This window comes from Chenopodium album, chromosome 16, assembly GCF_948465745.1.
Source record: "Chenopodium album chromosome 16, dcCheAlbu1.1, whole genome shotgun sequence".
In the NCBI taxonomy this organism is placed as follows: domain Eukaryota; kingdom Viridiplantae; phylum Streptophyta; class Magnoliopsida; order Caryophyllales; family Amaranthaceae; genus Chenopodium; species Chenopodium album.
In genome coordinates this window covers 15,751,981-15,824,069 of record NC_137849.1, presented here as the reverse complement: position 1 = coordinate 15,824,069, position 72,089 = coordinate 15,751,981, and the positions used below count along the sequence as shown (strand labels likewise).

The 72,089-nt window shown below is 35.2% G+C and overlaps 3 protein-coding genes across 3 annotated transcripts in view; 2 read left to right on the top strand and 1 right to left on the bottom strand.

The window, feature by feature from the left end:
- Positions 1–3,152, top strand: part of LOC145583934 (uncharacterized) — a 3,607-nt gene extending 455 nt beyond the window's left edge. Inside the window, exons 3-5 of the mRNA XM_081640883.1 lie at positions 1,562–1,667; positions 2,757–3,011; positions 3,130–3,152. Of these exons, the coding sequence (XP_081497009.1) occupies positions 1,562–1,667; positions 2,757–3,011; positions 3,130–3,152 (384 nt within the window). The remainder of the gene's footprint in view (positions 1–1,561; positions 1,668–2,756; positions 3,012–3,129) is intronic.
- A 34,888-nt stretch (positions 3,153–38,040) lies between these two features.
- On the top strand, positions 38,041–46,445 carry LOC145584958 (uncharacterized). The gene is made up of 3 exons (XM_081641740.1): positions 38,041–38,535; positions 40,381–40,618; positions 46,123–46,445. The coding sequence occupies exons 1-3, from the start codon at positions 38,200–38,202 to the stop codon at positions 46,254–46,256; spliced, it is 708 nt and encodes a 235-aa protein (XP_081497866.1). The 5' UTR covers positions 38,041–38,199; the 3' UTR covers positions 46,257–46,445.
- Positions 46,446–64,167: 17,722 nt separating this feature from the next.
- On the bottom strand, positions 64,168–67,117 carry LOC145586265 (uncharacterized). The gene is made up of 6 exons (XM_081643048.1): positions 66,298–67,117; positions 66,027–66,129; positions 65,257–65,829; positions 65,073–65,145; positions 64,451–64,530; positions 64,168–64,337 (listed from the first exon to the last, which is right to left on the bottom strand). The coding sequence occupies exons 3-6, from the start codon at positions 65,499–65,501 to the stop codon at positions 64,298–64,300; spliced, it is 438 nt and encodes a 145-aa protein (XP_081499174.1). The 5' UTR covers positions 65,502–65,829; positions 66,027–66,129; positions 66,298–67,117; the 3' UTR covers positions 64,168–64,297.
- Positions 67,118–72,089: the final 4,972 nt, after the last annotated feature.

Genomic DNA, 72,089 nt, shown 5'->3' with positions numbered 1-72,089 from the left:
TTTCAATGTGCGCCTAAGCTAGGTCGAAGTCGAAGGTGAAGAGGTAACGCTACCAACTAACAAAACAAACAACCAAACAAATAAAACGCTAGGGAATGGGGATCAACAAGTAATCATAACAATTGCAACAACTTGGGAAGAACATGCCAATCAATGGTTGTGAAGACTAATGATAAGAGCTATCAATTGGAATCAAAGAGCTATCTCCTAATCGTTAAGCTAGATAGATGTCCCTACAAATAACAAACTAGGGAATCACAATCCAAACCAATCGATAATTGCAATTCCTAAATCAATGGTCCGTATCATTAGCAATTACACACATGCAAACTTACATTAATCACTTTAATCTCAACAATCAATCAGCATAATTCCCAAATTAATCACAATCAATCAATCATACAAGTTTCACCTAATCCCTAGCCAAACAACTACTCAAGAATCATCATCTAATCAACAAGCAACTAAGAAATCAAGAATCAACAAAATATCAAGAACAATTACACTAATCAAGAATCAAACATCAAAATCAAATCAAACAAACATGAAATTGAACAAAGCAATAAGATGAGATAGAGTTAGAAATGCTCATTGATAATCTTAAACACAATTGTCACCCTTGTATCATCAATCTCTCAAATCACCATAGAAATATCTCACTTTCTCTCTCTAAATCTACTCCTAAACTAACCCTAAAACTAGAGAGAGAAACTCTCAACTAAGCTAAAATTATGATAAAAATTATGTCTAAAACTTCTTCCAAAAATCGGCTGAAAAAGGTATTTAAAAGAGGTGCAAAAACGAAACCGAACGAAACCGGGAAACAGGAAGGAGCGCCCGCGCACAGGGGCTATGCGCCCGCTCGGCCAGGCAGCGCGCTCGCGCGCGTGGGTTCCACGCCCGCGCTCTCTTGGGTTTCTTTCGACTTGCTCGCCGCTTCGTGCGTTTGCAATTGGGTCTTCAAGTGCACGTATTATGATGATGATAGACACTAAGAATGGAAGATTCAAATGGTTTCCGCGGTGGGTTCAACACCACTTGTTCATGGGAGCACGGCTTGAGAGCGAAAGAGCTAGAACTTAGAGCATCCACTTTCTTGCATCTTGAGCTTTCCCAATGTTATGAGCTTACTCCAAAAGCATCTTCCAACTTAAAAAAACCACCAATATCGAGACCCGAACCTCGTATAATACCTCCTCAGAAAACACAAGAAAAACCATAAAACACAAAACAAGAAAGAAAAGGGAAATAAAGAGAAAATGAATAAAACTAAGCACTCATTAAGAAAGAAAGCTATGAAAAGAATGTAAAAACAACCTAAATACTCATCAAATGAGTGCCATAAATGGCACTCATCAAGAAACCTAAACTTATAGCTTTTCCTTCACATTTAAAATATGTATTTTTGGATGAGCAGGAACTACACCCTGTGATCATTAGTACTGCACTGGATGACCCACAAACTTCCCAACTTCTAGAGGTTCTTCGAACCCACAAGAGGGCAATTGGGTACAGTATTGATGATCTAAAGGGTATTACCCCTTATTTTTGCATGCACAAGATACACCTAGAGGATGATCACAAATCAGTTATTCAACCACAGAGAAGGTTGAATCCTAACATGCAAGAGTCTGTAAAAAAGGAGGTTATGAAACTACTTGATGCAGGTATTATCTACCCTATTTCTGATTTAAAGTGGGTAAGCCCTGTGTAGGTAGTTCCATAGAAGGGTGGGATGACAGTAATAAAAAATGATAAAAATGAATTAATTTCCACTAGAACTGTAACAGGATGGTGGATGTGCGTTGATTATCGCAGATTAAATACCGCCACTAAAAACGATCATTTTCCCCTTCCCTTTATTGATCAAATGTTGGAAAGATTGGCTAATCATAAATTTTTCTATTATTTGGATGGGTACTCGGGATTCTTTCAAATCCCAATTCACCCTGATGATCAGGAGAAAACAACATTTACATGTACCTATGGTACTTTTGCTTATCGTAGGATGCCCTTTGGATTATGTAATACACCTGCCACTTTTCAGCGCTGTATGATGAGCATCTTTTCTAAATTCATAGAGTCTATTATGGAAGTCTTTATGGATTATTTTAGTGTGTATGGATCTTCATTTGATAACTATTTATCTAACCTCGCTAAAGTTTTGAAAAGGTGTGAAGAATGCAATTTGGTTTTAAATTGGGAGAAGTGTCACTTTATGGTGACACAAGGTGTAGTATTGGGTCACGTTATTTCTGACCAAGGTATACAGGTAGACAAAGCAAAGGTAGAAGTCATTGAGCAATTACCCCCACCAGTGAATATTAAAGGGGTAAGGAGTTTTCTTGGTCATGCGGGGTTTTATCGTCGATTTATCAAGGATTTTTCTAAAATTGCTAAACCACTAACCCAACTTCTACCTAAAGATGCTCCTTTTGATTTTACTGACGAGTGTCTTGAGTCTTTAAAAAGGATCAAGAAAGCCTTGATTTTGGCTCCCATCATCATATGTGCTACCGATTGGAACCTTCCATTCGAGATAATGTGTGACACTAGTGACCATGAATTAGGTGCCGTGATAGGATAAAGGAAGAACAAAGTTTTGCATGCTATTTACTATGCGAGTAAAACTTTAGATGAGACTCAAGTCAACTATGCCACTACAGAGAAGGAGTTTCTTGCTGTGATTTATGCCTTGGAGAAATTTAGATCATAATGGGTTGGTTCTAAAATAATTGTTTTTACTGATCATGCAGCATTGAAATATCTCATTGCCAAGGCAGAGACAAAGCCTAGACTCCTTCGTTGGGTGCTAATGCTCCAAGACTTTGACATTGAAATTAGAGACAAAAAGGGAGAGGAGAATGTAGTTGCAGACCACTTGTCTAGGATCAGGTATGATGAAGGTAAGGACTCTACACCTATTGATGATTCTCTTTCGGACGATAAGCTCCTTGCAGTTGTGTCACAAGAAACTTGGTATGCCGATTATGCCAATAATTTGGTGGGAGGTATACTACCTCCGGATATGTCCTACCAACAAAAGAAAAGGTTTCTCCATGATGTTAAATATTATTTTTGGGATGATCCTTTTTTGTTTCGTGAGTGAGCAGATGGACTATTTCGCAGGTGTGTCCCCAAATGGGAAGTGAATGGCATCCTACAACGTTGCCACAACTCTCCATATGGTGGGCATCATGGCCCTTCTAGAACCGTAGCCATGCTTAATGAGTCAGACTTCTTTTGGCCTACTATGTTTAAGGATACGCGTTTATTTATTATGTCTTGTGATTCTTGCTAGAGGACCGGCAATATTGATAGGAATGGTGTCCTTCGAACAAGTGTATTATTCCGATAGAGGGTTCGGAGCTATTGTAAAGCTATTTATTCAGTAAGTTCAAGTGATCGGAATGCCTACGTGGAGGCCGCTTCTGATCAGTAATATTAATGTATAATTAGTATTACAGCTTAATCTTGACTGAACCCTTCGGGTCACACCCAAGAAACTAACGATCTGACACGACGAATTAATTCGGAAGGAATTAATGAGTCGCTCGAGTAATGAATATTTAGACGTCGGAAATCGAGCTAGGAGCGTCGAAACCGAGCATCGCAAGTCGAGTCGAATTAATTAAAGACGAGACGGTAAAATCACTAATTAATCAATAAATTACCAAAATACCCCTAGCGTCGGAATGCCCCGTTCAAACCGAGTGCTTGGGGCATTTGGTATAGCAAGGTGGCTAGCATGCGCGCCAAGCCGAGCTTAGCATGGCTGGCTAGGGGCTGCAGCATTCTAGTGCACCATGGCTAGCAAGTCATGCTAGCATGTGCGTGACAACCGCAGCATGCTAGTAGCCCAGCACGCATGGCGCTACGGCCAGCCTATGGCGCTATGCCCATTGGGGCATGTGGGAGTGTTGGCCGGTTCTTGGGAAGCCTTAGGGATCAAGTTTTGGTCCCCCCCTTCCCTTGTGGTCCTTACCTAACCCCTCCTCTTAGTATGCCACTTGTTGATTAATTAGTTGTTGGCCATTTTCTTTTGCTTTTGATTTAAAAATAAAAGGAGAAAAATTGATTTTACTAACTCTCCCACATTGATGGGAGAGTGGATTTCTCACTTGAGTTTCCCTATAAATATCCCACTTGGGAATTGGGAAAACTCACTTGAGTAAGAGCTCAATTAGGCATCTCCACTTGAGAGAAAACCTTCAAACTCATTAATTACTCAGGTAGTCTTTTTGTTCGGACTTAGCTAACCTCCAAGTAGTAGAGCGGTCGGGTCGCATTGTGGGTGGACTTCGTCGGAGGTCCTCGCCCTTTGTGAGGCTCGGATTTTCTCAAGTAAGAGCTCCATCCGGTTGAGCGAATCACGCTACAAGGGTAATTTAGTCTTTTCTCTATTCTTGTTATTTATGCATTTTGTTATATTAATTGTGAGTTTGTTCTTGGGCTCAGGTTTTATTTCCGCGGTGAGTCGGACTCATCGAAACCCAACAGTGGTATTAGAGCCTTGCTCATTTATTTTTATACCAAATATTTTCAAGGTGTTTTTAATGATTTATTTTTTTTGTTTTATGTTACTAATTAGATGTAACACCCCCAAATCTCCCTCTACGGAAATACTAGTATAATACGTATAATTATACCGTAGAGATAGACTTAGGAGTGTTACCGCCGCGTGATTACACAAGGCTACTCAAGATACTTAACTCAATAACAAAACTTGCAGCGGAAACTCAACTTTCTTTTATTAATACTTATAAAAATAGTAACATTGTTATAAGTACTCAAAATAAAGACGAGACCAACATTCCTAAACTAGGTGAAGCAAATCCCGAGACTCCCATATGCTCATTCATGACTCCACCTAAAAATAGTCAACACTGCTTACCATTACGGTAAACAGGGCGAACCAAAACAAATAGGAAATACGGATTAAAAAAATATGCTAAAGTACGATAAGTGCAAGATAATTTAAACTTAATTTATTTGCAAACATGCTTTCAAAACCAATTCCAATAATTAATCTAATAATTCCAATAAACTCATTATTCCAAAATCAATTCCAATGATTCAATAATCAAAATAATTAATAAAACCAATTCCTTTAAAAATCCAAGTCCTTTTAAATCCAATTCCTCACCCAAGTGCGCACACCCCCCAAGCTAGTCTCCTTATATTACAAGGCTATTCTTGAGGAAAGACCCGGTCATACAAAGTCCAAGGCCTTATCAAACCAAATCCGCATAGTGGGATTACTAACATGCTTGTAAAGCTTTAATTCAATAATAATTCAATAATTCCTCCTTAAATAAAATCAACCTTTATAATAGGTTAAATCAAACCCCTTTTTATTCAATTTAATCATGCTTTTAAAATCAACCTTTTAATAAATACTAGAGAATAAAATCTCATATTAATAACTTTTCAAAATCAATAACACTTCCTTTGAAAACACTTTTATTTAATTCAACAAACTTTTAAAATCAATTCTTTTATTTAAACATGATAAGTAATTCAAACCACTCAAAACACGATTTAAAACTCAATCATTCAAAATACTTTTATTAAAACAAAGATTAAAATCAATACCTCCAAACATAATTTATTTCATAAATCATAATTCAAATCAATTTAATTCAATTATCATAAAATCATTCAAAACATGTTATTCAAACCAATCACTTTCAAAGGTAGATAAGCCACCTAAACGTACCTTGATTCCGAATACTTCGCACTTTCAAAGTTCAATCATGAATACACCTTGCAAATAACATAACCATAAGGTTATCACAACATAAACTCAAATCTAATGTGCATGGACTATAAAATCTTTTAAAATAATACTTTACTATAAAATTATAGCTTTGAAATAGGTATTTGTATTTTAGAAAACTAACCATGAAGAAGATAAAAGAATAGGATTCAAGAGAATTGAATTTTCATTGGAAAGAATAGGCAGAACTTGTAGAGACTATAACTCCTTCAATATAACTCCGAATTGGACGATTCTTGAGCCTAACCTCAAGGATTTTTCAAGAGGAACAATCTTCCATGAAACAGCAATACTCCAATAACTGACCAGAAGTGCCAGAAAATAGGCTTCAAAGGTATATGGGATAATATTTGTATGAATAGAGGAGAAGAAAAGTATGAAAAGGTTTAGGAAAAGAAGAAGAAGAAGAGAGAATAAGAGAATTGAGTTTTGGTGTGAAGAATATGAGAGGTATGAAGGGGGTATTTATAGGCTCATGAATGAAAGAATTATGGTAGGAGAATGTAGAAAGAATTATGGTAAAAAAGAGAATTAAGGAAATTACTTGGAGAAAAGAGTTAAGGAAATTATAAAAAGTTTAATATTAAGGTGACTAAGAATAATTAATTTAAGGAAGGTGTGTTGTCATGAAATATAATATGGCAAAAGAGATTACTTGGAGAATAATCAAGGAAGATATATATAACGTAGGAAAATAAGATGATCAAATCTGTGTGAGATAGAAAATAGGAATTACAGAAATAAAGAATTTGAGGAACATAATTAAAATACAAAACTAACAAAATAATTAACCCAAAATTAGCATATGGTGGCCGAAAATATTGAGCATATCTATGCTCATATTTTCGGACCTCCACTTATAGTTTTAGGGAAATATTTGCTAGATTTTAAGGATGAAAAATGATTGCGTAAATAATATATTTTGTATAAAATAATTAACTAGGAAAATACCAATTATTCACTATTTAATTTCACTAAGAAAATCAGATTTCCTTTACCAAGAAAATCCGAAAATTCCTAGTTAATTATTTAGGAAATTCGGCTCTTTTAACTAAATAATAAAATATATATTTTTTTAATTAAAATATCCGAAATATATATATAAATAATCCAGTTTTTAAATAAAATAAATGGATAATAAATCGTATCCAAAATCCAAAATAATAATTGAGTTTTAAGATACTTTTGGAGCCAAAATTCAAATATCATTTTGGTTCCAAAATTCAAATAGTAAAATAAATTACTAAAATACCCTTTTTAAGAGAATACTAATTTATTAATTAAAAAAATACGTTTCAAAAATACGGGGTATTACCGTCTACCCCCCTTAAAAGAAGTTTCGTCCCTAAACTTAGCCAAAATAAAAAGAAATCGATTTTAAATTCTTAGACTCATGCACATCCTAACCAGACTCAAGATCATAACTAATTTCAAGAAAGATTCAAACTTACTCAAAAATGACTCGAAAAAGTAAACACGCGAAACTCTATCGCCCTCTACCCCCCTTAAGGAGTTACGTCCCCGTAACTCGACCCACACATTAACTCATTAAAATCAACACTTTATCAACAATCACCAATCAAAGTAAGGAAAACCAACAAGTTTCAAACATCCAAAGAGCTTAAGTTTTTAAAATTATTTGTTACAAAAGTAGTGAGAAAACTCGTAAAATATTTTTATAAGTCATTCGAAAAATTAAAATACTTACATTAGGAGAAATCATTGAAAACACTGTAAAAGTCTCATATATATATATATATATATATATATATATATATATATATATATATATATATATATATATATATATATATATGTGTGTATATATATATATAATTATAAGGTATGAATTGAAATCAAAATTTTTATTAAAAGATTTTAAAAGATCTATGAAAGTTTTTAATCTAAACAATTAAAAAAAAAACAAAGAATACAAAACTTTTTCTCTTTTTTTTTTTTTTTTTTTTTTTTTTTTTTTTTGAAAATATATTTGAAATTCATTTTGCATACTTGTAAAATACTTGTTTTAATTAAAGTCATATTTTCTTTCATAAAGAAACTCTATAATTACAAAAATCACATATTCAACTTCATAGCAAAGACTGTCATAGGTATGAAACATAAAGGAACACATCTTTTCTTGACCTTCTCATCGCTTGTAGATTAGTAACTTGTCTCAGGGTATCTTCCAAAAGTATTTACGATTTTCCCAACAAATTCATGATAAATCTGGTAATATAACCTTAAATCGTAATCATTAACTCTTGGTCACTTCAAGTAACACAATACTTTTCCTTTACAACATTTAAAACTCTATTATCTTTTTCTCATAACTTCAAATTCCTCAATCTGGTTGTTATAATCCATAACTCATCTTTAAGGCAATTCATTAGTAACTCAATGCAATCATTGATTATTCCATCATCAATAGCTTCTCTATATCAATTAACTTTGTCGTCAATCCCTTAGAGTAAAATCCTTTAAGTAACCATCCAAACAATCATTTCCTAGCTAACTTCATTAAATCCCTTCACATGGTACTATTTCTTTAAAATAAACTTCGATTTCAAACAAATCTCTTTATCTCAAATATTATTTCTTATTCATACTTTCACTTCAATGAACTCAAATTCTCTAACTTTTGTATTAAGTTTCTTCAAAAATTCAATCATCAACAATTTTGCTTTAAATAATCATCACAATACTCATCCTTGCAATATGGATACTTTAATTTCTACCTTTAAATACAAACGATCATGAATTAATGCTAATATCCAATTCATATCTCCCAAATATACATACCTTACTCCAACACTTATATAAAACTAATTCAAATCATCATTACCACAAATAATATTTCCTTGCTCAACATAAATCATATTTCAAAAATTAGTAAAGACTTGATAACACAAATCCTCCAAATATTCATGATAACAATTCAAAGTAACTCCTCATTTATCCCATGGTAATCATCAAATCCTTTAATCTCAAAATAACAACTCAACTACATGTAAATTTCGTATGATCCAAATACTTGCCACATATCACATAGTTAATTATACGATATTAGGTCAAAGAGATTAGTCAAGAGAATGTATCCAACTTAAAAATTCACGCTCAAATGGACAAACCAATACAACATATTGAAATTTACAACAAATATCAATCATCCCATAATACGATTTTTAATGAAAGAAATATTTCACAAGATCACATAACATTTATTTCCATGTAAGGAAATTGTTTACCAATTTCAACATTATGAACACACATTAAATAATTCTCATTCACAAATTAATAATCTTGAAATGCATATATTCTGTCATATAAACCATGTAATATTATCTATACACACAATCTCATGATTTGCACATGAAAATAATTATTTTCAATTTCCACTTGATATAAGCAAATATGTATCTTCCACCTTAGAATTAAAATTCCATAAAACTTCAACATGCACTCAGAATTCGAACAATTATGTTTCTCATGAAAACTTCACATGAACCTTGAAAATTCAAATGCTATCATAATTCAACTTTTATTAATGAGAGTCACATAAAAGGATTCAAAAAGCTTGAACACATTAAAATTCTAAAAACATAGAGAACATATCAAGTTATTCAGAGCTTTCACGTTCACAATTATTCATTACGAAAACACGCCCCTTAGGAACATCCTTAGGAACACCCCCTTAGGAACATCCTCTCCATTGCTACTGGTTCCAACTTATGGTCCATTAGACTGAGATGGTTTGAATGGGTTCTTACTTTCTTGAACTTCCCCTGCCTTGACATCAGATTCCTTCTTGAAGCACTCAAATTCACAGTGTCCTAGCTTTTGACAATAATGATAAGTCACTAGGTTACCTTCACAATCTTTCCCAGGGTGGTTCTTCTCACACCTTCTACAAAAATACAATCTCTTGGGTTTCTCACAATTTCCCTGATCCCCATTTCCTCAAACATTGGTTTCTTGTCCATCATTTCCCTTCCCAAAGTTCCCTTTATTTCCCTTTCTTCCATTAAAACTTCCATTCCCTTGAAAATTCCCATTTGGCTTGTGTTTCACCTCCGTGAACAGACTCGAAACTCTTTCTTTTCTCTCCCCTAGGCTCTCAAACTCCCTTTCCTTGATAAGTCACTAGGTTAAGGGATGGGAAGCCATGGAAGAATTAAGGGAGTAATGAGTTCATCTAGAAGATACCTTTCTTCAAAATCTTCTCTATCATTCTTTCCATTGTTGTCTTCCATTTCTAAGCTTTTACTTTTTGTTTTGTTATTCATAGTTCTTACCCGCCTTTTATTTACACTCCGACCTACTCATATATATTAGGCCTTGACTTAAGAACACCAAAAAAATATTAGGCCTTGAAGAAATTAAAAAGGTACTCGTATCCTTTTTTAAATTTTTTATTTTTATTATTTATTTTATTTTATTTTATTATGTGTCTTTATTTAAATTGATATCCTACTTCATCTGTCCCAACAATCCAACATATTGCCAGAAATCTTATGAGTAAGTTCTAGGGTCTCAAAAGTAACTCCCCCTAACTTCCCTTGGAGGGTCAAGGTTAGGCCTTACTTAAATCTCTAAGCTTTGATGGCTTCAGTTGGGATAACTTCAGGTAAAAATCTCATCAACTCAAAGAACTTGTTGTAGTACTCACTAATAGTCATGTTCCTCATTATCAGGTTGGTAAACTCCATACACTTCTACTTTCTCAGGTAGGAAGGGTAAAACTTCTCCCTTAAGGCTTTCTTAACTCATCCCACCCAAAGTTAGGCCTCTCAACAACTCATCCTTCCTTTGGTTCCACCACAAGTCAGCTTCCTCCCTTAGATAATAAGCACCATTATTCACCCTCAACTCACTTGGGCAATTAATGGCGTCAAACAGCTTGTCAAACTCCCTGATCCAGTTGTCAAGACTGGCTGGGTCCTCCTTTCCCAAGTACACAGGTGGTTTAGCTGCAACTATCCTTTTAAAGGTTTCACTGTAAGAATCCGAGATAGGATGATGGTTTCCTTGGCTCACCACTTGCGTGATGTTTTCAGCTATGTTGGTTAACTTTCTAAGAACCTTGCCTACTTTGGAACCAGATCGCTCATTTCCCGCTCTTAAAGACAAAATTCCTGGTTATTCATACCATTCTTGAAAATTAAAAGGAATACACCATGAAAACACTTACAGCTTGTTTGGATAAGAAGAAATGGAGGGAAAGGAAGAGAAGGGAAAGGGAGGGGGATTAAATCCATTGTTTGGATAACAAACAAAAGGGAGTGAGGGAAATGGAGGGGAAGGAAATGAAGGGAAAAGTTTTGTTTGATTGTTAATGAAAAAAATCCTTCCAAATTTGAAAAGATTTGGAAGGAAAACATATGATTAACATTCAACTGGAGTACTGCATTCAACCTATTATATAATCTTTCTCCTCTATTATTTTCTCTCTCCTCCTCCATACTAGCATACTGTTCTCATGATTATTTTCCCCCAAATTCTAGGGTTTTGGCATTTTTAATTTATCTCTTTCAATCTCTTGAATTTTCAAGGTAAGGCCAATTAATTCAGCAAGTTATTCTACTCTGCTTCTCACGAATTTTATCCTTCAATTTCTAGGGATTTGCTGCTCTTCTTCATTGCTAATGTTTAATTGATTTTCAATTCGTTTTTTTTTTATTTTTCGTTTTTTTATGTATTTCTTTATTTTTTTTTGTTTGAAAATCAGTTTTCGAAAATTTGTTTGAAAATCAATCTGATGTTTTAGATTAATTTACATAAGAATTTTTTTTTTTTGGAAGGACATAGCATATTAAATTATCTGTTTGAGTTTTGCTGGATTTTAATGATGTTTATCAATATTTTTTTTTAAATCAGGTTTATATTATAATACAAATAACTACAATATTTTTCTGAAAAATTAGTATAATGTTGAATGCAAGCAACCCACATATTAAGAAAAATAAAAAAATGGTGAATGTTCCTCCCTTTTCTCCTTTATCAAAACAAGGAAGGTTTAATTTCTTCTTCCCTCCCATCCCCTTCTCTTCCCTCCCATCCCTACCCCTTCCCTTCCTTTCCTTCCTGCTAGTGTATCCAAACAAGCTGTTAAATTCATTCCAAAATATAGAAAAATCGAGCAATAATCACTTCACTTAAGACATTTATTGAAAACATATAAAAGTAATTCAACCACTTAATCATAATTCTCATAATCGAAGTCTTTATTGGAAAGATCATAATCTGGATCATCAAAGTTTGCCTTACCATCCATTCGATAAGCTTCAACAACTAGGCCAAGTGTAGTAGGATTTTTAGTTGGGTAAACAGGGTTGTAATCACTGTAATTTGGAGTATGACTTGAGCTTTGAATTGGGTTATAAATTGGGCTATAGTGTGGGCTAGCAAATCCACAAATTGGGTTAGAAGAAATAACATTGGACCTTTGGATCGGAGAAGGTGGATGATTCTTTAGGCTTGGTAATCTTTTACATGAATATGAAGCATCAACGTTGGGCCTTTTGTAATGTGAAAATTAGCTTTTGGGCTTGGACATCTACATGAGTTAGGAGTCTCATAACTTGGATTAGAAGAAGGAGAATGATAATTCTTATGCTTGTCAAAAGGTGGTATGAATCAATGGAGGAATCAAACTCTTTGCGAAGTCTTGGATAAACAAAAGGGTAGTTAGGGGGTTCAAGTAGTGAAGTTGGTCAAATTCTTTTAAGGTTTGGTTTTCCCCGACTTTGGTGGTTACACAACTCTCCTCCTAGAGTCCTAAGTTCGTAGTAAAATTTAAGGTAGTACAAATCACTTTTGAATCGAGTCAAGGTTGCTAGCCACTTTCCCTCACGATGGTGCTTCTCATTCTCAAAGAAAGGTTTATACTTTATAGCCTTAGGTAAATGGGTTAGAGATAATAGAACTAGCCATGGTGGTTAAGTAAACACTTCAAGGTCAAACTTCTCATAAAGAGGTAGAACAATGGTGGTTAATTTAGTCACAAAATCATAAACATGTACTAAGCCCTTCACCTTTCAAGTAATAAATATTAAAGAATATACTTCTTTACTTCATCCAACATCTATTTAAACATATAAATAAATTAATTCAATAAACACATTAATGTTATTCCACATAAGCTATTCAAATAAAAACTCAATGAATTCCTTGTATATGAAGTAATATGTATAAATCAATAAATATAACTTAAGATGACTCAACTATGAGCATCAAAACACCATAATTTTCGAACCTACCATCACCTTTCAAATAATATAAATCAAATAATTTATTCTTCATATCATCAATCATTTAAATTATCAATTCAATGGTATTTCACATAAGCAACTCAATGATGAGTGTCATTTATGGCACTCATAGGGTAGTCTTTTAGGGTTATTTCTTTCCCTTTTTCATGCTTTCTTCTCTTATTTTTGGTCCTTTTTCCTTAGATTTCTCTTCCTCCTCTTTTCTTTATGGTTCTCGTGTTTTCCTCGTGTTTTCCTTTTATTTGGCTCTTTTTCCTTTTATTTCCTTTCTTTGTTTGCTTGTGTAGGTATTTGGAGAATCACCTTTGCAAAGGAATCAAGTTGGGACCTTAATGATCAAGTAAGGAAGAAGCATTTGTCTAGAGAGGGCTTAGAGAGGCCTTGGAGAGGCCTCGGAGAGATCTCCAAGGTATTTCCAGCAGGCCGCGGGAGCGGGTCAGTGGAGTCGCGGGCGCGGGCTCAAGAAGAGCAAATTGCAAGATTTTGGCAGGAGCTTCCCGCGGTTGCCCTGCGGGCTCTCCGCGGGCGCGGGAAATCTGAAAAGGGCGCTCCATCTCAGAGAGACCGCGGCCCCCTAATTGAGTTTTGGGAGCAGGGGATTAGCCGCGGGCGTGGGTTTATCTTGCTGCGGGCGCGGGTGTTACCCAGAAAGCCCGCGGAGGGTTCCGTACCCATTTCTCCGCGGCCGCGGATTCATCGAGAGAGGCCGCGGGATTTGCCGGTTTCTTCTTTACCTATAAATAGAATTGTAATTCCTTTTTGTAAAAAAACTTTTTTTTTGATAATATTCCATTAGCTTAGTTTTAGAGAGAGAATTTAGAGAGAAGTTAGAGAGAAGTTCTTGGTTTTGGATTTGTAACTCAACATTTGATCAATCAAGTTTAGATTTCTTCATTTTCAATCATCAATATTAGTGAGAATCTCTTCCTTCTTTCATCTCTTACTTACTTGCTATTTGATTTACGCTTGTTGCTTGTTTTTCTTTGGATTTGAATTTGATATTGTTGAATCTTTTTTATTTCTCTTAGATTTTGATATAGAATGATGATTAATGCAATTTCTAGTTATTTGTTCTTGAATTTCACCATGATTAGTGAGTAGATTAGTTGCTAGGGAAAGGGGGAAGCATATTTGATTAATGAGATTGCTAGTTGATGCTCTTTGATTGATTGATTTGTTGCAATTAAATTGGTTGACATAGTTTTGCATGTGATTGATTAGACTAGGAGTGATCAACCTATAAGATTAATCTAGATTGCATTGCAACTTTTAATGACATGAACAATTGAATTGAAAGTTGCTCTAATTGATTGGGTTTGCTTGTGATTCTTCTTGATTTGCCTTTCATAGTGATTCCTAGATTGGCCTATAGGAGATAGCATTTGAACTCTCTTGATTGCTACTATTGTTTGTCCATTGCAATACTTGAATTAATTGATTGAGCTCTAAATTAGCATTATCATTGAACTTGCATGTGGAACCCATATCCCTAGTGTTTAGACCTTTGATTTACTTGATTAGACTTGTTTTAGTTTACCATAGTGCCAACCATAATCTCAACTCCATCTTCGAGGTAGCTTGACTTAGACTCTAGTTTTCATCATTGCATTCCCTATGGATCGACCCTTAACTTGCCCTATATTCATATAAGGTTGGTTAGGTGTTTACAAATTTAGTTTGACTTGGGGGAAGGGTAGATAACGACATACATTTTCCTCTTGTCACTCAACTCATAAATTCCCTTTGCACTAAGCAATTCATAACTCAATAATAAACCAAGCATACTCAAGATCACCCCAACCATGGGTAATAACTTAAAAAAAATTCAGACCTTATGACCATACTCTAAGGTGTTTTAACACCAACTCTAATGCACACATAATCACACAACTCAAGTTTCAATAGTTTTAATTATTTTTGTTTTTGAAAATAATAATAATGTACTTGATTCATGATATAGGACGGTCGAGCCCGCGTCTCCCAGGAAAGTTACCTACAGCGTCGAGGTGAGCCTTTCCTAGACAAAGAGTCGTACTCATTATAGGCCTCCGTAGGGAACATGAGAATCCTTTTCTCATTCATCTTTCCACGAATAGGAAAATAGTTTTTATGTAAAAATAAAGTTTTTTACTCTCACACAAATGCGAAACTCTATTTATCCTATATGCCCTCTGAAGTCTACCCACAATTTTTATTATTCCCAATTTTAATCTTTTTAGGACCGTTAAAACTAATACCACTTTGTAACACCCCCAAATCTCCCTATATGGAAATACTAGTATAATATGTATAATTATACCGTAGAGATAGACTTAGGAGTGTTACCGCAGCGTGATTACGCAAGGCTACTCAAGATACTTAACTCAATAACAAAATTTACAGCGGAAACTCAACTTTCTTTTATTAATACTTATAAAAATAGTAACATTGTTATGAGTACTCAAAATAAAGACGAGACCAACATTCCTAAACTAAGAGAAGCAAATCCCGGGACTCCCATATGCTCATTCATGACTCCACCTGAAAATAGTCAACATTGCTTACCATTACGGTAAACAGGGCGAACCAAAACAAATAGGAAATACGGATTAACAAAATATGCTAAGTACGATAAGTGCAAGATAATGTAAACTCAATTTATTTGCAAACATGCTTTCAAAACCAATTCCAATAATTAATCCAATAATTCCAAACTCATTATTCCAAAATCAATTTCAATGATTCAATAATCAAAATAATTAATAGAACCAATTCCTTTAAAAATCCAATTCCTTTAAAATCCAATTCCTCGCCCAAGTGTGCACACCCCCCAAGCTAGTCTCCTTATATTACAAGACTATTCTTGAGAAAAGACCCGGACGTACAAAGTCCAAGGCCTTATCAAACCAAATCCGCATAGTGGGATGACTAACATGCTTGTAAAGCTTTAATTCAATAATAATTCAATAATTCCTCCTTAAATAAAATCAACCTTTATAATAGGTTAAATCAAACCCCTTATTATTCAATTCAATCATGCTTTTAAAATCAACCTTTTAATAAATACTTGAGAATAAAATCTCATATTAATAACTTTTCAAAATCAATAACACTTCCTTTGAGAACCCTTTTTATTTAATTCAATAAAATTTTCAAATCAATTCCTTTATTTAAACATGATAAATAATTCAAACCATTCAAAACACGATTTAAAACTCAATCATTCAAAATACTTTTATTAAAATAAATATTAAAATCAATACCTCCAAACATAATTTATTTCATAAATCATAATTCAAATCAATTTAATTCAATCATCATAAAATCATTCAAAACATGTTATTCAAACCAATCACTTTCAAAGGTATCTAGCCACCCAAACGTACCTTGATTCTGAATACTTCGCACTTTCAAAGTTCAATCACGAATACACCTTGCAAATAACATAACCATAAGGTTATCACAACATAAACTCAAATCTAATGCGCATGGACTATAAAACTCTTTTAAAATAATACTTTACTATAAAATTATAGCTTTGAAATAGGTATTTATATTTTAGAAAACTAACCATGAAGAAGATAAAAGAATAGGATTAAAGAGAATTGAATTTTTGTTGGAAAGAATAGGCAGAACTTGCAGAGGCCACAACTCCTTCAATATAACTCTGAATTGGATGATTCTTGGGCCTAACCTCAAGGATTTTTCAAGAGGAGCAATCTTCTGTGAAACATCAATACCCCAAAAACTGACCAAAAGTGTCCGAAACTGGCTTTAAAGGTATACGGGATAATATTTGGATGAAAAGAGGAGAAGAAAAGTATGAAAAGGTTTAGGGAAAAGAAGAAGAAGAGAGAAGAAGAGACTTAAGTTTTAGTGTGAAGAATATGAGAGGTATGAAGGGAGTATTTATAGGCTCATGAATGAAAGAATTATGGTTGGAGAATGTGGAAAGAATTATGGTAAAAAAGATAATTAAGGAAATTACTTGGAGAAAAGAGTTAAGGAAATTATGGAAAGTTTAATATTAAGGTGACTAAGAATATTTAATTTAAGGAAGGTGTGTTGTCATTAAATATAATATGGCAAAAGAGATTACTTGGAGAATAATCAAGGAAAATATAAGGTAGGAAAATAAGATGATCAAATGTTTGTGAGATGGAAAATAGGAATTAAGGAAATAAAGAATTTGAGGAACATAATTAAAATACAAAACTAACAAAATAATTAACCCAAAATTAGCATATGGTGGCCGAAAATATTGAGCATATCTATGCTCATATTTTCGGACCTCCACTTATAGTTTTGGGGACATATTTGCTAGATTTTAAGGATGAAAAATGATTGCGTAAATAATATATTTTGTATAAAATAATTAATTAGAAAAATACCAATTATTCACTATTTAATTTCGCTAAGAAAATCAGATTTCCTTTACCAAGAAGATTTGAAAATTCCTAGTTAATTATTTAGGAAATTTGGCTCTTTTAATTAAATAATAAAATATAATTTTGTTTAATTAAAATATCCGAAATATATATTTAAATAATCTGGTTTTTAAATAAAATAAATGGATAATAAATCTTATCCAAAATCCAAAATAATAATTGAGTTTTAAAATACTTTTAGCGCCAAAATTCAAATACCATTTTGGCTCAAAAATTCAAATAGTAAAATAAATTACTAAAATACCCTTTTTAAGAGAATACTAATTAATTAATTAAAAAAATACGTTTCAAAAATACGGGTTAGAACATTAGATTAGTAGCTTGATTTTATTAATTTTAAACTTGTTTTAAATCTGATTTTTTGGTCCTGAACCCAGATTTTCGCCCAAAAATAGTGAATTTTGGGTGGAAACAACATTTTGGAAACATTTCAACCCTTTTAGATTTGTAAAAAAGACAAAATCCGCCAGAAATGCCTTTTTCGGGGGTTTTTCGTTTTTGACGAAATTTTTTAAATCTTTTAACCTTGAATCTTATTGGCATATTTATGGTGATTATGTATTTGGTTCTTTCCTTAATGTTTCTGCATTTTTGGACCTCTTTAAGCATGGTTACTTTGTAGTAATTAGTTCTTGAAAGATTGGTTAAATTTTCACATAATTGCAAATCCATTGCAATAAGTGTGAAAGTTTTATTATTTGAGGCTTCTATGTACTAAAGATCCAATTTTTAATTGATTTAAGTGGTTGGAACTTTGAGTTACTAAATTCTACGATTTTTTGTTGAACTTTTTGATTTAATCATTTATTAAGTTGATTGGAATCATAAAGTTTCAATTTTGTGATAGAATTTTAATTTATTTTCATATTGGAAGATATAATTTTCAAGGATTCACAAGTTAAAGTTGGAATCTTTATTTGAATATTTGTGTTCATAATTCCAACTCCCCTTTATTTCGTCAAATCTCATGATTAATTTAAGTTAATTAAATTATTAGTGAGAATAGCCCTATTAATAGTAAAAAGCCTATGCTTTTGACGCATTACGGATGGTCTATCCAATGCGAACCTTTTTATGCTTATGCCAATAATGTCAATCAAAATTACGCACATGAATACTTAGAACTTTTCGAGTCTCATCCATTCATTCTAAATTATTGCCAAAATAAATTTTAGGAATTAAAATAGAAATCCTCTCTAGCGGAGTCGCCAAAAAACTGTAGGGAATATTTCAAGCATCCCACACTTAAGCCTCACTGTGATCATACACTTAGCATGGTGGCGTCCAAAGGGTAGGAAGCTAGAGCAAAAGAGTCGCCAACAAGTTTTAGGAACTTGTAAACCGTTCACAGGGTGAAGGTTACACCCCTACACGATCCATGAGATCGCTAACTCCATAGTGGTATGGAACCACGACTGGATATTCGGGGATGAAGGTACGAATCCAACCTAAAAGAGATTGAATCTGCCCTAAAAATAGGCCTCTACTTTATTCTTCTCATATTCATGTGCGCTTTCTAACTAACATACAATCAATATATTAATCCTAAACCTGTTTAATCTATGTTGGTTGATTTATTTATGCACAAACAAAACTATTATTGGCGATCACTTGAATTAAAATCATATTAGCCTAAAATCAAATTATTAATTATCTTATTAAGCGTGACTTCAAGTACAAATTCCCTTTAAACCTGCAAGAGAGGGCGTGATCAAGCAATATCAATAATATCATGCAACATAATAATAATTAACACAACAAATCATCATCATAACAATCTCATCAAAGCATAGAAATATATTAGCAAGATCCTAGGCATGATACTAACAAGATTAATAGCAAATCCTAGCATGTCACTAAACATTAAAAATCAAAGCTTTATCCCTAACATGATACTAACATGATAGAAGAAAATAGGAAGCAACCTAAACATGATACTAGAAAGCAATAAATAACATCCTAATATGATATTGGGAATTAAAATAATTTAAGCATGCTTTCTATAAAAATATAGCAATAAAACAACTTACTTTGTTGCCTCGTATCTCTTTCTATCGAAACAATACACACGTTAGTAACTTCAATGAAAATATTATATCAAACAATTAATTTAAATAATTGAAATAAGGATTTGGGACCAAACCCTCAGAAATTATCAACCTTTAACGTCTAGTGCAAAGGAAACTTCGAGCTTGGCTAGGCTTAGAAATCAAGAGAGAGAAGGAAAGAATAACCTTTAGCTTTTAGAGAGAGAAGAGATGATGATTGTTGATTGATTTGAAAACAGGGAATATCGACCCTATTTATAGAGAAAAACATCTGGAAACGATTAGAAAAGAGTTTGGATTCGAATCGGAATAAAATTGGTTCTGTCGCAGAGCCATCGCGGCGCGATAGGGTTTATCGTGACGTGATGGCTCCATCGCGATGCGATGGGGCCATCATTTCGCGATGGAACAGTTTTTTACGGATTTTGTTTTTTATCATATCTTTTGATTAATAAGTCCAAATAAGACATAAAATATGTTTTGGAAAGCTGTCGAAGTCTACTTTCCAACCCAATTAGAATCAGATTAAAATCTTTTATAGAATAAAAGATATAGCAGAAATAGTGGAAGGGTTTTTGGATAGAGTTTCATATTTCTTTCATATGTTTTTCGTTATACCTCGAAATTAATATTATAATATATCATTGGAAAGATAATTTTAAGATATATCCAACCATATGAAATTTGGATAAAATTTATGAGTCACGAAAATAATAACTGATCATCTTTGAAAATCTTTCATTTCGAATAGAATTAGGACTTAAAAAAGGAAAGTTTTATTCAATTTCAAATTCTTTAATCCTATCTTTTCAAAAAGGATAATTAAGATCTTTTAGAAACTCATAGAAGCTTATAATAAGTCCTAATTAGTTTATGACTATAAGTAAGATTATTGGATCTCCACATGATCATTGGGTCGCACATAAAACTCGTTTTAGGCCTAGTTTATTATTTTGACCATAACTTCCTCGTTATAACTCGGAATTGTTCTTATAATATATCGTTGGAAAGGTCTTTTCAAGCCCCATCCAACTACATAATTATTGGACCCTGATTATGGACTATAATAAACTGGTTTGGACGTTTTTCATGAATAGGATACGAAATGAATGATTTTCGAAAACAGAAAGAATTATTTTTACGACCGCATCACAAGACTTTTCACATTTCACCTCACTCGATATTCATGAAGTGAAAAGTACTAATCACTGGGTTTGGCTTTAGGGGAGACACAATCAGGTGTCTACAGTGATGGAGTCCTAACATGTCGTGGCAAAGTGGATAAGTTGTTGAGAGAGCATTAGATGCGACGATTTATCTAACCAAGAGTGGCTCGGAGCCATTAGCAAAGAGTTGCTTACCTTAGAATATTGAGTGTTAAGACAAGCCAAAGCACGCTTAACTACTCATTGATTCTTGGATCTTGAAATCGACTTTTTCCCACCAAATGGGGACAATTTAATGTGTGAATAAGACGTTTAAATAAGTTTGATTAATATGCATGATTTCAATCTTATTTAAGTATTATGAATGGTTTTTCATTTCAAATTCTTTCAATTTTAGAACAATGTCTGCTAATAACTCAAACAACCAATTCTCGTTGCGCTCAATTCTCGACAAGGAGAAGTTGAGTGGGCCAAATTTTCTTGATTGGCAAAGGAACTTGCGTATAGTTCTCATGCAAGAGCAAAACGAATATGTCCTTGATGGGGAAATGCTCGAGACTCCCAATGAGGAGGTGACTCAGGCTGCCCTATACCGATGGCAAATTGCCAATCGGGATGTCAAATGCATCATGTTGGCCACAATGTCTCCCGACCTTCAAAAGACTTTCTTTGAGAAGGAGACAGCTTTTGAGATCATTTCTGAGCTGTAGAACATGTTCCAAGAGCAGGCCTGAACTGAAAGGTTTGAAACCCACAGGCAGATCCTTGAGAGTAAGCTCAAGAAAGGAGAGCCGGTCAGCCCACATGTACTCAAAATGATAGGATTATTTGAAAACATGGGAAGGCTTGACGCGAGGTATTCAATCGAGATGGCAATTGGCATCATTCTCCACTCGCTACACAAAGGCTATGATTAGTTCAAGATGAACTATAACATACACAGCATGGAGAAAACCCTCACCGAGCTTCATGGTATGTTGAAGCAAGCCGAGTAAATGCTCAAGGATGAGGGAAGCATGATATGCTCATGATAAAAAAAGGGCAAGCCGTTCAAACACTCAGGCAAGAAGAAGAAAGGCTTTAAGGGGAAAGGTTAGAAGACCTTTCCGCCTAAGTCAAAAGCTACCAAGGATAACAAGAAGAAGAAGGTAGCATCTTCTAAATCTGATTCCGAATGCTTCTATTGCAAGAAGAAGGGACATTGGAAGAGAGACTGCCTCAAATTCAAGGAAGATAAGAAGAACGGAACCGTTGCTTCTGGATCAGGTATATTCGTTATAGACTTAAACTTCACTAGCTCAACATCATGGGTATTAGATACCGGATGTGGCTCACACCTTTGTTCCAATTCTCAAGGACTAAGGAACACTAGGAAGCTAGCGAAGTGAGAGGTTGAGCTCCGGGTCGGCAATGGAGCCAAAATTACAGCCGTATCAGTAGGAACTCTCAGTTTGTCTTTGCCCTCGGGGATAGTTTTGGAACTTGAAAACTGTTATTATGTTCAAATATTACCAAAAACATTATTTCAATTTCGGCGTTGGACGCCAAAGGTTTTGAATTTCGAGTAAAGGACAATGAATGTTTGTTTTATCTTGATAATGTTTTATATGGTATTGCACATTCTGAAAATGGTCTTTATGTGCTTTCATTAGGCAAACAAGTTTATAATGTTAATAATATTGCCAAGAAAGCTAAGACCATTGAGTCAAATCAAACGCACTTGTGGCATTGTCGTCTTGGCCACATTAACATCAAACGCATCAAGAAACTTGTACAGGAAGGTGTTCATGACTCATTCGATTTACAATCGTTTGAGAATTGCGAAGGATGTTTATTAGGCAAGATGATAAAGCAGCTATTCTCCAAATTGGGGGAAAGGGCAGGTGACTTGTTGGGCCTAATACACACCGATGTATGTAGACCAATGAGCTCCACCACAAGAAACGGCCATCGATATTCTATCAACTTCACAGAAGACTATAGTATATATGGCTATGTCTACCTTATGTCGCACAAATATGAATAATTTGAAAAGTTCAAAGAATTTCAGAGTGAAGTTGAAAATCAGCTTGGCAAGAAAATCAAAGCCCTTCGATCGGATCGAGGTGGTGAATACTTGAGTCAAGAATTCGATGACCATCTAAAAGAAAAGGGTATACTTTCATAATTGACACCTCCAAGAACTCTACAATGGAACGGAGTATCCAAAAGGAGAAATTGAACCTTGTTAGACATGGTACAATCAACAATGGGTCTTAGTGATCTTCCTATCTCTTTCTAGGGACACGCACTTCTAACTGCGGTACTAATACTGAACCGTGCTCCATCAAAAGCTGTAGAAAAGACTCAATACGAGCTATGGATGAAGAAACCTCTTAGGTTGTCTTTTTTAAAGATATAGGGATGCAAAGCATATGTCAAGAAATTAATTTCTAACAAACTTCACCCCAAATCTGACAAGGTTTTCTTTGTGGGCTACCCAAAAGAAACCAAAGGGTATTACTTCTACAATAAATCCGAGAACAAAGTGTTTGTTGCTCGCGATGGTGTCTTTTTGGAGAAGGAACACCTTTCCAAAATGACAAGTGGGAGGAAAATCGAACTCGACGAAGTTCGAGAGGACAAGCAAAAAAATCAGATTGACAGTCAAAGTGCTCAAACAACATCTGTTGACGCTGGTCAAAATGTGCAAAGTCAAACCGACAATGCAAATGCTCAGTTTGTTACCCTGCGTAAGTTGCAGAGGCCGAGGTCTCAACCTAATAGGTATCTTGGTATTGTATTAACCGAGAATCAGGACATCCTGGTAATGAATGGAGACGAACCGATAACCTACAAGCAAGCAATGGTGAGCACCGACTTTGCTAAATGGCAAGAGGCCATGAGATCTGAAATGGATTCCATATTTGAAAATCAAGTCTGGGACTTGGTTGACTTACCTGAGGGTTACACACCTATCGGATGTAAGTGAATTTTCAAATTGAAAACCAACAAAGATGGAAATGTATTCATTTACAAAGCTAGATTGGTAGCAAATGGTTACAGGCAAATTCATGGTATTGATTACGATGAAACCTTTTCTCCAGTCACAATGCTTAAATCCGTTTGGATCCTCCTAGCTATTGCTGCATATTACAACTATGAAATATGGAAGATGGACGTCAAAACCGCCTTCCTCAATGGAATTTCGGAAGAAACTGTGTATATGAAACAGCCTGAAGGTTTTGTCCACCAAAATAATGTCGGGAAAGTGTATAAGCTTAAAAAGTCCATCTACGAGCTGAAGCGAGCTAGCAAAAGTTGGAATCTGTGATTCGATGAAGCCATCAATAAGTTTGGTTTTATCAAGAATCCAGATGAATCTTGTGTTTACAAGAAGGTCAGTGGGAGTAACATCGCCTTCCTAGTCTTATATGTCGATGAAATATTGCTCATTGGGAATAGCATTCCGATGTTAGAGTCTTTAAAGGCCTGGCTTGGAAAATGTTTTTCAATGAAAGACTTGGGAGAGGCTCAGTACATATTGGGCATCAAGATCTACAGGGATAGATATAAGAGGATGATTGGATTGATCCAGAGTACTTATATTGATAAGGTATTGGCACGATTCAGGATGGAAGGGGCCAAGAGAGGTCACTTGCCCATGTCACATGGCATAACCTTGAGCAAGAAGCAATGTCCAAAGACACCTGATGAGCGAGAAAGGATGAATGAGATTCCATATGCTTCGCTAATTGGATCGATCATGTATGCCATGATATGTACTAGGCCAGATGTATCGTATGCCTTAAGTGCTACGAGCCGATACCAATCAGACCCAGGAGTGGCGCATTGGACTGCGGCCAAAAATATCCTAAAGTACCTGAAAAGGAACAAGGATAAATTCCTGGTATATGGTGGCTCAGAAGAATTAGTTGTTGAAGGTTCAACCGATGCAAGCTTCCAAATAGACAAAGACAATTTCAAATCACAGTCTGGATATGTGTTCTGTCTAAATGGAGGAGCGTTTAGTTGGAAGAGTGCCAAGTAGAGCACAACTGCAGATTCTACAACTAACGCCGAATACTTGGCAGCTGCTGAAGCGCCTAAGGAGGCAGTTTGGATTCGTAAGTTCATTGGTGAACTTGATGTTGTACCCTCTATCAAGGGTCCAATAGCCCTCTATTGGGACAATAATGGAGCTATTGCTCAGGCCAGAGAGCCAGGGGAACATCAAAAGGTCAAACATGTTAAGCGGCGATTTCACATGATAAGAGAATAAAAATCAGAGGGTGAAATCAGAATTTGTAAAGTTGGAACGGATGACAATGTAGCCGATCCACTTACTAAACCTTTGCCTCAGTTGGTGGAAAACATTTCCCACCTCGACTTTCTCCTTTTACTAGTGTTTTCACTAAACCCATCACTCCCCTTTGGTCTTTTCAACTCCGGTATGACATGATTCATGTTCCTGTTGAATTTAGGGATGAAGAATGCCATTTTTTCATTTTGGAGAGACAAAGATGACCCCTCTCTTAGCTTAGAGGAATTGGAAAGTTTATTAGGTCTCTCTAAACGAGGTCGTGTGATTACTCTTACTGATCTAAGGGAAAATGATGTAGTTATGAGGGATTTACTAGGCATACTATACAACATGGTAGCAATTATCACCTGCTTGATAATTTGATGCTAAAGAATTTTCTTGAGTCTTTCTCTTAATCTCATTGGGAATTTGCTACTAACGAAAATTTCCAAATGTGTCAAGAAAGAGCTTGTATCCTTTTATTGCTTGGCCTTGTTTTACTCAAAGACTCGTTATTTTTTTTTCCACGTTCACATTCTTTCTTTGTTGTCACAAACTGAGTCAAGGAACCATTTAGGGCCACTCATTTTAGGCGAGCTTAAGATGGGGCTTGACCATTTAAAACAAAACCTAGAAGGTGTTTTGTTAACGGGTGTCTAGATGTACTTCAGCTTTGGCTATGTGATAAATTTAAGTTTTATGGGCTGCCTACTCGAATTCCATACCAAACTCGACACATCAAAGAGGAGAGAGTTTTCTCCCATATTCCGTCAATATTGTAATGGCGGTGCATGGACAAACTTTTTTTGCTGATATGGATGTGGAATGGGTTACTACATTGCTTAATATAAATTCCATAACAGTTAGCACTAGAAGGTGCAAAAGAGTTCAACTTTCGGGGTTGTGTCGTGTCACTTTCTGTAACACCCACAAATTTCCCTCTACGTAAATACTATATTTAATACGTATACAAGTACCATAGAGATAGATTTGGGCATATTACCGCCACGTGAAAGCGTAAGGCTTACTTAATAACTGAAAATGGCATTGGAAATAACTAACTTTAATTACTAACTATAATAACTATAAGATATTGTTTGAAATACTCCAAATAAAAACTTGTCATGAATAAATAATTTCCTAACTAGGTGATCTCAATCTCAACTTAAGTATGTGCAGGACCAACTCCACACTTGAAATCAAAACTACTTACCAATAATGGTAAACAAGGTGAAGCAAAACAAAAAGGAAAAGGAAAAATTAGAAATAATAATCCCAACTTTCATGAATTTTCCTACAATAATCCAAACTTTGGATTATTCTGGAATAATTCGAACTTTGAGGGTTTTTCTTTTTCTTTAATCCCTAATTGGTCGACAAAAGTCAATGACCTACTATATCAGGTCATTTAACATGTGTCAAGCCCTGATTGGTAAAAAAAAAACAAAAACCAAAACTTAAAAACAAAAAAAGCCAAAAAGTTAGAAAAACCCAACTAACCTCCCCTCCCCCCACCCTAAAAAAAAAAAAAAAAAAAAAAACTTCCCCTCCCCTAGAGTCCCACCCTAACCTCCACCACCATTGCCAGTCCCCCGCCTCTCCCTTGCTGACCGCCATTCTTCCCACGCCGGACTGCCGCTTTCCCTCGTTGTTTTCCCCCTTCCCCGAAATCCCCTCCCCCCCCCCCCCCCCGCACAACCACAACAAAACACCCCTTTCCCACTCCCGAAAAACCCCAAAAACTCCCCCTCCACCCTGAAACCCTTGCGACTAGGGTTTTTTATGGTAGGGGAGGAGTTTTTGGGAGTTTTCGAGTGTTTTGGGGGTTTTCGAGAGCTGGGGAGGTGGTTTAAAGGGAGTTTCGAGTGGTGGTCGTTGCTGGAGCAGGTTAACGGTTGTGGTGGCTGGCGGTAAAGGAGATTACATGGCTGGTAACTGGTGGTCGGCGTCCGTGGATGGGCTGGGTGGGTTGCCGGATTGGCTGGGTAGTGGTTGGTTGGTTTTTTTTTTGTTTTTTTTTTTAACTAATTCATTTGCGACAAGTGTCATTTTAACCAAAAAAAATTAAGCCATTCAGACGATAACCGGTGTTTGGGATTGAAGAAAAAGATGACCCCCCAAAGTTTGGATTATTCCAGAATAATCCAAAGTTGGGATTATTATTACTAATTTTTTCAAAGGAAAATAGATTTGCAAACATACTAAGCACATATAAGTGCAAGGCATGTAGATACTTTTATTAAGCAAACATGCTTTCGTAATAATTACTTTAATTTAAACAACCTGACAAAATGTGACTTTTTCAAAATTCATCACTTTCAAAATTAAACCTTCCAAGCATAGGAATGCCAATCAATAAAAACTTTCTAAATCAATAGCTTTCCAAATATATATACTTCCTCCGTTCTTTTTTTATTGCACCATAAGGGATTTCACGCTTGCCAATGCATTACTTTAGCTATCAATATCTTCAATTATACTTTTGTAAAAATTATAAAAATTTGATATTTGAAAAGTAGAGTTCGATACGAATCTAACTAGATCTCACATGACTATATTTTTCCTAATGTATAAATCACAAATGACGGTCAAAGAAGATTAAGTGAATAGTGTAAAAGTCCTAATGGTGCAATAAAATAAAAACGGAGGAAGTATAAACTTTCAGTTTATGATATATTTCCAAAATCAATTTTCCTCACCTAGGTGTGCACACCACCAAGCAAGTCAAACTATACTCGAGGAAAGATCAGATCAGACAAAGTTCATGGTCTTACTTAACCAACTTATAGTCATAGGTAAAGGGACAATAAAAATTAAATACTTAGGCCCATAAGGAGCTGCAAATTTTAAATTAATTCATGCAAAGTTTCTTAAAACTTCTTTTATTTCTAAAGCCTTCTTAAAATAAAAATTAAGTTTCTAAAAACCACTTAACAATTAAAAATTATAAGTTAAAATTAAATAATATAGTGTAATATAAGTTGCTAGACACCATTGGTTTATTAAAATAATTATCATAATTTTAATATTTTTTAAAAAGCATTAAGGGAGAAAAACTTTTTTTTAAAAAAATGAGTTATTTTTCGCTTCTGGTATGGATGACACAAGGAGTAGAAAGAAGAATAAGAGTGAACCAGGTAAGTTGGATAAGCTGGATTTAAATATGGTTCTGAACGAGAATGTGGTAAGCCCCACAAATAGGGCTCTTTCAGGGTAATGACTTACATTTGATCTTGGAATTGCAAGGGGTTTAGGGAGCCCCTCTACAATTAGTGCTCTAAAAAGTGTTATCTTTTTTAAAGCTCCCCAAATTGTCTTTCTTTCAGAGACAAAGATGAAAAGCCGAGAAATGGAGAGGGTAAAAAATTTAATTCGCTTCAGCAACATGGTGACAGTGAGTTGTGAAGGGGAGGGAAGGAAACGCATGGGAGGATTGACTATTTTATGGAGACAAGAGATAACTATCATTGTTAAAAGTTTCTCTTGTAATCATGTTGATATGATGGCGGACAATACGGAGAAGGGAGCTTGGCATTTCACTAGTATCTATAACCCGGAAGATGAAAATAAATATGAAATAGGTGAGCTTATGGAGGGTCTTATAGAGGATAGTGTAACTCCATGGCTATGTGGGGGCGACTTTAACCTTATGCTTATGGCTTGTATTGTGAGAAACAAGGTGATGATGATTTTAAGAATTATGAAGTAGAAGTTTTGAGAAAGGTCGTGGATCGGATAAATGTGGTTTTGTTGACCTTGGATTTATTTGTCATGATTATACCTGGAATAATAACAGAGGGGGAGCAACAAATATTCAAGAAAGGTTGGACAAGTTCTTTGCTAATCAACCTTGGAAGTTATTGTACTCGAGCTCTTTTGTTACTCATTTGACCAAAAGAAAATCGGATCATCTCCCCATCATTTTTAAGCATTAAGGGAGGTCCAAATGGTAAGAAAAAGAAGAAGCATGTTCGCATTTTTTGTTTCGAGGCTATGTGGTAAGTGATGAAGCGAGTAGTAATGTAGTTGAAGGTGCTTGGTGTCCGAGAGAGGATGTATGTGTTAATTTGACACGTACTGCAAATGCACTGAGCAATTGGAGCAAAAAAACTTTTGGCCATACTGTGAAGGAGATAAGGGAATGTCAATGTGAGATGACACATTTAATGGAGTGTGCTCAAACAAAGGAAATATTTGGTATAATGAGGGATTTGGATACTCGTATGATTGAACTTGAACATAGGGAGGAAGTCTATTGGCAACATCGAAGTAGGCAAGATTGGTTGCAATGTGGTGATAAAAACAACAGTTTTTTCATATAAAAGAAAGACAACGTGTAGAGAGGAATTAAGTGAATGTGATCAAGGATGATATAGGAAATGAATTCAAGAAGCAACATCAAATTGCTGATGTTTTTGTCAATTATTTTGATACTTTTTTCACTTCCGGCAATCAAACTGACCCAAGTCCAGTTATTGAGATTGTTAAACCGAAAATAAATGAAAACATGTTTCCTCGTTTGGTTGCTCCTTTTAGGCGTGATGAAGTATGGGATGCACTATCACAAATAATGCACCGCTCGAAGGCACCTAGCCCGGATGGTATGAATGCGCTCTTCTATCAAACTTTTGGGAGTACTATCAGAGAGGACGTCACTAACAAGGTATTGAATATTCTTAACAATGATGAGAATGTGGGCTTTATAAATCATACTCATATTGAGCTTATTCCGAAAAAAAAAATTTGTGAGTCTCCTGTTGATTTTAGACCAATTAACCTTTGCAACGTTCTCTATAAAATAGTCTCGAAAGTTTTGTCAAATAGATTGAAAATTGTTCTTTCGAAAATTAATGATGAAACACGGAGTGGTTTTGTTCCTTGCAGACTTATTACTAATAATGTGTTGGTAGCTTATTATGAATGCTTTCATTACCTCCGAAAAAAGAAAAAAGGTAAAATGGGATTTTTGGGGCTAAAGCTTAACATGAGCAAGACATACGATACGGTGGAGTGCATCTTTCGGGATCGTATGATGGACAAGCGGCTATTTTAGCAAGATGAGTTAGTATTAGGGGTGAGTGTAGCAAACTATCCTGTAAAAATCTCAGGACCCGGTACTTGTTGCAACAGGTTCCTAAAAATAGGAACCGGAACCTGTTCAACAGGTTCCTAGAAATTGGGAACCGAAACCGGAACTTGCAGGTTCTGATTCTTGAACAGGATACCTTGTCTTTCAAAGTAAGCTTAATAGTTACTTGATAATTGTTATAAAATTTTTTTAAAATAAAATGGATGTTCTCAATAATAGCTTACAACTTTAATACAATACTACAAATATAACAAATCAACACTGATTCTCTAGAATATTTAATACAATATTACAAATACTTGTATTAATATCATTAATTAAACCATTAAGGCCCTGCCTAGGTTCCTTGAAATAATTAGGTGATTAAAATCTAATAGGGAAAAAATTAGCAAAGGATCAATTATAGGTTAAAACTTCATTTTCCTAAAGTTTAGCATTAATACTGGAGTAAAGATTTCCTCCATAGCCAGCACTAACCTGAACGGACCATGGTAAGCTCATAAAATTGGAGTGCAATAATTTTTTGTAGGACTTGGCTTTGGTGGAATAAAGATGGTGGGAGTTGGAAGGTTGGTAAAGAGGAGAGAGAGAAATGGAAATCAGGCAGAGATGTTAAGGGGTAAAACATTTCACTGGGGGGGCTTGGGTAACTTTTACTCCCTTTTTTAGCGAAAAATATTACACCCTTGCAATTTTACTCTCTATCAAGGCAATTTAAAGTACTAGTTTCTTACTCCCTTAATATTTCCTTCTTCTTTATTGCCAATCCAGGCAGGGCCTAAGAGTAAGATGAAAATGAATAAGAGGAGGGAGAGAGGTAGGTGACGATTTTTATACAATTTTGATATAGGGCTTTATATTTGGGCTTAAATGATAGGTTCCGATTTCGTGTAGCCTACGGGGAACCTACTAACAAGGTACCCTACTGTAGGGAATAATTTCAAGCATCCTACACCTGAGCCCCACTGTGATCATACACTTAAGTATGGTGGCGTCCAAAGGGAAGGAAGCTAGAGCAAAAGAGTCGCCAAAAAGTTTTAGGAACTTGTAAACTGTTCACAGGGTGAAGGTTACACCCCTTCACGATCCATGAGATCGCTAACTCCATAGTGGTCCTGAACCATGACTGGATATTCGGGGATGAAGGTACAAATCCAACCTAAAAGAGATTGAACTTGCCCTAAATAGGCCTCTACTTTATTCTTCTCATATTCATTTGCGCTTTCTGACTAACATATAATCAATATACTAATCCTAGACCTATTTAATCTATGTTGGTTGAATATTAATGCACAAATAAATCTATTATTGGCGATCACTTGAATTAAAATCACATTAGCCTAAATCAAATTATTAATTATCTTATTAAGCATGATTTCAATTACAAATTCCCTTTAAACCTGCAGGAGAGGGCATGATCAAGCAATAACAATAATATGTATCAAGCAACATAATAATATTGATACAACAAATCATCATCGTCATAACAACCTCATCAAAGCATAATAATATTTAGCAAGATCCTAGGCATGATACTAACAAGATTAATAACAAATCCTAGCATGTCACTAGATAATAAAAATCAAAGCTTTACCCTAACATGATACTAGAAAGCAATAAATAACATCCTAACATGATACTAGGAATTAATATAATCTAAGCATGCTTTCTAAAGATATGTAACAATAAAACTACTTACTTTGCTGCCTCGTATCTCTTTCTATCAAAACAATACACACGTTAGTAATTTCAACGAAAATATTAAACAGTAAATCTAATCAAAGAATTGAAATAAGATTTGGGACCAAACCCTCAGAAATTATCAACCTTTCATGTCTAGGGTGAAGGCAACTTTGAGCTTGGCTAGATGTGTCTAAGTCTCGTGAAGGACGAATGGTGTATGGTGTTTTTGAAAAGGCAATGCAAGGTTTAGAAAGAGGGAGAAAGAATAAACTTCTAGCTTTTAGAGAGAGAGAAATGGTGATTGTTGGTGAATTAAAATGGAGGAAAATCGTTCCTATTTATAGAGAAAAACGACTAAAAAAGATTGGAAAAGAGTTAAAATTTGAATCGGATTAAAATTCCTTTTGACGCGGCAAGATAAAAAGTATCGCGGCGCGATAGGACCATCGCGGCGCTATAAAAATAGTTTTTTGTGTATTTTGTTTTTATCATATCTTTTGATCCAGATGTCAAAATAAGTCATATAATATGTCGTTGGAAAGCTCATGAAGTATACTTTCCAACCTAATCAAAATCAGATTAAAATATTTTGTATAATTAAATATATGGTCGAAATAGTGGAAGGGTGTTAGTTTTAGAGAGAGTTTCATATTTCTTTCATATCTTTTTCGTTATAGCTCGAAATTGATTTTATAATATATCATTGGAAAGATAATTTCAAGAGCTATCGAACCATTTAATATTTGGATGAAAATTATGAGCCACGAAAATAATATCTTACTGTCTTTTAACGTCTTTCGTTTCGAATAGAATTAAGACTTTCAAAAAGAGGAGTTTTATTCAATTTCAAATTCTTTAATCTTATCTTTTCAAAAAGGATAATTAAGATCTTTTAGAAACTTATAGAAGATTCTAATTAATCCTAATTATTTTAGGAATATAAGTAATATTAATGGACCTTCCACATGATTATTGGGTCGCACATAAAACTCGTTTAGACCTAGTTTAACATTTTGACCATAACTTTCTCATTATAACTCGGAATTGGGCTTATAATATATCGTTGGAAAGGTCTTTTTAATCCCCATCCAACTACACAACTATTAGACCCTGATTATGGACTATACTAAAATGGATTGGACATTTTTCATAAATAGGATACGAAATGAATGATTTTCGAAAACATAATGAATGATTTTTATTAAAACATTTTAGAAAACAGAAGAATTCACGAGACTCTTCAAAATTTTACCTTACTCAATATCAATGACGTGAAAAGTAATCATCACTAGGTTTGATTTTTAGGGAGACACAATTTGGTGTCTACAGAAGCCCCCACTTTGACTGAGTTTGGAGAAACGTAAGTTTCAAAAATAAAAGTCAAAGTATTGACAGGGACGGAGAATGATTCAGAACGTTCTGTGATCCTAAATCATTCTTGTAATGCCGATACCTGCAAACTAGCGTTAGTTTAAACAGATAAAAGAGTTAGAAACGCGTATCTTGCACCGTCGAGCACACGTCTCTAGAGTAACCGATTTTGTTACTGCATTTGTGACAACCTTCCACAAGCTAGGTAATGTCATTGTCGAAGGTGATTGCTTGTAGCCATCTTCAATTTTTGCTGTTACAATCTTCCTCAAGCTAGGGAACACCATCGAAGGTGACTGCTTGTAGCCATCTTCAGTTTATTTGTGACAATCTTCCCCAAGCTAGGGAATTCTATCTCGAACCACCACGCCTTGAGCGATCCACTGAATGACAACCTCCCACGCCTCGGGAATTCTATCGTGAACCACCACGCCTTGAGCGATCCACTAAATGACGGTTTTCCACGTCTCGGGAAATCTTATCATGAGCTTCTACGCCTTGACGAACTCACAAGTGAATGACGACAAATTTCCTCGCCTCGAGCAACATTTGGTAGACTCCTTCGTCTTGAGCAGTCTTCTAAATGATGATTTTCCACGCCTTGGGAAGCCTAATAGTTTAACAGTTTCCACGCCTTGAGAGTCATGCCGTGAGCCCCTACGCCTTGAGTAGCTCGCAAGTGAAATTACACTAAGTACCCACACCTTGGGATGCAATCGCCAACTTCTACGCCTTGAGAAGTGTGCATCAATCGACAATTTTTCTTCATCTTGGGAAAACTTGTCCGATAATTATAAGTCTCTTCGCCTCGAGAAATTTGTTGTGTGAGTCATTTATGCCTCAGGACACAATCAATTTTTGTTGCATCAAAGTTGTTTTGTTTGACAACCTCCACATCTTAGGAAACACCGTCCAAGATTGCTTCGCCTTGAGTTATCTTCTCAAATCGAGTGACAACTTTCTCATCCTAGGGAATGTTGTTGAAGATCACTACGCCTTGATCCGTCTTGTCAAATTTTCTCATCTCCACGCCTTGGAAGTGATAGCTTCGCATGTCTTTGAAAACTTGCATCTTTTGCCTTAGATCTTTGTAAAGATCACTTGTCCGTTTGGGACTTAGTGCACCTGCATCCATGCTTTGGACTATAAGACTTTGCTTATGTTTTTCTTAGGGTTAACCTAAGGCTTGTTGTGTTTGACTCATTGTGTTTGGTTGACTTGAGGTTGACTCAAGGTTTTTAACTCTTTATGTGACTTAATGTGTTTTGTAAATGTGTGTTGACTCAACTCGATGTGATACGACATGACTCAATGTACATGACTCTTGTATGCGTTGTGTTTGTGCTCATGCGACTTAAAATGCAGAAAAGCAAAAATTTTCCATCATTTTTGTGGAGGGTACCGACTTTCTCCCTAAAAAGAAAGACGCGAAAAGGAAGAAGTGAAGTGTTTGTGGTGCATGTTGAATGAGCTTAGTCAAATGTATGCATTGATCGTTGTATCCCATGGTGCAAGGATTGTAGCATCCTAGGCTATTTCAATTGATGACTCGATGATGAAAACTTAGGCACGGAGGCTAAGTACTTCCTACTTTGTGATGCAATGATTATTGTGATAATGAGTGACCTTGATATGACAAGGTATGCTTCAACGTTGTGTTAAGATATCATGACAAAGGGTTCCTATGGGAAGGTTTGTTTGGCCATGTATCTGTGATGTGTGTGAAAGTGACACTAAAGTTAGGCCGCAAGGGCTAAGTGTGTGGAAAAGTACTTGAGAAGAGTCAAATGACGGTGACTCTTAGACTGGGTAGGTTAATGAACTATGGATCAAGCTCCCAAGTCTAGCTCTAAATGGATAGGGATGAGCATTGGAGATCCCTTGATATGATCATGTATGAATGGAAATGTATAATTATTATGGCTGACCTCAATGTGAGGTTGCCTACGTATCCGTTAGGAATCAGGCTGAACGTAGTTCTAGCCGAACCTCGCATAAGTATGTGTATACATCAAAGAGGTCTTTTAAGGGTTGTAACATGGTTAGGCTAAAGGTTGAAGAATAAGGGATAAAGGATAAAGGCCCTAGATAATCCCCCAAGGTGTGCAACCTTGCTTTTGAATCTTTGTATTTGTATGCTTGAGGTTTCTCACTTTCGAACTCTCTTTTGTTTATTTTTTTTTCTCTCTTCTTTGGACCCTAGATAATCTTTGTATTTTTGCTTCTAACCTAAAAGAGATTAAACCTGCCCTAAATAGGCCTCTACTTTATTCTTCTCATATTCATGTGCGCTTTCTGACTAACATATAATCAATATACTAATCCTAGATTTGTTTAATCTATGTTGGTTGAATATTAATGCACAAATAAATCTATTATTAGCGATCACTTGAATTAAAATCACATTAGCCTAAATTAAATTATTAATTATCTTATTAAGTGTGATTTCAAGTACAAATTCCCTTTAAACTTGCAAGAGAGGGCATGATCAAGCAATAACAATAATATATCAAGCAACATAATAATATTGATACAACAAATCATCATCGTCATAACAACCTCATCAAAGCATAATAATATTAGCAAGATCCTAGGCATGATACTAACGAGATTAATAACAAATCCTAGCATGTCACTAAATAATAAAAATCAAAGCTTTACCCTAACATGATACTAGAAAACAATAAATAACATCCTAACATGATACTAGGAATTAATATAATCTAAGCATGCTTTTTAAAGATATATAACAATAAAATTACTTACTTTCCTGCCTCGTATCTCTTTCTATCAAAATAATACACACGTTAGTAACTTCAATGAAAATATTAAAAAGCAAATCTAATCAAAAAATTAAAATAAGGTTTGGGACCAAACCCTTAGAAATTATCAACCTTTCACGTTTAGGGCAAAGGCAACTTCGAGCTTGGCTAGGTGTGTTTAAGTCTCGTGAAGGACGAATGGTGTATGGTGTTTTTGAAAAGGCAAGGTTTAGAAAGAGGGAGAAAAAATAAACTTCTAGCTTTTAGAGAGAGAGAGATGGTGATTATTGGTAAATTAAAACGGAGAAAATCGTTCCTATTTATAGAGAAAAACGACTGAAAACGATTAGAAAAGAGTTAGAATTCAAATCGGTTTAATATTCCTTTTGACGCGGCGAGATAAAAAGTATTGCGGATCGAAAGGACCATCGTCGCGCGATAAAAACAGTTTTTTTGCGGATTTTGTTTTTATCATACCTTTTGATCAAGTTGAAATAAGTCATATAATATGTCGTTGGAAAGCTCTTGAAGTACACTTTCCAACCCAATTAGAATCAGATAACATCTTTTGTAGAATAAAAGATATGGCCGAAAAAGTGTAAGAGTGTCAGTTTTAGATAGAATTTCGTATTTATTTCATATGTTTTTCGTTATAGCTCAGAATTGATATTATAATATATCATTGGAAAGATAATTTCAAGAGATATCTAACCATTTAAGATTTGGATAAAAATTATGAGGCACGAAAATAATATTGGACTGTCTTTGAACGTCTTTCATTTCAAATAGAATTAGGACTTTCAAAAAGAGGAGTTTTATTCAATTTTAAATTCTTTAATCTTATCTTTTCAAAAAGGATAATTAAGATATTTTAGAAACTTATAGAAGTTTCTGATTAATCCTAATTAGTTTAGGAATATAATTAATATTAATGGACCCTCCACATGATCATTGGGTCGCACATAAAACTCGTTTAGACCCAATTTAGTATTTTGACCATAACTTCCTCGTTATAACTCAGAATTGGGCTTATAATATATCGTTGAAAAGGTCTTTTCAAACCCCATACAACTACACAATTATTAGACCCTGATTATGGACTATACTAAACTGGATTGAACGTTTTTCATAAATAGGATACGAAATGAATGATTTTTAAAAACATAATGAATTATTTTTATTAAAATATTTTAGAAAACAGAAGAATTCACGAGACTCTTCAACATTTCACCTTACTCGATATCAATGACGTGAACAGTACTCATCACTAGGTTTGGTTTTTTGGGGAGACACAATTTGGTGTTTACACCTACAGGTTCTGGGTCCAAAATATTATTACCCGGAATCGGAACCTGTTGAAACAGATTCCCAATTTTATTACTCGGAACCGGAATTTGATCTACAGTTTCCAGGTTTGGACGTTTTCAAATAGGTTTAGGTTTCAGGTCAGGGTACCCTGAATTTTTGCTCACCCTAGTTAGTATATTTTAGACAAACACATGAATGCATTGGTTCTTTATACCTCTAATACATTAGACAAATATATATATGCAAATGCATTAAAACATAACAACCTTTTCATAACCCATGTCTTATCACTTTACCAATAGGCTTAACTTTCTAATTAATATGGAATAATGAAAGATTTAGGGCTAATTTAGCACCTACTATTGCCATTACATACTCCTATTGGTAACATCACATGGAAACAATCACATTAGTTAGTATAATAATAACAATTAAGGAAATTGAGAAAGGAAGAATAATAATATACCTTGAGCAGTTGAGCAAAATGTAACAATTTTTTTAGATAACAAATTTGTCTTACCAAATCAAAGGATGAGATCACCTTAATTAAAGTGATTAAAGAGAAGGCTAGTGATATTTTTGTAACTTAGGGTGGTTGAGGGATCAAAAGTACTCATACAAAAAATGAGGGATTAAAAATGCATAAATAAAATAGTAAAAATAGTTTGAGGACTATATTTGTGCTTTACTCGGAGTAAAGTGGATTAGCAGTAAAGTGATACAGTATTGTAGAATCAGGGGGCAATAATATCCCAGATAGAAGTATATACGAGCAGCACCCACGTGTTACCATAATATTCCACAACGTGCTCACACTTTTCCATTCAATTCCAAAAATACAATCCACGAAGTTGCTTGTCATCTACAGTTCTTCGTTAACTTCCCAGTCTCAATCAATCTTTAATTATTGCATAAATAAATAAACAATTAATCTTCTCATTCTCATTCAATCAATAACCTTCGATTCAACCAACCCCAGATTTCTTCATTATCAGTTGAAGTAAGGAGCAACAATGGTGAACACAGAAGAAGCTGAAACAACGACTATTAATGGCGACCAAAAACAACAACATGAACAAGAAGAAGAAGAATTCAGCAGTAACAACAACAAACATGAAAAATCCCATTTCAAAGGTGAAGGTTCAAAGAGTTTATACGACGCCGTTTCATCTCTTCTCTTCCCGATCATCTTCCCTGATCCTCATTCTTCTTCGTCTCTCTATTACCGCATCAAAGATTCTTTTAGAGAGAATCTTCCGCATCTTCAAGAAGCTTCTAAAGATACTGGATTGAATATTCTTCGCTGGGCTCGTAATGGGAGCTCTTTTCGTTTGCTCCTCGTTCTATCTGTAAGTCTGCCGCCTTATTTGATGAATAATTGTAATTAATTCATGAATTTCGGTTATTTATTAGGGTTCTATATTGTTTAATTAATTCATTTTAAGATGTTTTTAATTATTGATGCTACTGATATTTATAGCACTTTTCATGTATTGAAATTATTGCTTTGCATTTTTTTTGTGGATATTGTGGAATCCGATGCATGTGACAATTTAATTGATTTATGCTTCGTTTTTGTAATTGTTTTACAGTTCCTATAGTTTGATTAGTACTCCGTAATAATTAACGTGTATATAGGATATGGAATTGTGTTAGGAGTTGGGTGAATGATGATAATTGGATAATTAAAAAACACGGTGTGGCGAGTCCACGAACCAGTGTTGGTTGAGTAGCCTTGCATAGTGCACTGTTCTTATGGCCTTGGTGTGGTCGCGCCTTTTATGGCTATGGGGACTAGGAAAGAAGGCTTTGGACATTCATGAATTGGTAGGGAGGAAAAGAAAAGAAAGGAAAGGAAAAATATGACTTCCTTGTTTGGTTAAAAAAAATTAAACAGAATTTGATAGGAAACGAAGGGAAATGGAAGGAAAGCTCCCTTCACAAAATCTTCCATATCCTTTCCTCCCAAAATTGGAGGAATTTGAGAGTAAAGAAAGAAATTAAATCTATCAAGCTTATAATTAGTTTTTCCTTTCCTTCCCTTTCCTTCCTTTACTAATGTCATACCAAACAATAAATTCCTCTCTTTTCTCTTCCTTTACTAATATCAAACCAAATATTAGATGATATAATTTCTTTCCTTTCTCTTCTCTTCCTTTCTTTTCTCTTCCCTTCCTTTTTCTTTCTTTCCTTTACTAATATTGAACCAAACAAACTTGCTATATGTCTATGGGGATTAGGGAAGAAGGCTTTGGACATTCATGAATATCTATGAGTCCTGTTTTTTTTTTAGAAATCTTTCAGTTCATTTTAATCTTCACAAAACAGCAGAATACTTGTGTGTATCTATTACGCTATGTTTGGATAGAGAGAAATGGAGGGAAAGAAAGAGAAGAGAAATGGAGAGATGCATCCTCCCTTGTTTGGATATCTAATGTAAGGAGGGAAGGTGAGGGAATTGGAGGGATCCATTTTCCTTCCACTTTTAATAAACCAAATCCCTCCATTGTTGGAGAGATTTGGAAGGAAAATGAAAGGTCTCCTTCTCCCTCCCCCACCTTCCTTTCCCTTCCCTCTGTTTCTTTCCCCTCCCTTTCCCTTCACTATTGTTATCCAAACATAGTGTTTATATTTGTTTGTTTATGGTCTGTTGGTCCAAGATGCTTAAAAATGATTGATAATCCATCCAAAATTGGCTAGCATAATGACGATAAATTTTGTTTAGGAGGTTGTGTTATAAATGGTCACTAATTGATGTACTTCTATATCAGTTCAGTAAATTTTTTTTTTTTTCATGTTTCTATCTTTGTGGAGTTTGAACATTGCTTTTGCTTATGATTTTTTTCGAGGGAAAAAGAGTATTAGTTGTCTTCTAGCCATTTGATGTTCTGCAAGCCTGAAAACCTTTTTCTCGAAGTGGTTCTTTGCTTTCCCTTAATGAAAGTTCATTTCTCCCTAGTAATATCTCTTAAAGCATCTTATCTTTATCTTAATTTTAAATTCAGGGTTATTCTTCGAAAATTGTAATTATGAGCCAGAAATTTGAACACATGTAATATAACCTTTAAAAACTGGTGAAGTCATGTTTTATCACCATATGAGACAAATAAACAAATTTGGTATTTGATGTTTTTTGTTGATTGTTAATTTTGATTACTTAGCTTGTGAATGATGAGTTGTCTCTTCTCTTGCAGGTTGGGACAATTACACTTCTAACCTTGACAGGGGTGCTAGTTTTTTTGCTCTTTTTGGCAGCAGCAACTGTCAATGCGATCATCCTATCACTTTTCATGTCATTGGCTGCAGCTGGTGGCTTCTTGGCTATTTTCTTTGCATGCCTAGCAGGAATCTACATTGGGGCTTTGGCAATTGCTTTTTTTGTCATTTCCTCTGTGACAATAGCAGCAGTAATAACTGCTGTCATCGTTACAGGTAAGCTTTATGAAATTTCTCTTCCTTTAACCTGCTTCTCTGGTGCTATGTACTGAGGTGCTTCATGTTCCAAGCCTATAAATATCTTATAGACCACTTTTCTGATGGTCAGGGCACAGACTCCAGCCTCATTTCTTTACCTATAATTGTTATATTACCTCCGTTTCATATTATTTGCAACTTATGTCAAAAAAATGGATGATACACATTATTTGCAACAAATGTTTTTCTTTCCATTTGAGGTTGTCATTACTCTCTATATATCTCCTCATCACGTGCAGCCATATTTTCTCTAACCATTTTACACTCGGAAACAAATTTTGCCTAGAAATCCATGTGGTTCTCTAAAGTTGCAAATAATATGAAATGGAGGTAGAATTTGTTTGTTAACTTGTACTATTATGAACTTTTGTAAAATTGTAATTCATTTTGGGGAGAGGAGGCATTATTCCAGTAATTTCAACCCTGCATGAGGGTAAAGATTTGGGATGTATAACCTGAGGAGTAAGTTTTAGGCCTGAGCCTTTTTCCCCGCTCTATGCCCCCCTCCCCCCTTCTCTCTTTAGTATTGTTAACCTTCAGGCCCCTCTTTTTCTTTTTTTTTTTTATTTATTTTTATTTATTTATTTATTTTGAATTTATTTATATTTTAGAGCTGAGAAACAATTGCTGGATTTACTTCACCTTGCTTACAATCTGTCAAGTGCATCAGTTCTTGTTTTGTAGATTTGCATTAAATTTTCCAAATGAGTATGATATACTGCAGATTGTCATTCCGATATTTGTTTTTTTTTTTTTGCTTTTCTTTGTGAACAATTGAGCTGATTTATATTCATGACCTACCTGAAAGAAGTGACCTTCAATTAATCCACGTCTAATCTTGTGCAACTATGATACATAATCTTTCCAGATGCCATGTAGAAGAACTTTCTTATATCTGTAGTTATTAAACATATATAATTATAACTAATGTGGGTTATGATTTGGTCATATTACTCTTATAGATTCTTCATAGAATTTGAGGCATACCCTCCCTGCAAGCACCCCCCAGACTATGTTATTTCCTCTGATTTTATTGATTATGTTTACTTTCTAGGTACATACTTCATAATGTTAATAAGATTTTTCATTTTACCTTTAATTTCTCTTTCCAAGTCAAAGTCTGTGACTCTATGGAACACTCCGATGTTTCTCAAGTTAATCAGTTGTTAGTGAGCTTTTCAACAATTGTCGTTATACCATTGTCCATCTCCAATAATTAAGTTGTTAGTGAGATTTGACTTATCTCTCGAGATTTAGATTGTTGGGCCCTTGATCCAGAAGTTTCACCAAGGAAATATTTACATGTTAGGAATGGACACGAGTCTTTCTGCCTTTTCTGCCACACCATTCCATCGATGTGTTATATAGAATCTTAGGACATGTGAATTGCCACCTTTTCTCTAAAAACTTAAAGAACTTATCTCATTGTACACTTCTTTTAAGATGACCATATCTGCCCATAATCTTCGACTTGAACTCTATAAATTTAATTTGTGTTGCACATCTTTTATTTCAAAAAATTGGCTTAATTGAATTTAGGAAAATCATCAATGATGTGGGTTGAAACTCGAAAGTAATTTGTAGAAAAGTTTATAAAAGCTATTGAAATTTTGAAGAAAAAAAATTTATTGAGAGAAAAGAAAAGGTGGTGGAGCAACTTGAAAACTTAAATGAATTTTGAAGATAAAGTGTTGAATTAAGGATCTTAGTGACAAAAAAGTAAGTGTGGAGCAAGAGAAATAATAAGGGAAGCTTTGTGATGCTTAAAGGAATTTTTGCTGAGATTCCTGTAGGAATGATTAAAGATTTTAAGTGAGTTTGAAATAGAAATAGTGAAGTGAATGAACAATTAATTATGACCAATGCTCGAAGACAGCAAATATGATGACACGAGTTGTGATAAAAGAGTTATTTTTGTAGAAAATGTAACAGGAGATTGTGTTAAAAGTATTCATGAAGGCAAATAAATGAAAGAAGTGTAAGTGAGTTTGAAAATAAGAATAGTGAGCTAGAATAATAATAAATCTAAGGTTGTTGGAGAGGGTATTAAACAGGATTTTAAATATTGTAACCTGGTGTGTATACTAAAAAAGTTTATTAGAGAGAGCTTAAGAGGAGTATAAATATGCATATCAGTGTGATTAATTTGGGTTGTTTGGAGGAATAAAAATAAGTTAGATTATACTTCTTCCACTTTATTTTACTTGGAACTTTGCAAGAGTATCACGTTTGCCAATGCACAATTTAAATAACTAATATCTTTGGTTGTAGTTTGTTAAAAATTGTAAAATTTAAATTTTAATAAAATTAAAAATAAAGGTGAATCAAACAAGATCCTACCTGACTATATTTACTGTGTAAATCACAGTATGCTATAAGGAGAGTTTGAATAGGGCCAAAATTTTAATGTAGCAAGTTTAATGGTGTGGAGGAAGTATTAGTGAATGGATTAGAGAATGGAATAAAGCAGAGCTTCTTGGTTCAACTATTTAGTTGAAATAAGTAATCATACTTTTTTAGAATAATCAAGCATTATTTAATCAATGAAGATGGTGTAAAGTGATTTTAAAAGTTGCTCACTAACTAGCTGGATATGAATCTAAATCATCTCATGGAATATCAACTTTGGCTTTAGAAAGAGCATTGATATTGAAATATTTTGCCTAAAGGAAAACCTTAGTAACATTAGCATTTCTGAATAGTTACACCTAGTGAGGAATAATCTAGAGGAGTATATTGTCCATATCTAGACCAACATTAATTAAACTGTTTTCGTTTTTATTAAAGGAGTGTTACAATTATAAAAGAAAGGAGGTGTTAGGGATCCAGTGCTTTTTGTGTTCGATGAGGTTCAGCTCAGGCGCATCTTAAAGCGCATTGAGGCATACCCTGGAGACGCACAACAATTTTTTCTTTTAAATTATGTTATTATATGCACCTCACTTTTTTAGTTATAAAAAGCGCACCTTAGGCGCGCCTAGGCGCAAGACACAGTGAGGCTCAAGAGTTGGCGCGTTAGCTCTTTGAGGCTCAAAGACCTACAAAAGGCGCATGCCTTTGCGCTTTTTTCTAGGCTGCTTCTTGCGCCTTTGTGCCTTATCTTGCGCTTTATGTTTTAAAGCATTAATAACTATTGTGTAAGTTTGTTATTCTTAAGATATACCATGAGACTTTGTTATGGGCAGGTTTTCTTCAATTCTACTGGAGAGAGAAATCCCATATCCTATAATGCGATTTGAAGAACCCTTGTTATTGATCACATGGACCTTTCACCTTCTCTCATAATTTCATTTATACACTTATTTAATAGAAATTATTATTATTTTTTCTATATGAATACAGTGCGCCTCCCATATGAAAGGCGCGCGTCTTCGCCTTGTGCCTAGGCTCCAAAGACTTTTTGTGCCTTGGTGCGACTTGCGCCCTTTAAAACTAAGGCCTCACTACAACGAGGTGCATTGAAGCGCAGTGAGGGGTGCCTTAGGCACAGGGAAGTGCGTTGGTGCACCTTTATCTTTTTTATACATTTTAGGAATTTTTGTAATATATCACTTGTCGTTTTACAATATTTTAATTTTAACAAATAATGAATCAAATAAAGCCTTAATCACATAAGTGGAGTTACATGAACCAAATTTGATTATTCCGTGTAGTCATCGACATAAATCTTACTCTTCCATCTCTTACGGTCCAATGCTTCATCCTCTTGCAAATCTATATACTTCATATCTTTCTTAACTTTTTCCAACCAAGTCATTTTCGGTCTCTCTCTCCCTCGTTTAACCCCTCAATGGTCCCACTCTTCGAACCGGTGCACCCTCGGGTCTCCGTCTTACATGCCCAAACCAACGCAGCCGATTTTCCCTTAGTTTATCTGTAATGCCTGCCACACCTAGTTTCTTGCAAATAACCTCATTTATAATTCTATCGGTGTTCCCACACATCCACCTTAATATGCGCGTTTCCGTAACCTCCATCTTTTTTAATGTGCTCCTTCTTGAAAGCCCAAATTCTATAGGTACCATAGAGCAGCACTAGCCTTATGGCAGTCCTATAGAATTTTCCCTTCAACTGTAAGGGAATGCTTCGGTCACGTAACACTCCTGTGGCCGCTCTCCATTTAAGCCACCAAGACTTAATGTGGGCCACACATCTTGATCAATGTCACCGTTCTTCTGGATTATCGACCCAAGATACTTAAAACATTCACTCATGGTCAAATCCTTTCCATCTGAACTCACCACTTCATTACTTGTCCTCCTCTGAGTACCAAAGCGACATACCAAATATTCAGTCTTACTCCGACTTAGCTTAAACCTTCTAGATTCCAACCTTTGCCTCCATTGCTCCAACTTGGCATTAACTCCATCTTTAGTTTCATCCACCAAAACGATACCATCTGCAAACAACATACACCATGGAACCTCATCTTGAAATATTTTGATTTTAACAAGTGAGCTTAATTTCTGATATAGTGGGTGGTATGGATGTAAGTTCTCTTTCTGTGACTTGGAAATTGTAAGTTTATGCTCTGTTGAGAGTCTTGAGACAGTGATTATATTAGATATCAGACAAGCAGTCTAGCAGTTGCCTCAGCCCAGGGTTCATGTGTTTTCAGGATCTTAATGAGATGGTGCAGGATTTGTAATAATTAGGTATTCTCTTCTGTCATGTAAGTTGTCTTCTTTTTGTGGAGACTCAATTAGAGACACGCAAGTGTATTTCAGTGAGATTTTTCATGAGAAATTTTGGAGCTGAAGAAGTAAATGGAGAAACCAGAAAGGTTTCGAAAAAAGGCTGAAGAGAGAAGATGTGGGAAAGAAATTAAGAGATTGTCGTCAGATGTTTTTAGAGGTAGTCTGGAAATTAGATGCACATCCTATTCAATCTATCATAGCTAAGATTTGTCATCTTAGAATCGACTCTCTGCTGGCTGTTCATAACCAGTATTTAAAATTTAGTTCTTAGTTAATTTTAGTAGCCATTGCTAGAACTAGTGATTGGCATTTATTATAAAATCCTTTGAGCTGTCTGAAATATGAAATATATTTAGCTCATCAAACACTGGAGTTGGATTAACTTTTGTTGGTTGTGTTTCTTGTTTAGTTTTGCATCACTATTGGATTGAGGTTAAATTGTCTTCTTGTTTCCCTAGTCCTTTATAGTCAACTTTTCTGTTTGTAGTAGTTGTTTAGACCTTTGGTTCAATGAGCGATTGAGTGTACTGCTTCTGGCATTCAATTTATGAAATTTACCCATTGATATCCAGTTTCTTCTGTCTACTGAAGCAAGACCAATTTTCCTTCTCTCGCCATTGATTGGCATGAAGTCGTTCCTGTAATTTAACTTCTTTTTTCAGACTGCATTTGACCTCCTTTCTTTAGTACATCTGCATCATATAGATGAGTTGGCTGTTGAATACTTGAATTTTTCTGCTGATCTTATTATGTTATGTCTGACAGGATGGATTGGATTCTTTTGGACTCTCTGGCTGCTAATCAAGAAAGGTGCCTGCTTAGCAAAGCACTCGGTGACTGTTACTGGGTCAGCACTTGCAGCGTATACTTCAGGTCGACGCCATCACCATCATGATTAATATCAACTTATCAACCATATAAATGAAGTGAACCTATTTCTGGAGTCTGTGCAGAGTGAGAATAAGTCTTATTTGTTTGTTGCATAGCTATCTGCGACTGGTAAATATTGCTAAGCACAATTTTTATGGTAGATGTTTGTATACTTTGGGCTTGGCTATGTAGTTTCCCTTGGATTGTTTTGACACTGATCAAGCTCTATGCTATGTAATATGCCTGTATAATGCTTGTTAATCATAGAATATGTTCGTCCTCAAAAATCAAATGCTATAAAATATAAAGCATTGTAATTCATTGTATAATCATCCAAGTATTATCCTCTAAAAGATATCACAGTATGGCTTGACATTACCAATTATCCATACACATTAGCTAAATTTAAGTAGTGTTACAAATTGCAAATCTAATCAAACGTCATTGCTGATTGAAAATTTAAAATAATGGTATATTTACAAATTTAATTAAAATCATTACTATATAACTACCTCCGATTCAGTTTACTCGTAATAAAGGGGGAAATTGCAGAACTCAAGGCAAAACTTCTTAAGTGTAGTTAATGAAAATAAGGGCATACACTTGGGTATTAATCAAACCAAAAAAAAAAAAAAAAAAAAAAAAAAAAAAAAAAAAAAAAAACCAACCAGTTAAACTGAAATTAAACTAAATAACCAACCACCACTAGCACCACCCAGCACACTGAAACTACCAACCACCAACACGGAAACCACCTAGCATAACTAACACAATTGACCAACACCGAAGCCACCAACCCGACGACCCGAAATCACCAACCGACCAACACCAAAACCACCATCCCATCGAACCCGACGATCTGAAACTACCATCCCATCAAACACCAACCGACAAAAATCGAAACCACCATCCCATCGAACTTGGCGATCTGAAACGACGAGCCGACCAAGACCAAAACCACCAACCCAGCACACCGACACAACCAACCCACCGAAGCCCTCGATCTAAAACCCACCGATTTGAAACCCCGAGGCCGCCGATCTGCAACCCGCCGATTTGAAATCGCGAGGCCGCTGATCTGAAACCACGAGGAAGGAGGAGAGAGAAAACTCGTTCTCTTCATTATTTACCGATGAACCCCGCCGCTCTTAACACCACGAAGCCACCATGAAAATGGGTTGGAGGAGGAAAGAGAAGTTAAAGGGGATAAGGGTTTAATTATTTAAGCTTAGGGTTTAATCTAATGAAATAAGATTTGTAGTTTAATTAGGTTGTTTAAAATAAAAGTAAGGGTATTTTGGTCAAATTCCACCCAAAAACTTACTAAAAGAGGTAAGAAAAAAAAAATGTTGCAAGTAATGTGAACCATCCGTTTTAGGAAATTATTGCAAGTAAATTGGACCGGAGGTAGTATTTAATTTCTCTTTTTTTTTTTAATAGAAAGATCGATTTATGGATAAAAAGTCATGCAACACCGAGGTTTATGTCGATTACTACCAGGAAATTATTCCTACCTTTTAAAAAGTTTGAGATAAATCTTATAAATAGTATTTGAACAAATTTGATGGAGATTGATTACGTTAATAATCTCGTATATATTCTATTATACTACGTATATATTTTGTGTGAAATTAGTACATATTGTATTCTCATATTTAAGTTGTACCATCACCTATATATATGTATTAATGAGAAAGTTTCGAGTAGAATTACATCTCTTACATGGTATCAGATTTAGCCTAGGGTTTTCTTTTCTCTCTTTCTTTCAAAAACCCTAATCGATCCTTGGCCTTCCCGTAGCCTACTGCACAACTCCCAGCCACCAGTCTCCTTCATCCCTCAATGGCCGGTGACAATGCTACCCCTCCTCCTCCTCCCTCTAATACCTTCCACCTTGCTTATGTCGTATTAAACATCAAGAATCTCATGAGCAAAACCCTAGACCAAGAGGAAGGGCCATACGCGACGTGGGTTGAACTCTGTGACATTCAAGCCCGTGCGCTCAATGTTGTTGAGCATATTGATGCTTTCGCTTCTCGACCTTCGGATCGGATATTTATGATGTGACATGGAAGAGGTTAGAGGCGATTGTGAAGCAATGGGTCTATGGAACTACCTCCAAAGACTTTGTTCATACCATCACGAAATCGGGTGCCATGACTCTTGAATTATGGATCTAACTTGAGGAAGTGTTTCATGATAATAAGCACACTAGGGCAGTTTATTTGGAGGAGAAATTCAACAACACTCGACTTGAGAATTTTGCTTATATGGCGGAGTGTTGCAAAGAAATTAAGCTCCTTGTCGATCAACTAAGTAACGTTGACAACTTGATTTCCAAGAGGAAGATGGTCCTTCAACTGATTTCGGGTCTCACTAAGGGTGAGTACGACACAGTGGCTGCGTCAATTTCCCAAACCGACCCAACACCGAGTTTTAGTAAAGCATGTTCAATGTTCTTGTTGGAGGAAACCAAAAGAAATAAATAAAGGGAACATGAGCAGCATGATCTCATTGCTCACCAAACGCAGGTCGCCGCCACAACACCGGCAATAGTAGACCGACCAACAGCGCAATCGTGGCCGTGGAAAGGGGGTGTAATCTTAACTCACAGCAATAGCAGTAGCCCACTGGCCCACCTTATACAGCCCAACAGCATGCCCCTTTATGGGGTGCCCATCCCGCTGGGTCACAACACCAAGGGCAGTGGGCTTCCCCCCTTGCCCTTACCCCACTGACCCAATGCAACAGATTAGGGGGTAGCTACAGCAGTCAGTGTTGGGCCCACGTCCAACACATAACCAAGCCTACTATGCTAGCCTACCTTAAATCGTTATAGTCCTCTTATGTCGCCCATTAAATCCAGTCATGCTTACAGATCCATGGGTCTTCAAAATCCCGACAACGGATGGTACATGGACATGGGGGTGACCTCTCATATGACTAGCAATTTAGGTAATTTCTCTTGATTGTTTTAATTTGAGCATTCCTCAAATTATTTTAGTTGGTGATGGAAAACACATTCCAATTCATGGCCTATCGGAACACTATTACACCTACCCCCAACACTCCCTTCCACCTCAAAAACGTCCTCTATGTTCCTAGTATTATTAAGAACTTAATTTTTGTTAGAAAATTCTGTATTGATAATAATGTTTCCGTTGAGTTTGATCCTCTCGGTTATTTTGTAAAGGGCCTTCATTCAGGGACAATTCTAGTGAGGTGCAATAGTGTGGGGAGACCTCTACTTGCTCTCTACAAATTCCGCTTCAAACACTCATCTCTCTCTTGCTGCAATATCTCATTCAGTTTGGCATCATAGGATTGGACACCCTGGCACACTAGTTTTTTTATTTATTTTTTATAGGAAGAACAATTTTAGCAATCGTAAGAAGAGAATTAATTCTCAATTTTGCTACTCTTGTCCTTTAGGAAAACATGTACGACTCCTTTTTAAGTCGTCTTCTGCTATAACGTTCTCCCCTTTTGATATAAGGAACATTTGTCAAAATTAAGCAAACCCTTAGCCCATCTTCTCAAAATAAGTCAACCTTTTGATTAATTCAAAATAAGTTAACCTTTACTACCCCTTAACTTTTGCTGAGTTTTCTTACTGACGACCTGCTATTAGATTATCAATTTTTTTTTTCTCTTCCTTTTTAATAACCTTCCACCTTTTTTATTTTTATGAAAAAAAACCCACCTCCATCACCATGGCAGGCAAAACACTTCAGCTACCTCCATCACCGTTGCCCAGCCAACACCTATCTTATTCAACAAACAAGGCTTCAAAAACCAAACTTTCCATTCCACCATGAAAATAAACCAGATAATTAACACTACACCCCATTATAATTACATTAATTAATCTCCCATTAATCCCATAAAATCATATATCTAACTATAATCCCCACTAATATCTCCTTAATCATTCAATTATTCTCTCCACCAAATACGTAAATCACTACCTTCAATAGAAAACTTAAAGAATTTTGACAAAATCATGACGGAGAATAACGACTAGGCGAGTCAGATTCGGGTTCCATTGTCCAAGGTTGTTGAGGGCTATGCGAGGCAATGGTTTCAGGTGGTGATTTTGGTGGTGGGAGGAAATGGTGGTTTCGAGGGTGAGCATAGGAGGGAATGATGGGGGAAGGGGGCTAAAGGGGAAGCGGTAAGGTGGGTCGCTGGTGGCCGGTGGGTAGGAGTGGAAGGGGGCAGCGACAGGGGAGGGTGTGGCTGGGGAAGGAGGAGGAGGAGAGAGGGTAATTTTTTTTTTTGGTTGAAATGAAAAAACAAAATTTAAAGTTTATTTAATAATAAATTAATTAACATGGACCAACTATATTATGACATGTGGCATAATTTACCTAGACAACCGGTCACCTCGTACTCCAATAAGTTTTGACTCATTTTAAGAAAATATCCTATAAAAGTCTACTTATTTTAAGTTAATCAAAAGCTTGACTTATTTTGAGAAAACCAATTAAAGGTCGGCTTATTCTTGACAAATTTTCCTTGATATTATTCATTTGGATTTATGGACTTTGCCTATTACCAGCAAATTGGATCATTAATATTACTTGGTGTTGCTTGATGATTTTATCTCATTTTATTTAGGTTTCCTCTTTAGTTAAAGTCTCAAGATTTGACATCTTCATTCAATTTTGAGCATTTGTTAAAACTTAATTCGAAAGGGGTGTTAAAACCTTTCAATGCGATAATGGTCAGGAATTTGACAATTCTCCATTTCATAAATTTTGTGCGGATAATGGTCTGGTCTTTTGCTTCTCTTGCCTAAACACTTCTTCCCAAAATGGTAAAGCATAAAGAATTATACGCGCAATTAACAATATGTCTCGTACTATTCTTTTTACATGTAACTCTTCCGGCTTCTTTTTGGGTTTATTTCATTCACATGGTAGCTTTTATTCTCAATATTTTACCATCTAAAGCTATACATAATCAAACATCGACCATAATTCTATATCGTAGGTGTAGACGTCAATTGAAATGTGCCTACTTATGAATGTTGTGAATATGCTTGGCAATCGTAGAAAGTGGGATTTGACATTACTCGATAATGGACAAAAAGTTGGGAGCCGCCAACAAGTGTTTAAAGGAACTTCAATACCGTTCACGGATCATTAAAGAAAAACACGAAATGGGACAAAACCAAAGGCAACAACGATTTGATCTGTGAAGGTTACACCTCATTCATAATCTATGAGATTACTATTTCCATATGGTTACGAACCATGAATGAATGATTGGGGATAATTGATGGGAATGGTGTCCTTCGAACAAGTGTTTATTCCGGTAGAGGGTTTGGAATTATTAGAAGGCTAATTATTCAGTGAGGTCAAGTGATCGGAATGCCTAGTTGGAGGTCGCTTCCGATCAGTAATATTAATGTATAACTGATATTACATCTTAATCTTGACTGAACCCTTCGGGTCACACCCAAGAAAACTAACGATCCGTCACGACGAATTAATTCGAAAGGAATTAATGAGTCGCTCGAGTATTATGAACAAAGACGTCGGATTCCGAGCTTAGAGCGTCGAAGCCGAGCGTCTATCGTCAAGACGATTCTAGAAATTGACGAGACGTAAAATAATCAAACGACACGACATATTAGGCTAACACGCATTGTAGCAAGCAAGCCACAAGCACCAATCAGCTAGCAAGGGCTTGCGTGCTTGCAAGGACAGCTGCGAGGTGCTAGCAAGGCATGCTGGCCATCCCGCATCAGCAGCCAAGCAGCGCATACTAGCCTCATGGGCTTTCGGTGCGTGCTGACAGGCCGAGGCAAAGCATCGCACGGCAGCCGCATGGGCTTGCGGTGCGTGCTGGCTGGCTGAGGCAAAGCATCGCACGGCAGCCACATGGGCTTGCGGTGCGTGCTGGCTGGCTGAGGCCCAGCAGCGCACAAAGCAGCCTCGTGGGCTTGCGGTGCGTGCTGCCAGGCGAAGCCGAGCAGCGCACTAGCAGCCCGCGTAGCTTGCGTGTGGCTGCGAGGCCCAACCAAGTCAAGGAGGGCTTTGACCGGTTTTCCTTGGTGACCAAGGAGGTTGACCGACCATGCCTTCTTATGATTGGTGGGTTTGGTGACTTGGGGAACAAGGAGGCCATGTGGTCCTCCTTATGGTCCTCACCTAACCACTCCCATGTGTGTGCCAAGTGTAGTTTGATTATTTGTCTAGCTATTTAATTTAATTTAGAATTAAATTAATTGCTTAATTTTTCTCACACTATCATTTCTCCCACATGGAAAAATGATTGGAATTTTTGGGAGCCTTTGCCTATAAATACCAACCTTAGGAGTTGGGATTATACACTTGAGTTGAACTCAATAAGGCATCTCCCATAAGGTGAGAAAACCTTTAAGTTCATAAAAACTCGAGTAGTTTATTTTTGGTCTAGTTCGACTAAACTCTGAGTAAGGGCCAGACGGGTCGTTATTGCGGGTGGATTTCCGTTGAAGGTCTTCGCACTTGGGGGACTCGTAGCTTTCGAAGTAAGAGCTCATACAGGGAGCGAAGCACGCGCTAAGGGTAATATTGTCTTTCTCCTTATCTTGTTAATTATGCTTATTAGTTATATTAACTGTGAGCAGGTCTTGGGGTCAGGTTTTGTTTCCAAGGAAACTCGGACTTTTCGAAACCCAACAGCGGTATCGGAGCCTTGCTCATTTATTTTTGTAACCAATATTTTCAAGGTGTTTAAAATGGCTTTAATTTCTGGCTGTGGTTGCTAATTAGATTAGTAGCTCGATTTTATTAATTTTAATCTCGTTTTAATTAGAATTTTGGCTCCCGAACCCAGATTTTCACTCAAGATTAGTAAATTTTGGATGGAATAAATGTTCTGAAAACATTCTGATCCTTTTAGGGATGTGAAAAAGCCAAATTCTGCCCAAAAATGCCTGTTTTGAGGGATTTTTCGTTTTGATGAAAAATTTTAAATCTTTTAAACCTTGAATCTTAATGGCATATTAATTGTGATTATGTGTTTGGTTCTTTCCTTTAAGCTTATGCAATTTTAGACCACTTTTGAGCATGATTACTATGTAGTAATTGGTGCTTAATGGTTGGCTCAATTTTTCACATAATTGCAAATAAATTGCTTTAAGTGTGAAAAGTTTGTGTTTTGAGGCTCTTAAGTACTAAAGATCTAACCTTTAATTATTTAGTTGGTTGGAACTTTATGTTACAAAATTCCATGATTTTTTTATAAAAATTCTGGATTTAATCATCTATTAAGTTGATTAAAGTCATAAAGTTTCAAACTTGTGATTGAAATTTAATTAATCTTCATATTGGAAGATTTGATTTTTCAAAGATTCACAAGTTAAAGTTGGAATTTTTCATTGAATATTTATATTCATTATTCCAACTCCCTTAAAATTTTGTCAAATCTCTTGATTAATTTATGTTGGTTAAATTAATAGTGAGAATAACCCTTGAAGTTGACAAAATTTTATTTAAAGAATAGTTCTTGGAATTAATTCAGTTTGTGCACTTAAATGAATTTTATTTAGTTGGACTTGTTTTAATTTTCATTTTGTTTGCTCAAAATATTAATTCTAAAACTAATTTAGAATTGATTAGAAACGTCACACAAAAAATCGGAAATTTTTCCGAGGCACGAGCACGCGAAACGAGGCACAATAGCCACGTGCATACCTTCAGCCAGCCGGGCTGCTTGCGCAACCCACATGTGGCTGCCGAAGGTAGCTTGCTGATGCCTCGTGTGCGCGGTGCTCGAGCTATGTGTGTGCGGGGCAGCAGCTTGATGCACGCAGGCAGGTGCGAGGGCTGTGCAGGCTGAGGTTGCTAGCCAGCACGAGCCCAGCTTAACAGCAAGGCCAGTGTGAGCAGCAGCTTCGCACCATGCCGAGGCCGTTGCCTAGCAAACCAAGCCTTGGTGCTAGGCATATGATCATGAGTGGGCTATGTAATTTTGTGTTTTATTGCCGATTTAATTATTTTATTTATGTTTATTTAATTTAATTAATTTTTGGAGGCTAGGCCTCGGTTTTGAGCGGCACTTGCAAATTTTAATTTGGCAAAATTTTGGGTTTACTGGCTTAATTAATCAGATTAATTAAGTTTGATGCGGAATTTAGTAGGGAGCTTCATTATTTATTTGAGCTATTTTAATTGCGCTTAATCACATAATCGGTTTAACAACTTTGACTAGTTTTAATTAGGCGCGTTAATCGGATTAACCACCTAAGTTAGTTACTAGTTTACGCGTGTTGATGCATTGTCACTTGTAGTGGGGCCCGACTAGGATAGAAAATACGAACAGTGTTTCTTCATGTATTTTTGTAAATCTAAATACGGTCTGCGAACTGTTGCATATTTTTGTACCTTAATATTTAGATTAGTCCTAATCATAGATATTACTATACTAGTAGTTGCATAATTTTGGTTATGTCTTGAAGACGGAGTTTCTTGGAAGATGAAGCCATGAAGTTGCAAGAGAAGACCCTTGAAGACTTAAGGGGTCATGCTAGTTGCCAAATGCATCTTTTACTTATGCTTTCGATATATATAATATATATATATATATATATATATATATATATATATATATATATATATATATATATATATATATATATTTATGTTTAAATTATATATGAATGATATGTTAGATGCATGTTTTAGCTTTTCAAATGTTGCGATGATTAATTTAGTTCACTTAAACCAACTAACATAGAAACCCTAGGTCCCTAAAATATTGAGTCAAATTTGCCATTCCAAAATAACACTTACCGAACTATTGAGATTAGTGATGGGCTACGCCAAAGCGAGGCATCACAAATTTCCTAGGAACGTAAATGTAGACACCTGATTGTGTCTCCCAAAAACCGAACCCAGTGATGAGTACTTTTCACGTCATTGATATCGAGTAAGGTGAAATGTTGAAGAGTCTTGTGAATCCCTCTGCTTTCTAAAATGTTTTAATAAAAATAATTCATTTCTATTTTCGAAAATTATTCATTTCGTACTCTGTTTATGAAAAACGTCCATTCCAGTTTAGTTTGGTCCATAATATGGGTTCAATAATTGTGTAGTTGGATGGGGTTGAAAACAGCTTTCCAACGATATATTATAAGCCCAATTTCGATAAATAATGAGGAAATTATTGCCAAAATACTAAACTAAGCCCAAACCGGATTTTACCTACGACCCAATGATCATGTGGACGGTCCAAAGGTTTAATCCCATTGCTAAAATAATTAGGATTACTTAGAAGCTTCTATGAGTTTCTAAAATATCTTAATTATCCTTTTTGAAAAGATAAGATTAAAGAGTTTGAAATTGAATAAAACTTTCCTTTTTTAAGTCTTAATTCTATTTGAAATGAAAGACGTTCAAAGACAGTCAGATATTATTTTTGTGCCTCATAATTTTTATCCAAATCTAAGGTGGTTGGATATATCTTGAAAGTATCTTTCTAATGATATATTATAATATTAATTCTGAGCTATAATGAAAAAGATATGAAAGAAATACGAAACTCTATCCAAAACCGATACCCTTCCACTATTTCGGCCATATCTTTTATTCTAAATTTTTTTTAATCTGATTCTAATTGGGTTAGAAATTTACTTCAATATCTTTCCAACGACACATTATATTACTTATTTGGACTTCTGGATCAAAATTTATGATAAAAACAAAATACGCAAAAGTGTTGTCCATCGAGTTTTATTCCGATTCGAATTCGGATTATTTTCTAATCCTTCGACCCTCTTTTTTTCCTATAAATAGAGGTCATATCACCCTTTTTCAATCATCAACAAGCTTGATCACCAACAATCATCAACAATCATCTAATTCTATTATTTCTCTCTTAAAGCTAGAAGCTTGTTCTTTCTCCCTCTTTCTAACCCTTCCCTTTTAAAATACAATACCGCATTCACGAGTCTTAGACCCCCCTAACCAAGCTCAAAGTTGCTTTCGGCCTAGACTTGAAAGGTTGAAAATTTCTGAGGGGTTGGTTCCAAATCTTATTTCAATTCTTTGATTAGATTTACTGTTTTAATATTTTCCTTGAAATTACTAACGTGTGTATTGTTTTGATAGAAAGAGGTACGAGGCAACAAAGTAAGTTGTTTTCTTGTTATATATCTTTAGCAAGCATGTTTAGATTATTTTAATTCCTAGTATTATCTTAGCATGTCTTTATGATTCCTACTATCATGTTTAGAGAGTTAACTAATATTTCTAATATCATGTATGTTCCTAATATCATGTTAGGGTTAAAGCTTTGATTTTTAATGTTTAGTGACATGCTAGGATTTGTTATTAATCTTGTTAGTATCATGCCTAGGATCTTGCTAATAATATTATGCTTTGAGATTGGATATTGTTATGATGATGATGATTTGTTGTGTCAATAATATTATGTTGTTTGATATTATGTTATTGCTTGATCACGCCCTCTCTTGCAGGTTTAAAGGGAATTTGTACTTTAAATCTTGCTTAATAAGATAATTAATAATTTTATTTAGGCTAATGTGATTTTAATTCAAGTAATCGCCAATAATAGAATTATTTGTGCATTAATATTCAACCAACATAGATTAAACAGGTTTAGGATTAATATATTGATTGTATGTTGATCGGAAAGCGCACATGAATATGAGGAGAATAAAGTAGAGGCCTATTTAGGTCAAGCTCAATCTCTTTTAGGTTGGATTTTTACCTTCATCCCCGAATATCCAGTCATGGTTCCAGACCACTATGGAGTTAGCGATCTCATGGATCGTGAAGGGGTGTAACCTTCACCCTATGAACGGTTTACAAGTTCCTAAAACTTGTTGGCGACCCTTTTGCTCTAGCTTTCTTCCCTTTGGACACCACCATGCTTAAGTGTATGATCATAGTGGGGCTCAAGTGTGGGATGCTTGAAATATTCCCTACAGTTTTTGGTGACTCTACTGGGGAGGATTTCTATTTTAATTCCTAAAATTTATTTTGGCAATAATTTAAATGAGTGGATGAGACTTGAAAAGTTCTAAGTATTCATGTGCGTAATTTTGATTGACATTATTAGCATAATCACAAAAAGTTCCGCATTGGAAAAACCATCCCTAATGCGTCAAAAACATAGGCTTTTTACATGTAGGAAATTTGGGAAATATCTTTCACAACTAGAATCGAAAAAACGCTGCGAAAACTGGAAAATTCTAAGAAAAACAGAGAGCTGTTGAGCCATGTAGGAACTGGCGCTGAGAAAACAGTGCCCATCGCAGTGCGATGGCTCTGTCGCGGTGCGAGAGCAATATCGTGGCGTGACAGGGCTATCATCTCGCGATGGTCCCTGTTGTCTCACGCCAAGTTCTTCCAATACCGAGCCAGAACTCTGCCTTCTTGCTTTGACCGGTTCTAGTACTGTTTGCTCGATTTTACTTCCTGAATGAGTTTTTCCCTCTTTTCTAAACCCATATGTGTTCTATATATGGCCATAATCTTCTGGGAATTCACGCTCCATCTACCCAATCGAACACTAATTGCAACGAAGGGTACATCCGAGTTTGTGAATTCACCAAACCATGGAAACAAGTTTAACTTGTGGGGTCCCATCCATACGCGCCAACCTTTCCAAAGGTAAGGCTTTCGCGCGATGCATCCGGACTCATAACCATGGACCCTCTTTTGACTACCCTTATCCTTAAACTTTAGAGAACTAGAGCCATGGTTAGATTGCAAACTCATTACATCATATTGTGCTTACTTAACTATTTGTGCATTCTTGCTTGTGCATAATCTATATGTGTTTACACTAACCGTTTGTTTAACTTGTGTATAAGTCTAAATAAACTAATTAATGACTAAAATACTTTGATTAATTAATTGATTAATTAATTTGAGCTAATAAATATGTCTAAAATCAAGTCATATTCCTTTGAGTCAACCCGGATTTTTATTCCCGTATATTGCACAAGCGTCAACTTGTTTTGGTCATAACCGGAGTTTTAGAAAGAGTTACGAGTTGTAAAACCTATGGATCTATAGCCCCGAGTTTTATCTTTCATTTGGCGTTGGTTTCGTCCAATTCGGAGTCACAAATCAGAAGTTATGACTAAAATACTACAACTTGTCTAGTTTAGTGCATATACATGAGGTCTTAACTTAGTCTTTGTTCGAGTCTAATCATATGTCTAGCCACATGGTCATGAGATGAGTCTTGAACGTGCCACTTTCACTCACTTTTTAAGCACACACTTTGCATATGCATTTCACCATGACCATGTCTTAGGTCCATGCATGAGTCGTCCTTTCCATCATTCGAGTTGGGGGTCCGTCCTATTCCGGAAATTTCTATAGTTTTCCACGTTCTTTCACATCACTTTCCGTACATTACACACCTCACACCTTTCTTCTACTTCATCTTACATGCTTTCTCCATACATATCATTCCCCTCATATGCCCTGTTCTTTTGAGCTTCTGGGCAGAGCAGAGCAGATTTTAGCAGAGCAGAGCAGATTTCAGCAGAGTAGAGTCGAGCCGAGCCGAGCAGAGCAGAGAAGATTTCATTATTATTATTATTATTATTATTATTAGTACTACTACTACTACTATAATAATAATAATAGTAATAATAATTATTATCATTATTATTATTATTACTATTATTTTTACTATTATTATTACTACTACTACTACTACTATTACTTTTATTAATATTATCGCATTATTATTATAATCATTAAATATTATTATTATTCTTATTATTATTATTATTATTATTATTATTACTACTACTACTACTACTACTACTACTACTACTACTACTACTACTACTATTATTATTACTATTGTTAATATTATCGCATTATTATTATAATCATTAAATATTATTATTAAATATTAATTATTATTATAATAATAATTATTATTATTAAATATTATTTAATTATTATTTTTATTATAATTATTAAAAATTAATAATTAGTATCATCTTTAAATATTAATTTTTATTATAAAAAATCAATTATTATTAATATTAATATTAATAATAAGTATTATTCTATTATTATCATTATTATTATTATTACTATTATTATTAATCTTTTTTTGGAAGAGATTATTATTATTATTATTATTAAATATTAATTATTATTATTAATATTATAATTATTAAATATTAATTAATTATTATATTATTAAATATTTATTATTATTATTATTATTATTCAATATTAATTATTATTTTAATTATTAAATATTATTTATTTATTTATTATTATTATTATAAATTATTAGTTTTTAATAATAATATTATTATTAAATATTAATTATTTATTATTTTTATTATTATATATTAATTTTTAATATTATAATAATTATTAAATATTAATTTATTATTATTAAATATTTTTTATTATTCTAATAATAATTCAATATTAATTATTATTATTTATTAAATATTAATTATTTTTTATTATTATTAAATATTAATTATTATTATAATAATTCAATATTAAGTATTATTTTAAGCAGAGTAGAGCATGGTAGGGCAGAGTAGAGCAGCTCTAAAGAACGAGGCCATACTCCATGATCTTCCCATCTACGCATGTTGAATCTAGTTTGAGTCAAACAATTAACAGTAAGTATCCATGACTTCCCATTTTACAGCACTTGGTCAAGGAGAGAAGGGCGCTTAATCAAAGACAACACCTTCGTTTAAGTATTACTCTTTGACAAACCCATTAGACACCGGAAAAAGTTCGTACTAATGGCTTCCCAACAAGAAGTTGATGAGTTAAAGAAAAACATGAATAACCTAACTGAGATGATAAAAGCCCTCGTTCTTCAAGTTAATGATCCTAGCAAGCAACGACAGCTTGAGTGCATGGAAGAAAGCCTTAAGAAAGTTTCCAACGATTATAAGTATTAAGGAATTAGCTCACAAGGGCTCTTGGTGGACAAGGAACTTCTTCTGTAGAAAATCAATGCCAATGACATCCCTAAATTCAAGCCAACAGATAATCCTTATTTCCATTTGAGAGCTTTCGAAACTATAATGAATATTAAGGGAATTGATACGAAAGCTTTCCACTCGTTGTTTTCACTATCTCTAGAAATCGTTTGTCAACAATGGTTCTTTTCCCTAGACAAAGAGAAGATCTCTTCTTAGGAATCTATAACAAACGCTTTCATTGATAGATACAAGTGCAACATCCAGGAAAACGAAGGATTTACTTCCTTCTTCAACAAGTGGAGGGAAACTTCTGCTAGGATGATAGAAGTTCCTACCGAAAAGGAATCTGTGAGGATGTTCATCAAGAACCTCCAAGACAAGTACCAAAGGCACCTGAAATATCAATGCAATTTAAACACTTTCAAAGCTGTCTATAACATAGGTATTGATATTGAAGACGATCTTGCAAAACAAAAAGCTACTAACCATAGTAACAACATTGGCTGGAAAGGAAAGAAAAACGATAATCCTTTTTCTTCCAAAAACACCTACTCTAGTAACAATGTTAGTACCTTTGACCTTAACGAAGTCTTAGCCATGGATAACCAAAGACCTAAGAAGCAACTAAGGAAAGAGTTCATCCCTATTGGGATGAACTACGATATCGCTTTCGATCGACTCCATGCCAAAGGACTCATCACTCCTGTTGGACCTCTTCAAGATCCAGCACCCGAAAATAGGTCACCCAACTGGGATTCTAACGCTCATTGCAAGTTCCATTAAGGTAGAGGGCATACTACCGAGAGTTGTTGGAATCTAAAGGAGGCCATCCAATATTTGATCGATAATAACAAGCTTCCCATACCTCCAGCTGGCAAGAAGGCCGAATGATGATAGAGCACAAGACACAAGGCGAGCTTCAACGACAAGATTTCATGACCTCTTTTTTCTATTTTTTATTCCTCTTTTCCCCAATAAGTCTAGCATAGACATTCCTCATCTCCCTCATTTGATTTATTAAGAGTTTGTTATTTATCCTTTTCCATTTTAATAAAATGAGCATTTATTTCTTTGCATATGATCATTACATTAAAAAAAAAAAAAAAGGTTATTGTCGGACTAAGCACAAGGTATACTAATGATTTGAGGCACCTCTTGTAGCCACATCATATCAATCACCTTCACCTTCTCAAAATATACAATCCTTTCTTGATAAACCACTTTGAGCCTCGTCTAACGATAGACCTTTCTTTTTTCAACCCACATCTACCTAACCTTTGGGATGGGATAGTGTGCAACTTATGCAAGTTCTAAATACAAAAGTTTGAGTGATTTTACCTAGATCTCAAAAATTCAAAAAAAAAAGCAAAAAAATAATAAAAGTGTACAAAAGGGCAAGTGTTCCAATGTCATTATAAACATATCTTTGATAAGAACACGTCTCAGATTGCGTCTCTTATCGAGTGCTCGGCACCGTGCCTAAGAAACATGAATGCCAAGTGAGTGATAGACCGCATAATCGGGATTGCCCACACTTATCAAAATATAAAAAAAAATACAAAAGCAGAAAAAGAGAGTAAAATATAAACAAAAAAGAGTTTAAAAGTGAAAAATCTCAAGCATACAAATACTAAGATTCAAAAGCAAGGTTGCACACCTTGGGGGCTTATCTAGGGTCTTGAGCCTTTATTCCCTTCTTCTTCAAACCTTTAGCCTAACCACGTTACAACCCTTAAAAGACCTCTTTGAGGTACACACACACTTGTGCGAGGTTCGGCTAGAGCTACGTTCGGCCTAATTCCTAATGGATACGTAGGCAACCTCACATTGGAGGTGCGGCCGTAATAAAAATGTATTTACATTCATATTCATACATGATCATATCAAGGGATCTCCAATGCTCATCCTTATCCATTTACTAGACTTGGGGGCTTGATCCCTACATCCTTAGCCTACCCAGCCTAAGAGTCACCATTATTTGACTCTTCTCAAAATACTTTTCCACATCGTTAGCCTTTGTGGCCTAACTTTAGTGTCACTTTGACACACATCACAGATACATGACCAAATAATACTTCCTTTAGGAACCCTTTGTCATGAAATTTTAACACAACGATGAAGCACGCCTTGTCATATCAAGATCACTCATTATCATAATCATTATTGCATTACAAAGTATGAAGTACTTAGCCTCAGCGCCTAAGTTACCCAAATACTTTCATCATCGAAACATCAACTAGGATAGTCTAGGATGTTACAATCCTTGCACCATGAGATACAACATTAGCGCATACATTTGACTAAGCTCATTCAACATGCACTACAAACACTCAAACACTCGCTACGATTCTTTTTCGCGTCTTTCTTTTTCGGGAGAAGGTCGGTACCCTGCACAAAAATGACGGAAAATTTTTGTTTTTCTGCATTTTCGAGTCGCACGAGCACGAGCACGAGCACAATAACAATACAATATGCACACGAGTCATGTACACTTTGAGTCATGTTGTGTCATCACATCGAGTTAAGTCTACGAACACGAGTCATGTACACTTTGAGTCATGTCGGGTTATCACATCGAGTCGATTTGAGTACGCCGAGTTACACATCGAGTCGAGCAAAAAAACATTAAGAGTCAAACACACTAAACCTTGAGTCAACCTCAAGTCAAAGCAATCATAATGTCAAACACAACAAATCTTAGATCAACCCTAAGAAAAACATAAGCAAAGTCCTGTAGTCCAAAACATAGATGCAGGTGCACTAAGTCCCAGACGGACAAGTGATCTTTACAAAGGTCTAAGGCAAAAGACGCAAATTTTTTCAAGACATGAGAAGCTATCACTTCCAAGGCGTGAAGATGAGAGAATTTGACAAGACGGCTCAAGGCGTAGTGGTCTTCAACAATATCCCTTAAAGATATGGAAGATGTCACCTTAATTTGAAAAGACGGCACTAGTAGAAAAACGTTCATTTGCGTCGCTCATTTATAGTGTATTTGCGTCGCTTCTATTCGCGATGCTGATTTGTTGAATTATGTAGCAGTTGAACAACTTTTTTGGATAATTTGTCGTAAAGTTTGCTGAAAATTTTGGATTAGAAAATGCTGAAAATGGGTGTATAGAGAGAAAATGCAGAAAATGGGTAAGGAGAGAGAAAGTGAAAAAGATAAATGGTGGTTTGATTTTTACTGTACAATTGCAGAAAGTGGGTATATGAGGGATATTGTTAAATGCATCGTTTAGAGGGGGGTATAGGGTATGGTACCTACACTAGGGTCTAGTGTATACCAATTACACTATATCAGCGCCAGCTTCAGCTATATAGGCTTTATTGTTTTGGACTTATTATTTTACATTCGTGGACGATAGGCGGCTTTTTATGAGGAGTTTCCTTGTTTTAGTGGGATTTGTGGGTTGCTCCTAGGCGCGACGCAAATAAGAGTTATTTGCGTCACTCCTATTTACACAAGTGACGCAAATGACAATTATTTGCGTCACTCCTATTTAAACAAGTGACGCAAATGATAGTTATTTGCGTCTCTATTTTATAATGGAGTGACGCAAATAACTCATTTTAGCAACTTCTTATTTTTAATTTGCTTATTTTTAATTTGCGTCACTTGCTGAACTATTGAGTGACGCAAATGGCTTGGTAGACAATTTAAAATCAAGGTATTTGCTTCACTTGTTTGTTAAATGAGTGACGCAAATGATGTAAATTTTTTTTTTTAAAATTATATTAATTGCTTGTATATGTTTGTAGTACCTGTTTCCCTTGGTAGTGGTAGAACGTAATATGCAATATTATATTTATGAATTCAAAAAACTGAAATTAAAATGCAATATTATATTAATGAATTCAAATGTAAATTTCGGCAGAGTTTACTTTGTATTGTGGCCTACCCATAAAATTGGGAATGACGACATTATATCAACAACCTGTCCAATAAGTTTACATCTCAATATCATTGATATTATACTCATTACCCAACACAATCACCAATTTACCAAATTCATTCATGTCGAGACTAAGATATACAACAAGAATCCAACATTTGCTAAGTGTAAATCTAAAATTAAACATTACATGTAAAATACTCTGCCCAAATATCTCGAACCTCATTTATCTCCCCCTCGGTATACGGTGTAGTTCTTGAAAAATCCTATCAACACAACAAAAATACAATAGGAAAGTTTGTAAGAGGAATTAGACTAGCGTTGCAGAAATCAAAATTTTTAAACCACGAGCTTAAGAAAGCCTACGGGTCAAACTCACCTGATACCTCCTGCTTTTAGAAGGTTTAAGAGGCGCCTCAACAATCCGCCAAAAACTGCACCACCTCGATCACCAACCACCTGTCTAATTCCACCAGATCATGATGAAAACTAAGTTTTCCAAGAGCAAGATGATAAGAAACATTCCTAAAGTTACATAAGATGCAACTGGCCAGTGAAAAAGTGTTTGTGAAGATGAGTTTATGTCCTAATGTTCAATTGTTCACCAAAATCAGTCACTCAAATATAGTGAATGCAAATTCAGGAGCTAAAAGGCTGAAAACCACAATCAGAAACACATTAAATTTCAATTGTCCAATCAATCTTTCACATGGATGAATCTTTCTTCCGATTTAAGGACTATTCAAAAGCAAAACTACTTCAATTAAAAGGGCACGGCACAGATGTGAAACAAAGCCAGACCTTTTTACAACAACACACACAATGCAAATTGTAAGATGAATATCTTTGGTGAACAATCAACTTTCTGAGGTATTGGAATGAGTGGAAGAGTTTTAGGCTTGTATTATAAAAAAAAGGGGTATAAAGGTCCTTCAGTTCTTGTTCACTAATAGTTTTTCTTAAAATAGAGATAGGTAAATAATAAGTGGAAAAGAAGATACCAGCAGACTCAAGCCAGTGCAGAGCATGCTTTTCCGGTACAGGGTTGAGAGTGATATGCCATGCTTCCATGTGCTGCAGGACTCAATAGAACAGTCAGAAAACATATCATCAAACACTAGACAGTGAACCAAACAAAAATTTCAGAAACCAAAATCTAAATGCATTAGGACAATGATCCTACACCTGTAGAGCAACACCCATTTCCTCCCTTTGACAAGTGATGGAAGGGAAGCATATAGTATGAACCGGTTTTTCTGCGAAAGAAGCAATGACTTATCAGACATGTCTGGGAGTTCAGCTACATTCTCCATCGGCCTTATATTTCCTCCATCCGGACTTCCATCATTACCATCAGTTTTAGCTTCAGACTTGGGCATTCTCTCTGATGCTTGATTTCGAAACCATGCTAATCTGGCAGCATAATTCATAGCTTTACCAATAGACTGTCTCCCCTTAGAAATCAACCCTCTCTTCCCACCACTCTCTCACAACACCCGCATTTTCGGGTTCTGCCTTTACAGGTTTAGGTTAAATTTCAGCTCTAATTTCACTTTCAGGTTCAGATTCATCTTTTACAGGTCCGTTAATATTATTCTGCTGCCCGTCATCCCTTTCGGCACTAAAGTAATCATCTTTTAAAAGAGAATAAAGGAATGCAGTGAAAGATGAGGTATCAGGTCCATCAACTGAAGTTACAGAACCCTCTTCACAAATTGATTCAAGCTGACTTTCCTCTGAGTCAATATCATTATTCTCCTAAAAGTATAAACAAAATGGATTAATTAATGCACATTTAAACAAAAACCCACAATCCTAATTTCCATTAAGTTAAACCCTAAAGCATAAAAAATTACAAAAATACAAGAACTTATGAAATGGGTAAATAGAAAAATAAGTTATACCAACCACAAAAAATAAGTTAGTATTACAAAGAATGGTCAAAATATATATACCACAAGTGAAGACAATGTCGTATGTGCACTACCGCCTCAATCGTTTGTCCACAATCAAAAACTCCTGCAACTTGAGGAATTCACTTCCGTATAATTGAGAAATCTGCCATATAAAATTACATATATTAAACCAACAAAATTCAATCACATTAAAATTATTTTCTAATGAACTAACACTAAACCTGAAATTAAACTAAGTCCTTGTTCAAGTCAGTGGCTACATTCTATCTACCATGAAAAATTTGAACATTAAAACAAGAAGCAATCTTACCTTGGGTGAAATCGACTTCACAAATTCACCAATGTTGCTTTAAAAATTATTGTTGCTTTAATTTGCTTGAATTTCCTAGGGTTTTTGGGGGCAAAATTAATCAAGTATTCAGACAATAATTCCCTGCACTACTCGAATAATCTGCCTGGAATTTTGATTGATTTTTTTTTGAGGTTTCTAGGGTTCGAACTTAGGGTTTTGATTCGATTTTTTTGCTGAAAATGGAGGATTTATGCTCGATATTGTTCAATTTTTCTGGGGTTTATATGGGTTCGAATATGTTAGGGTTTTTTTGGTGTTTTGCTCGAAATTAAGGGAATGTAGCTCTAAATTTTTCCCGATTTGATTGCAATTTTGTTGTTGAATTTGTGGGGGGTTTTTTGGTCGAAAATCTGGGAGTTTTTGGGTTGAATATCGCTGAAAATCTGGGTGAATTTGTGGTCAAATTTCGCTGGGTTTTGTGGTCGAATTGCTCTGGGTTTTTGGACGAATTTCTGGTCGACTTTTGCTGGGTTTTAGGTCGAATTTCTGATCGATTTGCGCTGGGTTTTTGGACAATTTTCTGTTCGAATTTCGCTGGGTTTTGGGTCAAATTTCTGCTCGAATGTTGCTGGGTTTTTGGTCGAATTTCTGGTCGAAAATCTGAGGGTGTTTTTAGTCGAATTTCTGGGGTTTTTTGGTCGAATTTCTGGGTGTTTTGCTGAGGAAATCGCTGTCATGGAAGGGATGGAGTAGCAATTTTTTTTTTTTTTTTTTTTTTTTTTTTTTTTTTTTTTTTTTTTTTTTTTCTTTTTTTGTTTAGTGAAAGGGAGGCAGCAAGCTAAGCTGTAAGGGAAACCAAAATAACCTAAGCAAAATAATTATTTGCGTCACTTTACTAATAATATGTGACGCAAATAATGAACACTATTATGCTACACATTATTCATTTGGGTCGTTTATTAATTTGGAAAAATACACTTTAATAATCCCAACTATTGGCGATTTATCTAGAATAATCCCAACTAAGGATTATTTTCTAACGGTACCAACTTTGCCTCTTGTCACTCACTCATTTGCGTCACTTGTCAATAAATGAGTGACGCAAATAACATTATCATATGCGTCGTTCCAATAATTAAGAGCGACGCAAATGACTGAAAGCCGAAATATATTTGACTATTGCATCTCTTCTTGATAATGTGCGACGCAAATGACTTTTAAGGATGCTAAAAAACAATATTTGCTTCATTCTTTTGTATGAGTGACGCAAATAGGGCGACGTAAATGAACGTTTTTCTACTAGTGCGGCTCAAGGCGTAGTGATCTTTGACAACATTCCCTAGGATGAGAAAGTTTTCACCCAATTTGAGAAGATAGCTCAAGGCGAAGCAATCTTCGACGGCATTCCCTAAGATGTGGAGGTTGTCGAACAAAACAACTTTGATTCAAATTGATTATGTCATGAGGAATGGACGACTCATACAGCAAGTTTCTCGAGGCGAAGAGACCCATAATTATCGGACAAGTTTTCCCAAGACGAAGAGAAATTGTCGATTGATGCACACTTCCCAAGGCGTAGAAGTTGGCGATTGCATCCCAAGGCGTGGGTACTTAGTGGAATTTCACTTGCGAGCTACTCAAGGAGTAGGAGCTCACGACAGGGCTCTCAAGGCGTGGAAACTATTAAACTATTAGACTTCCCCAAGCGTGGAAAATCATCATTCAGGAGACTGCAAGACGAAGGAGTCTATGACATGTTTCCTGAGGCGAGGAAATTTGTCATCATTCATTTGTGAGTTGCTCAAGGCGCAGAAGCTCATGATAAGAATTCCCAAGGCGTGGAAAACCATGATCCAATGGATCGCTCGAGACGTAGTGGTTCACAATAAGAATTCCCAAGGCATGGAAGACTCATGCGGTGAATCGTTCAAGACGTGGTGGTTCGCGATAGAATTCCCAAGGCGTGAAAGATTGCCGTCCAGTGGATCGCTCGAGGCGTAGTGGTCCACGATAGAATTCCCGAGACGTTGAAGGACGTCACATCAAAACTGAAGATGACTACAAGCGGAGTCACCTTTGACAATGTTCCCTAGCTTGCGGAGATTTGTTAGGAAAATGGGAGATGGCTACAAGCAGAGTTATCTTCGACGATGTTCCCTAGCTTGTGGAAGATGGTCACAAAAACAGCAGAACATCGTTACAAGCGGAGCAATCTTCGATAGTGTTCCCTAGCTTGTGGAGGACTGTCACAACAAAAATTAAAAGACAACTACAAGTGGAGCGGTCTTCGACGATATTCCCTAGCTTGTGGAGGTCGACACAACACAAATGCAGAAAAATCGGTTACTCTAGAGACGTGTACTCGACGGTGCAAGATACACGTTTCTTAAACTCTTTTATCTGTTTTAAACTTGCTAGTTTGCAGGTATCGGTGTTGCAAGAATGATTTAGATCGTAGAACGTTCTGAATCATTCTCCGTCCATATCGCTACTTTGACTTTTGTTTTCGAAACTTACGTTTCTCCAAACTCAGTCAAAGTGAGGGCTTCTGTAGACACCTGATTGTGACTCCCCAAAAACCAAACCCAGTGATGAGTACTTTTGACGTCATTGATATCGAGTAAGGTGAAATGTTGAAGAGTCTTGTGAATCCCTCTGCTTTCTAAAATGTTTTAATAAAAATAATTCATTTCTGTTTTCGAAAATCATTCATTTCGTACCCTATTTATGAAAAACGTCCATTCCAGTTTAGTTTGGTCCATAATATGGATCAAATAATTGTGTAGTTTTATGGGGCTTAAAAAGACCTTTCCAACGATATATTATAAGCCTAATTCCGATTAATAATGAGGAAGTAATGGCCAAAATACTAAACTAAGCCCAAACCGGATTTTACCTACGACCTAATGATCATGTGGAGGGTCCAAAGGTTTAATCCCATTCCTAAAATAGTTAGGATTAATTAGAAGCTTCTATGAGTTTCTAAAATATATTAATTATCCTTTTTGAAAAGATAAGATTAAAGAATTTGAAATTGAATAAAACTTTTCTTTTTTAAGTCCTAATTCTATTCGAAATGAAAGACGTTCAAAGGCAGTCAGATATTATTTTTGTGCCTCATAATTTTTATCTAAATCTTAGGTGGTTGGATATATCTTGAAAGTATCTTTCCAATGATATATTTTAATATTAATTCCGAGCTATAACGAAAAAGATATGAAAAAAATACGAAACTCTATCTAAAACTGATACCCTTCCACTATTTCTGCCATATATTTTATTTTACTAAATATTTTTTAATTTTATTTGAATTGGGTTAGAAATTAAACTTAAAGATCTTTCCAACGACATATTATATGACTTATTTAGACTTCTGGATCAAAAGTTATGATAAAAACAAAATCTGCAAAAATTGTTGTCCATCGAATTTTATTCCGATTCGGATTCGGATTCTTATCTAATCCTTCGACCCTCTTTTTTTCAAATAAATAGAGATCATATCACCCTTTTTTCAATCATCAACAAGCTTAATCACTAACAATCATCAACAATCATCTAATTCCATTATTTCTCTCTTAAAGCTAGAAGCTTGTTCTTTCTCCCTCTTTCTAACCCTTCCCTTTTAAAATACAATACCGCATTCACGAGTCTTAGACGCCCCTAACCATGCTCGAAGTTTCTTTCGCCCTAGACGTGAAAGGTTGATAATTTCTGAGGGTTTGGCCCCAAACCTTATTTCAATTCTTTGATCAGATTTACTGTTTTAATGTTTTCCTTGAAGTTACTAACGTGTGTATTGTTTTGATAGAAAGAGGTACGAGGCAACAACGTAAGTTGTTTTCTTGTTATATATCTTTAGCAAGCATGTTTAGATTATTTTAATTCCTAGTATTATCTTAGGATGTCTTTATGATTCCTAGTATCATGTTTAGAGAGTTAACTAATATTTCTAATATCATGTCTGTTCTTAATATGATGTTAGGGTTAAAGATTTGATTTTTAATGTTTAGAGACATGCTAGGATTTGTTATTAATCTTGTTAGTATCATGCTTAGGATCTTGCTAATAATATTATGGTTTTAGATTTGATATTGTTATGACGATGATGATTTGTTGTGTCAATAATATTATGTTGCTTGATATTATGTTATCGCTTGATCATGCCCTCTCTTGCAGGTTTAAAGGGAATTTGTACTTTAAATCACGCTTAATAAGATAATTAAAAATTTTATTTAGGCTAATGTGATTTTAATTCAAGTGATCGCCAATAATCGAATTATTTGTGCATTAATATTCAACCAACATAGATTAAACATGTTTAGGATTAATATATTGATTGTATGTTGATCGGAAAGCGCACATGAATATGAGAAGAATAAAGTAGAGGCCTATTTAGGGAAGGTTCAATCACTTTTATGTTGAATTTGTACCTTCATCCCCAAATAACCAGTCATGGTTCCAGACAACTATGGAGTTAGCAATCTCATGGATCGTGAAGGGGTGTAACCTTCACCCCGTGAACGGTTTACAAGTTCCTAAAACTTGTTGGCGACTCTTTTGCTCTATCTTTCTTCCCTTTGGACTCCATCATGCTTAAGTATATGATCACAGTGGGGCTCAAGTGTGGGAATCTTGAAACACTAAGGTATGTTGATGGGTTTGCCAATGCAAGACATCACATACACGTTGATTTTGGTTAGACTCAACAATATGAGTGATGGAGTCCTAACATGTTGTAGAAAAAGAGATAAATTGTCACGAGAGCATTAGATGCGACAATTTATCTAACCAAGAGTGGCTTGGAGCCATTAGCAAGGAGTTTCTTACCTTAGAATAATAAGTGTTAAGACAAGTCAAAGTATGCTTAATCACTCATTGATTCTTTAGATCTTGGAATCGCCTTATTCTCGCCAAATGGGGACAAATTTAATGCGTGGATAAGACACTTAATAAGATTGAAAGTTTGCTTGAATGCTTTTAAATTTCAAACTTATTATGTTATTATCTTGATAAATGGTTATACTTTGCACTTATATTTGTAGAATTCTAAATCAAATTATATTGTTTCAATGATTGGTAAAGGAAATCTTTGAGAATAGTTCTCAAAGAAAGGAAAGGCATTTCTAAAATACAATTCTCATAAATGAGTTTTATAAACTAAGTCCGTAAGGACGGTTGTACATCATGTATTCAAAATACTAGGTAGTTTTGATGAACATGAAGTACTGAGTTGAAAACTCAAATTGTCAGAAGTTCACAACTAACATATCTTTTCGCTTCATACACTAATGAGTACAACTCATTGATGTAGTAATTCTAAGTACGAATTAAAGGAAAAGATGGAACTTTGTTTTACGGAACACTAGTTGCTTAAATATGCCTAACAAAGTATAAAAGTCAAAATACTTAAAGAAACGGTTCTTAAATATTATTAGATAAAGTCTGATAAGAAATATAGGAAACAAGGAACAAAGAAAAGGAATAAGATTCCACTTCTACTAAAGAGTTCATGTGATCATAGTTAACTTAGCAACTCATCATCTTCACAAGTATTGGATACTGCTTGAGTGTTCCACTTTGAAAGTGACCTCAAACCATTGAAGTAAAGCTAAGTTATTTACTTACAAGCTTAGAATGAAGCAAGAAGTGCTACATCAGTTGTAAGATCGTATGCTTTGTTTAAAGACCTTTTAAAGCTAAGGCTGGAACGAATAATGGTAATTATTATGTTGCATAATCAGCAAACAATCCGCTTACACACAGAAAGACTCACATTCAAAGTAAAAGCAATAATTGCGAATTTATTTGAA

Excerpts from the sequence above, each read along its gene's own strand:
- LOC145586265 (XM_081643048.1), bottom strand. The coding sequence starts at position 65,501 with ATGAATTATGCTGCCAGATTAGCATGGTTTCGAAATCAAGCATCAGAG. Across the intron at positions 65,146-65,256 it reads AAATGGGTGTTGCTCTACAG|CACATGGAAGCATGGCATAT; the intron begins GTGTAGGATCAT and ends TGAGTCCTGCAG. Across the intron at positions 64,338-64,450 it reads CTAAAAGCAGGAGGTATCAG|GATTTTTCAAGAACTACACC; the intron begins GTGAGTTTGACC and ends TTGTGTTGATAG.
- LOC145584958 (XM_081641740.1), top strand. The coding sequence starts at position 38,200 with ATGGTGAACACAGAAGAAGCTGAAACAACGACTATTAATGGCGACCAA. Across the intron at positions 38,536-40,380 it reads GTTTGCTCCTCGTTCTATCT|GTTGGGACAATTACACTTCT; the intron begins GTAAGTCTGCCG and ends CTTCTCTTGCAG. Across the intron at positions 40,619-46,122 it reads AACTGCTGTCATCGTTACAG|GATGGATTGGATTCTTTTGG; the intron begins GTAAGCTTTATG and ends TATGTCTGACAG.